Below are 72089 nucleotides of genomic sequence, written 5' to 3'. Positions count from 1 at the left end.
AAATTATGGAGTTTTAAATATTGAGGAAAAGAGATGAAGAAAATGAAGCACTGAATTGACTTTAACTAATGTATTAGAGGGAGGGAGATGAAAGAAAATGAAACACTGGCTATGATATTAACTGATATGTATTGCACTGTATATTGATGTATTAAATATACTCACAACACACAGAACACTAGCCCATATAAGTTCTAATCATATTCCAAGCAAATTTGGGAAACAAAATCATCATAAGATAAGGAAATATATGTGAGAAGATATATTCATATATTCTATCTGTTATTATGAATGGCTACAGTTATGACTTTGGTAGCAGTGGTTTCGGATTTGAGTTTCAACATATTTAGTGAAAAGAAAACGGTGACCAAACGAATAGATGATATATCTTACCTCAACTCAATTTCTCTCTAAACGTTAGCTACTAAATTTAAAAAAAAAAACTTTGCCAACAAGTAAATATGCTTTAGTCAAACCCCTTCTAATGAACAGATAAAGTTGGAACTTTTCTTCGTTCAGTGCAAATTGTATGCACACTTTTTCCCCAATTTTTGACAATGCCTGTATTTGTTTTTTAGATCATGTCTCTGGCATTTTGATTCGGGATGATCCTCAGGAAAGCAAAGAGAACTTTGAATCAGAACTAGACGTGTATACTCTGCCAGGTAGTCATCTTCCTCAAGATAATACCGTCATGGCTCATGGGAACTCATTGACATCCAAACTAGATCTATCTGGACCATTGGATTTGGAAAAGCCTCTTTGGTAAGTATTTTATATTGTGTGGATGCTTGTAACTGGGACTCTGGGAAGTCCGATGATTGATGTTTTCATTTGAACTGAACCCCTCCTTTTTTCTGAATTCAAAATCATATACAGGGATGATCACTTGCCACATGAGGATCTAACTACTCAGTTTGACAAGAGCGCAGATACTGAGGTCATCTTGTGTATAAGTATCCATAAATTCTATCTCAATCAACAGCTTCTTGTGATCTTAATTCATTTTACTTTTTGTTATGCAGACTCCAAAAGTGCAAAACGAAAGTGAGATAAATCATCTCAAGTACATGCTGGTAGTAATTATTTAAAAGTCTCTTTTTCGGTTTACATGTCGATAAAGCTAACTATTTTTTGTTTAGAATATTTATGAATATAACCTGTTCTCACACTTTTCCTCTTCCTTTTTCAAATGTTTCAGTATCAGAAGGAGTTGGAACTATCTCGACTGAAGGAACAGATTGAAAAGGAAAAGGTAAGAGAGTAATCTCTGAAAACTGGCACTACAAGATGTATGTGTATATTGCTAAGATCCTACATTAGCTAGGTGCTAGAGTACTTGCTATTTGGGCACTCCTCCTTTCTTGAAGACTTGAACTAGCTTTTACAGTTGAGTTTGAACCAATCTACCAACCTGTTCTCAATTCTTATGTATATTTTCTGGCATCACCCATGTTAGTTGTTAGCATCAATCTGACATTGCTCTGGGCTTTGGCCACTTTGACAGACCTAAGAGTAAATATTATAGAAAGACAGGAACATGTGTGCCTGAATGAGTGAAAAAGAGAGACAAAGATTGACAGGCCACATCAACTGTATCAGGGAGAAATAGATGATTGTAACTTATTTTGTACTGTTCATTTTCTCTTTTTTTTTTTTTTTTTTTTTAACAACTACCTCTTTGGATGTCTCCCTCTTTGGATGAAAAATAAATTCTGTGATGCCATGAAGTCCTGTTTGCTTAATGTGTACATATGATGCTCTCCTTCAGGAGATAACTTTGTAAACATTCTCTAAACCTTTGATGGGAACTTGGATATTATGGGGTACCTAGTCCCACATCAATTAGTATTTTAGATGATCGGTGGAGTAGTTAAGTGTTTGAGTACTTGGTTTCCCGTCCTTAATTGCTAGGTTTTAATGGTGGGTTCCCCAACTATTTGAGTACTTATCACCCGCATTCCTGTAATGAAAACATTTGAATGTCCTGAATTTAATCATAAATGCAAGTCATTTCTAGGGATGATGATCATCCAAGATCACAACATGTGTGAAAGGTTCTTGGTTTTAAAACTTGAATTAGTGTAGTTCAATCTGAATTTGTGTCCCTCATCTGACGAAATTCAACATATTTTTGTTAAAGTGGAAGTATTAATCATAGCAAACTAGAAGCAATTGAATGTTCAGCCTTTCCTCTCACCTTTTTCTTCAATATAAGAGAGTTATTCCATAGTCCATACGACTCAGTTACATGTTGTTGCTTTCAGCTTGCTTTGTCTATCTTGCAAACCAAGGCAGAAGCAGAAATCAGCAAAGCTCGAAAACTGATATCCGAAAAAGATGTAGAACTACAGTTTGCTGAAGAAAGTCTTTCAGGACTTAAGGAGGTATTGCCTTTGTCTTCTTGTTTATTTGTAATCCAGTAATGTATTTGGAGCCCCTGGCATTCTAGGGCCAGTGATTATCTTTTCTAAAATTTTAAGCAGTTTCAGTACGATTATTGCTTATGAAATTGAAGAGAAATTGATTTAAATTATTCATACATTGGATTAGAACATTCAACATTCCCCAAACATATGGTTGCAAAACAAGACTTGAGTATCGCACCATAAAACCACCCGATCCCTGACTTTATAGAGTCGTGATCTACTTTTGCGAAAAGAACAATTTGGAACCATTTAGAAGCTGAGTTTCATCTGAAAGAAACACTTCAAACGCTATATTTAATTCTTTGCTCATGGAGAGCTGCTGCAGTTTTAATACTCCCTTGGTATGAAAGATTTTCTTATCTGTTCCTGAACATAGTATAATCCATACGAAACTGTATAAACATTCCTTGCAATGTACGCAAGGGATGCACCAGAAGCAACAGCGTTTTGGGCAGTTGGACAAGAGGAAGTTTAGCTGAGTATATATGTCAGTTGCTCTTGGATGTTAAAATATCAATGGGATGATTTACTATTTGACCAGAAACTTCATATTTGATATTATGAGAAATCTATAGTTGAATTAAAATGTTAATCCAGCTATATGTGGTTGTTTGCTTCATTGAATGCATGATGACAGGAGTGTGTTCTCTTCACATGAAAGAGAAGGTTCTATTTGATCCCGTATATGGTGTATTTGGTAATCGATATGATTTAAAGACTTTATATCCAAAAAGATGAAAAATAGATTATTTAGTTTAAAACTTGTATGCATAGTGATAGTTCTGTTGCCCTTATATTCCAGGTTCAGATTGGGTTCTGTGGTGATGGTGACATTGTAGAGGTGGCTGGTAGCTTCAACGGTTGGCATCACCGAATAAAACTGGATCCTGAACCATCAACTAGTGCTGTAGACCTTGGTGAATCAAGGTTGTAGTAGTTACTTTTAATTGATTACGTATTTATATGTCATCATTCTGTCCTTGTTGATTACGTATTGTTTGTTGATCATACAAGAGGAAATGTGTATAAGATTCTTTGTTAGAGGCCAACTAGTGTTAAGGCTAAGATTGGAAGCATCATTTCAATGATTTGTTACTGGATCGACCAATGCTATCTAGGATACAGAATGAAAAACTCTTTTCATATCGTGATAAAAATTATATTAGAAGAGTTTGTCTTGATTATAAATATTGATATATGCTGTTCCATGTACTAATATCCAGGAGTTCCAGATTTTGGTCAATAATACTGTGGCTTTATCCTGGTGTATATGAGGTGCGTGCATCTTCAACGATACTAATGATTAGAATCAGTAATCATTAGAGTCAGCAGCTTTCTGGTTCTCTTTCCATTTTTTTTTCCCTTTAAATTATGTTATTATGTCTTTTTGTTTTGTTGGGTAGCAGTTGGAATAGGTTGTTAGGTGGTTTGATACCTATTTGTTTCTGTTAGTTACCTTTTCTACTCGTAAAGCATAAATACTTGTAGATGATTTAATTACTGTATTTGTTCCTTGTAGATAAAATTTGTTGTTGATGGCAAATGGATAACAGATCCTCAAAGGGAGTCGGTAACAAGGGGACACATATGTAACAACATTCTAAGAGTAGATAGATGATGCATTATGACTCAGGTCACAATTGTTAAATGTATATAAAATGGTAAGCCGATGGTTTTCATCTTGATTGTTCTGAATACTCAATTTAAAAATGTTGCCAGACACTGGAAATTACAAAATCGAATTATGGATTTCAAGTAAAAATTGAAAATCGTGGATGTGCAACATTCTAAGATTAGACTGTTGATATATTTAAATACATAATTATTGCCTTGTTTTTTTATTATTAATCAGTCAGGGCTTTGCTTGCTCTTTTTCAGCATGTTCTTATACCTTCTTAGTTTATATACAATACAGAATACAAAATTGTTTTTGTTTGATTTTTGTTAGTGTCCTAATATTATTGTTACTGCAGGGTACATAAAGATTGAAGAAAATGGTTTGCTATGAATTTCTAAAAGCACCATGCTTGACAGCTAATGGACCAGGAGGAGGGATGCAATAATGAGTAGAATCTTGATGAGTATCTTTTGCTACCGTCCTCCTGTTTTGTACATTTGTGTCTAAAATTAGAAATTAGGAATTTAGGGTGGGTTAGCGGATAGGATTTGGTTAATCCATAACTGAGAAGCCGTAGCTTCAGACCACGCAATCATTGTATGAATCAAGGGAGAATTGTAGCCTCCTTCGTTTTTGTATCCCTAATCTCTTGTTTGTTATTCTTTTGGTAGTTTTCGCTGTCAAAGCCAGTCACAAGAATCGTGATAAAAGTTCGTTTTGCCGAACTCTGTAAATTTTACATGTGATATATGGTGACTTACAACGTTTTAAAGTTAAAGTTTAAAGTTGGCACGAAGGAAGAGACATGAAATTATATCTGAAAAACGTTATGCAGGGAAGGGCGTATTTGTACGGGCTTATACGTTCTTGCCACTCGAGCACCAAGGGAACAGCAACTGAAATCAAAGAACTCATTTGCACATAATACAATTTACAACAGAAAGAATATATAGTGCGGTGATGAAAGATACATTTAATAGTTCAAATATAAATTTGGCTAGGCTTAAGAAAACCTAACTAGAATTTCTATAGAAATTAAAACCTACAACCCCTCCTTGCTTTTAGTTAGAACAAACACATGTGCATGTGCATTTAATGTTCAAATTATCTAATATGTAAAAATAACTCATTTCACCTCTTAGCAGCGGTAGACGCCCCCTTAACATTTCTATGATACATTATTCAATTTTGGTTAACCTATACTATATGTACACGTAGGGACAACATTAGATCATTATGAGATTTGAATTTTATCTTACTATAATCTTTGAGTTTCTCGGATGAATGTTTTTCGATCCTATTTGACATGTCTTCACCACTTAACAACTGACGGATTATTGAGAGTTACCTACAGAAAGGATTCCAACGATCAAGTTAACAAAAGCTCTTTAAGTCAAATATTAGATTATTCACTAATGAAATGTATAGCTTTAATTATTGGAGTCCACTCTTATTTATAGAAAACTAATCTTATTTTTCTTGGTTTAGACCATGGACACACTATCTGCCTATCATCAGATAATGGTATAACTTCTTCTCTTTCACTTCCTTCTTTCTCTCACCCATTGACTTTGAGACATTCAAGCTCAATTCACTATTGTTTGCTTTAAACTCTTGAAGTTAATGTAACTCTTTAGTCTAAACTGTGGTCTACACCTCTTCCAACACAATAATTTGTTTCTTCTTGAGCAACAAAACATCTTGTAAAAGCTTAAATGTCTTAAGTAAGGTGTTAAGAAGCAATGACGACTTATCTTCATCCTACTAGATGGCCTACCATTGTTCTTGACTCAGTCATTATGAATGAATACAATTATTGCTTTAGAGTCTATGTGCTAAAGATTTAGTCATATAAGTTTCATTCATATTGACATAACAGTCTTCTCCTTTGTGACTTCTGTTAGTTTTGAAATGGTGAGTTTAGCCAAGGGGGGGTTGAATTGGCTTTACAAAACTTTTTCAAAAGCTTAAACCTCTTTTCAATTGAATCTAATGGACTGGAAAGTTTGGATGTAAATGCAGCAGACCAGTACACTTTTAGTCGATTAAAAATATAAACAACAAACTAAATTGTTCTTGATGCTATGAAACATTTGATTAAAAAGACAAATCAGTCGGCTAAAATACTGGAGAATTATGCAGAATGTAGAATTCGCGAATTCAACTCAAACAACAATATTTTACATACAAGATATGTTCCAACCAGTATTTATAACAAGTATAAAGCCTCAGATTAAGCAAGAACGCATTAAATGACACTAAATATCAAATTGCTTGGTTTTCTTGAGTTTTTAAAAAGTTTCAAAGGGAGTGAGATGAGGGAAAGATAAATGCACAAATGTTTTTATACTGGTTCACTCAATCACAGACCTACATCCAGTTTACCAGGACAACCTGAGCCTAATTTCCACTATATTCAAAAGTTTTACAAATTAAACACCAAGATTACATTTTTGAACAACAAAACTAACAAGAGTTTTGACTCACACAAAAATCTAGACACACACCCTACAAGAATCACACTTGCAAACCTGAAATCACATCAGTCAAACTAACCAGAGGTACAATGTCCATAGCCAACCATACATGAAGAAAACAACTATATTCAACATGAAGGTTCTATACATAAAATTTATTTGTCAAATGCGGTGTATCCACCATACAGAGAGAGTCCTCTCTATATAATTAAGAAAACAAAATAACAAAAAATCATTAAAATAGTTAAGTATGAACACCATTTAATATATGTGGTAGACAATTTATCTAAACTTAACATTATTAGACGCTCAGTAGTAAACCGTATGCTCTTCCACCAAACACATGATTTTAGGATCAATCATCTCAATAAAAATCGATGATTTGATAAAACAAAATTCATGCAAACATTAAAAAAAATCCAATAAACATCAACTGAAAAATAAAACTAGTTGACATCAATTAAAAAAATAATTTTTTTGACTAACGTAGATTAACAATAACTTTGACCTATATTGACAAAAGTAATTTCTTCAATATCAACAAGAAAAAAAAAAAGTTCATAACTACATCCACTAAAAGTTCTTGAGTGAGAAATAGTTCTACCTTTGTTAATTAAAAAATGTAGCTAACATCTTTAGAAAGATAATCTTGCTAATATGGATGAAAAAAATTCTTAACGTCAATAAAGAAATAATGACAAAGTAAGTTGAAAAACAAAAAAACAAAAATCTAATTGATGTTAGTAAAAGAATAATATTAATTTATATGAGATGAAATTAAAGCTAGTTGATGTGATATTAGCCAAAAAATCTTATTAGTATTGATTAAGAAAATTTCAACTAATGATGGTTGAGAAATAATACAATGCATTATGATGAACTTCAAATAGAAAGAATGATTGTTAGTAGGTGAAGATGAAATATCTCCATTTTTTAAAGCATCTTAATTTGTTAGATAAATCAATAAGTTTTTAGTGACAGGAAAACAGAATAGAATAACTTGACATGTGAATTTTTTTTTCTAAATTATTCCCAAATGCAAGTATATGAGATAATTAGTTGTAATAATTATATGATTATGATATGAATGATATTGTGAATAATTTTAAATAGTGTTATTTATTTATCACCCATCAAGAAAAGAGAAAGAAGCGTGTGGAGGCCACGCCATGCGGAGAGGCGTAGAGTAGTAGTAGTAGCTTCCATCGCATCACATAGCATAAGAGCATTTCACATAGTTTGCGTGTCTGTTTCCACACCTTTCCACTCTCGATTCATCTCCACATCATATCTGCTACTATTACTTCACGTTCCTCTCATTCACACACACTGTAACACCACATTGCTTCTTTACTTCACAAAAATGGCCATGGCAGTTGCTTTTTCTCTCTCTTCTCCCTCCTCTGCTCTGTTCCAGTCCCGCCACTCCTTCGCCAAGTGTCTCGCATCCAAGCAAAACTCGCCCCTGCAAATGGAACAGATGAAATCCAGAGACAACGCCCCAATCACTCTACACTCTTTCTCTCCGTTCCCATTGCTCTGCGCCGCCGCTCTCTTACCCGGAGGTAAACACTTCCCAACATTTCTCTTCTTTTTATGTTATTCGTAACAATCTATCGCACCAATTTGTGCTTTCTATCAACAGGTGAAGCCGTGGGTTCCGTTTTCGGGCCTTTCGTTGACCTTGTCAAGTCGTGGAATCTTCCAGATTGGCTCGTTCATTGGGGCCACCCTGCCAACATGGTAACTAACAATAACTTAATTAGTTTTTCCATTAGAATTAAATTAGAACGAAAAATTTAAATTAATTTCTCTTTAGTTAGTAGAATTTATAGTGTCTTTCTGTTTTTATTTGTGAATTTTATAGAAACTAATTTAGCCTATTTTCTTTTTCTTTTCGAGAATGATCATGAAAAAAGTTAGTTTGTTAATGGATTTTGCTATTTTTACTTTCAGGCAGTTGTGCTCTTTGCCATGGGTGGCTATGGCACCTATCTGGGATTTCGAATTCGTTATTCTGATAGTGTGGTATGTTGATCAAATCTTTTCCCGTTTCATTATTACTACTGTAGAGATTTTGTGATTTGAGTATTTTGCAGGAGGAAAAGGCTCAGGCTAAGGATTTACACCCTAAGCTTTTAGCTGGTATGTTTTTCTTCTTTGCTCTTGGAGCTACTGGTGGAATAACCGCTCTACTCACTTCGGATAAACCCATTTTTGAGAGGTCATTTTTTAATCTCCGAATTTTATTTATTTTTTTGTATAGAAATTATTCTTTTTCTACTGCAATTAAAACGGAAAAGAATCATGTTGCTGTTTTTATGTTCTGTTGTTTGCACGCAGTCCTCATGCTGTTACAGGCGTCATTGGCCTAGCTTTGTTGACAATACAAACGGTATTGCCGTCACTCTTTGAGGTAATTAATGCTTCTTTCTTTCCTCTTCGGATAATCAGTTACTTGCTAGTGGTAAATACTGAAGTTTGTTTATGAATATCAAATGAGTTTATAAATTGAGCAGTCTTGTTTTGAGTACTGTCAAGAAGCAACTACACCAAATTAGTTCATGAACGGAATTAGAAGCTTTACATCATTCAATTTGTTTGTCCTTACTTTGGGTTACTTCAAAATGATATGCAGGGAAATCCCGGACTAAGGAATGTTCATGGTATCTTGGGTAGTGGTATCATGACACTTTTTCTAGTTCATTTTGCCCTTGGACTTCAATTAGGATTTAGTTACTAATTGCAGTTTCCATTGGATCTGTCTTGTTATGTTGAGGTTATTCATTTTAATTATGGTGTACATTCCTTCCTGCACAGGTTCTTAGTTCCAATTGTAAGCTCTAATTACCATGATTTTTTGTTCTAGACTTGTCATTCTTCTTTTGAAAATAGCTCAGAGATTATTTACATACCCACGCACTATCTAAGGATAAAATGACTACAGTTACAACCTATCTCAAAACTTCAGATGAGAGAGGGAGTTGGAACTTGAGATTTCAGTATAATAATTGTAGAATTACTAATTGTCTGAGTCTAATTACAAGTTTTGAACCAAGAGATCTTTCAAGGGGTAAAAAATACTGAGCTGTTATTAGTGGCGTGTAGCAGCTAACTCAGTAAAAAACTGTAGTGAGATAATGGGAAGCGACAACTATTTTAGATATTATAATAATATAACTTAAATAATTTATACTACATTAATAAACATCAACTTGGGAGGAATAAGAATATTGTAATGAAGTCCACAATAGAAAGATGATGATGAGGTATTCCACTCGCATCGCTGCTCACAGTATTCAAAACTTTGATCCCAATAATTTAATAAGCAATTTGCCAATGGGGTAGTGGTTCTTCAGAAAGATTTCTAAAACTAACGTTAGTAACGGTGCTGGTGAATAATAACTTGGTCTACAGCGATCCCGGCCGTAATTTAATATTATTGGGCTACACTCTCAGTATTAATAACTTGCCACATTCCACATTTTTAACGGCCATGCGCGGGTTGGAGAATGGAGAAAAGTAAGTCAAAACTAAAAACTCATAAGGGCAATTCTAACATTTCACACACTCGATGGGGTGGAGGAAGAAAAAAGGGATGTTGAGGAAGAAAGAACCTAGTCATAGATTGCAGATATTTAAGATAATCAAGCCTCATAATGGACAAGATGGGTTGCCTGTTCAAAACCAACTATTTCTTTCCCTTCAATAGAGTAGACAAGAGAATATACATTTCAATGCAAAGTCCAAATTTGTCCACTGCATAAAAAAGTTATTAGAAATTAAGTATAGATATGTTAATCAACCCAAAATCATGAAATTGCATTCTTAATTTAAAGCAAATTTCAAGAGCGTTTGCAGAAACAAAAATTAGAAAGAACAATAAAATTAAGGACTTTTGTTTGACTTAGACGATACTACAAAAGTTATAGTAAAACAATTAAGAAAGGCAAATTCATTCTCTAATTCATTGATGATTGAATTCTTCATAAGTTATTATATGATTATCATAAAACAATTAAAAAGAATTAAGTTTTAGACACTAATTCATTGGTAGTTAATATTAATGACTAATATAGATTCTAATTTACAAACTAATTAAAAAAATTTCCTCATAGAGGTTATTTTAGATACTAATAGTTTTTAGTTTATAAATTAGTATTTAAATTAATTATTATAATGACTAATTATTTTTTGTCTTTAAAGTTTCTTGTTATTTAATGATTTTCTTGTAATGAAATTAAATTATTTGACAGTTTAGAGAGAATAAAAAATATGAATCAAGAAACCAATTTTTTGAAGAGTTTTGAAAATACCTACCACTAAAGTGAAATTTATTAAAGACAATAGAGGATGACAAAAATACTAAAGACTAGGTGACTAAATTGTAATGAAGACAAAAATTATTTAAAATAACAATTTAATTCATTAGAATCCTATTATAAAACCAAAGGAAAGAGAGAATGGTCTCATAAAATCAATATTACATATAAAAAATTTCACAAAAACAACATAGGTTGTTAGGACATTTGTCATCTGTTGGAAACAGCTATGTCTATTCTTTAACATTTCTCAAAGATAGATGAGATCATCCAGACATCTTTGAAACTATTAAGCCAATAAAATCCACAATCTAACACCTTCTTCTAATTCTATTGTTTGGGCTCTGAGATGTCCTCCACATGTGAGAAATGATGCTCAATTGATGCTTTAATATTCTGTATAAGAAAGTAAATAATAAGTATAGGTCTTTATTTAAAAAATTTAAAATTATTAACTTATTAAATAAATAAATATATATATATATATGTATAAAATATTTTAGTAAGTTAATAAAATATATTAATAGCACAAGATGAAGTATGAACTAGAGTTCTTCTTGCTGTTAGAGACAACTAGAATGATGAATCATGATTGTTTTTGCACTTAGAAAAGAGAGAAGAATTTAAAATTCGAGTACTTTTGTTGTTGAAGAAGAGAGAAGAGGGGGTAGAGCTATGAGGTTTGGGTGGACTTACTATGTCCGTTGAAATTTGTTTCGATCAAAAGGGTAAAATCTGATCTACTAGAACATACAATGAAAGATCTCCCCTTTTTATAGTCCTAAACCCTTTATTCTCCCTTTTGTTTGCCTTTTTGTTTTGCCCGTTAATCTTACCTATCCTCCACTTTTAATTCTACTTTCCACCTTTGATGTTGTTCATCAATGTCCAACCATTCACTCTCCCTTTGAAACCTTCCATAAATGCTCATTAAATAAGCCATTTCCTAATTACTAATGTTGGGTTTAAAAGACTAATTGTTCTAATTGTATTTTAGGAGACTTTCAATTCCTTAGAAATCTTTGGAGATCTTCTTTGTTATTCTAGGAGATTTTCTTTATTCCTTAAGAGACTAATTATTCTCATCAAATTTTATGAGACTTTTTTTGCTCATTTTTACTCTTTAAAAGACTAATTGTTCTAATTATATTTTAGGAGACTTTCAATTCTTTAGAAATCTTTGGAGATCTTCTTTGTTATTCTAGGAGATTTTCTTTATTCCTTAAGAGACTAATTATTCTCATCAAATTTTATGAGACTTTTTATTCCTTAAAGGTCTTATTGCTCTCAATTGCCCTTTGCTCCTGTTTATTTCTTAACAGATTAATTGCTCTCATAGAATTTTAGGAAACTTTATATTCCTTAAGAGTTTGATTGTTCTCGTTGGACTTTTGCTCCTTTTTATTCCTTAAGAATTTGATTGCTCTCATAAGATTTTAGGAGACTTTCTTTTCCTTAAGAGTCTAATTGCTCTCATCGGATTTTTGCTCCTTTTTATTTCTTGAGAGACTAATTGTCTCATCGAATTTTAGAAGACTTTATATTCCTTAAGAGTTTGATTGCTCTCATCGAATTTTAGGAGACTTTTTATTCCTTAAAGTCTAATTGCTCTTGTCGAATTTTAGAAGACTTTATATTCCTTAAGAATTTGATTGCTCTCATTGGACTTTTGCTCCTTTTTATTCCTTAAGAGTTTGATTGCTCTCATTGGATTTTAGGAGATTTTTTTTCCTTAAAGGTTTGCTTGCTCTCATCAAATTTTGCTCTTTTTTTTCCTTAAAAGACTAATTGCTCTCATCAAATTAGTTGGGAGTCTAACTGCTCAACCAACAAGTAGATTGTCATTTGGGAGACTTATTACTCGACCAAACTAGTTAGGAGTCTGACTGCTGAACCAACAAGTGGATTTCCAGTTAGGAGACTCATTGCCCAACCAAATTAGTTGGGAGTCTAGCTACTCAAATAACAAGTAGATCAACGTTTGGAAGACTAGTGCTCCTTTTCATCTTCTGGGAGACTAATGCCCCTTTTCGCCTTCTTGGAGACTAATACTCATTTTCGTCTTCTTTTTAAGGAGACTAATGCTCCTTCTATCTTCTGGGAGACTAATTCCCCTTTTTGTCTTCTAGGAGATAATGCTCATTTTCGTCTTCTTTTTAAGAAGACTAATGGTCCTTTTTGTCTTCTTTTAAAAGAGACCAATGCTTCTTTTCATCTTTTTAAGGAGACTAATGCTCCTTCTTATCTTCTGGGAGACTAAAGCCCATTTTCTTCTTCTAGGAGACTAATGCTCATTTTTGTCTTCTCATCTTTAGAATAAGTAGTAAAAAACACCAAACCATGTAACAAGACAACTATAACTTCAAAAACCAACAACACATTCATTGGTCTTTTCCTTAAAGTTCACCACAATGCAAACTGCCAAGAGATAAAAAAAATCATAATCCACTCTAGTGGTCATGATCATGTGCTAAAATAAGACAATCTTTTCCTCCACTATAAATTTGGTTATGCGTTGTTCACGTGATCTCCTGCCACCGTTTTCACATCCTACCCCACAAATCTTTGTAAAGAATAACAACTCATGAAATTTATAACTAGTAATAGAAGACAATAAATGTAAGAATATAAAATCGAAATATAGAACAATAGATAAATTTATGAGTTAAAAATCTAGGAGAACTTGATGAATTCTGACACTACACATCCCTTGCTTGTCTTCCAAAGTTCGAAAGGAGTATGATTATGATGGTGCTTCGAGAGGCAGAGTGTGAAGCCACACTTTTCCTTTAGAAAAACCGATGTGGATTCAACGTGGTGGGTCTAAGGAACACAATGGTTGGGAAAGGCATCAAGATGACATCGTTGACAGAACGCATGAAAGCTCCATACCGCCACCAATTGTTTATGATTTTATGCATTGAAAAAATAAAAAACTTGGGCATCAGGAAGTGTCTCAACGAGCTCCATCAGAATTTTTATTTTGTTTGTTTTTTTACTTGCCCCACGTGGATACCCTAATGTTCCAATTAAAAGGGTAAAAGTCTGATCTACCAGAACATACAATGAGTAATCTCCCTTTTTCCTTGTCTTGGTTGTCCCTTTTATTCTCCTTTTTGTTGGCCTCTTCGTTTTCTTCTCGTTGATCTCACCTAACCTCCACTTTTAATTCTACTTTTCACCTTTATTGTTGTTCTTTAATGTCCTTCCTTTTACTCTCCTTTTGAAACCTTCCATAAATACTCATTGAATCAATCATTTCCTAATCAGATCATATTGATGTTGCACTTATCACTACAAAATTAAAACTGATATAATAAATAACTTATAACTTATTTTGATGGCTTAATTGTTTTATGTTTTTATAATAATGATATCTTTAAAATATGTTTACCATGGTTAAAATGATTTTAAACTTTTAATTTTAAAATAATTTTACAAGCTTATTGTTGATTAAACTAATGTAAAGATTTAGTTTAATAAAAAGTAAAATTGACTTAAGCTAGTATTTTATTTATTTAAAAGTGTTAAAAGTATATTTAAAATAGGCTAAAATACTTCCTTGGTTCACGTTTTCGTTCAAAAATCTCAATTAGGTCCATAGATTTTTTTTTAATCTTAATTGGGTCCAAAATTCTACAAAATTGATACAATTAAGCCCAAATCGTTAACAATGTTAAATGCACTAACAATTTTTTGTATAGGACTGCAAACGTTGGAGTGGATGGCTGATGTGAATTTATTTTTTAATGTGAACAATAAAATGTGGAAATTAATTTTTTAATTAAAAACGAAAATGTTTTTTTATCTGTTACCTTAAGGTCATCGTTTTGTTTACTGTTATGCTAATTAAAACGTCGTTTTCCTTTGATTTTAAAATTAAGGATTGCGAGAAATTGGGATTGTGAGTGAAACGCAACGTTGTGGAAGACGCTTCCATCTATGATCGAGAAGTTTGTTTGCAATCGTGTTTCAGGCTTTGGACGTGACTTCATTAGTGAGCGAAGGTGATCTGCAGTGAAGGTTAGTAGTTCGATTGGGAATTTGGTAGGTTAATTTCGTTGATTAGGAATTAAGGTTTTTTCGAAGTTGGTATTTTATTTGGTTTGTTTTCATCGATGGGTTTAAGTAGTAATATTTTCCATTTTGGGTGTGGCTTTGTGGTCCCCCGTTGATTTGAGTAGTGTAGTTTATATTATTTGTAGTCCCCCATATTAATTTGTCGGTTTGACAGTGGTATGGACGGTAATATATGTATCATTTTGTGGGCATTTTAATTTCAGGTTGGATGTCTGAGGATCGTTTTGAAGTGGTGGTCCACCATAGTGGGCATTTTGTTAGTGATGACAAGTTGCAGTATGACAATGGGGAAAATGTATTGTGGTTCTGTGATCTTGATACGTGGAACTATTTCGAGATTCTTCATGGACTAAGAGAGTTGGGACATGTTAATTCGAAAGAGTTGTGGTACTCTGTTGGAGGTGAATCAGTGTTGGAAGATAGGTTGGTGTTGTTGGTTGATGACAAGGGGGTTATGCATATAGCCACCATATCTATGATAAATGGTGTTGTTCATCTTTATATGGTGCACAGGATGACTGAACCTGAGGTTATTAACATGATTGAAGGGGTTGTGGTTGATAATGAAGGGCTTTAAGAAGTGGAGGGTGATGGTGAAATTGAAAAGGAGTTGGATGATGGTGAAGTAAATGGAGAAAAAGGGATAGATAACGAGTATTTGCAGGAGGCTGATGGTGAAATTGAAAAAGAGTTGGATAATGGTGAAGTAAATGGAGAAAAAGAGATAGATAACGAGGATGTGCAGAAAGTTGATGTTGAAGTTGAAGACAACTTACATGAGGTGGATGAGGTTGAGGTTTATGATGAAATTAAACATAAGTCAGATGAGGAGGGTGAGGATACAACGACTAATGCTGTTGCTGAGAAGTTTTCTGATGAAGGGCTAATGGATGTCAGTGTTGAAGGTGATACAACAAATGAGTCTTGGGATGGTTACATGGAATGTGAAGTTGGAGGTATTCCAGAAGACATTGCAGGAGCAGGTTGTTCTAGTCAACAACAATGTAGTAATTCACATGAGGATGAGGTTGGAGGAGTACAATCTGGTGACGAATTTTCTGATATTGAGTGGCACTCAGATGATACTTACTACTACAGACAGTGATGAGGAAGAGAATGATAAAGAAAGTTATGGAAGCTTTCCAACCTTCTCAATGCCAAAAAGTATGGACCAATACAAATGGGAAGTAGGTACTTATTTCACAGAGAAAAAAGAATTTATAGAAATCATTCGAACCTATGCATTGGCAAATGGAAAGAATTTAATATTTGACCGAAATGACAAGAATAAAGTTACTGTCAAATGTGCTGGTGCCAAGGGAAAGTGCAATTGGTATGCTTATTGTGCATATATGTCTGCAATGAAGTCTTGGCAACTTAGGAAAATAATTGATGAGCATAGTTGCAGTAGAGACTTTAATGTCAAATTAGTGAATGCAAAATGGTTAAGTAAGAAGATGGAAAAGACTGTTAGAGAAAACCCACATATGAAGGTGATGGATTTTCGTGACAAGGTCTCTAGGAAGTGGAATGTATGTATCTCTAGAAATATGGCTTTCAGAGCTAAAGTTATTGCAAGAGATGATGTTGATGGATCATTCACAGAGCAGTATAGAAGAATATACAATTATGCACATGAGCTATTGAGAGGAAATCCGAGTTCTATAGTAAAGGTTAAAGTAAAAAACATTGATGGTGAAGTAATATTTAGTAGGTTTTATGCATGCCTGAAGGCATGCAAAGATAGTTTTGTCGCATGTAGACCTATCATTGGAGTGGATGGATTCTTTTTGAAAGGCAAGTATGGTGGAGAGTTATTGACAACAGTTGGAAGAGATGACAATGATCAAAGTTTACCAATAGCATTTGTAGTTGCAAAAGTTGAGAACAAGGACTCATGGAGATGGTTCTTGGAGCTTCTAATAGATAATTTGGGTGGGGATGCAGTCGGTGCATCATGCACCTTTATATCAGATCAACAAAAGGTGGGATTCTTATAATATTCTACTATAATATTCTACTATGTCTGACAAAGTATGTTCATAACTAAAGTGTTTGTATTTGACAGGGTCTACTACAAGCTATCCAAGAACTTCTCCCTGGAGTGGATAAGAGGTATTGTGTCTGACATCTGTATGCAAATTTCCGCAAGCAATTCCCAGAAAAAAATCTCAAGCGTCTCATGTGGATGGTTGCATATTCCACATATCCACAAGGTTGGGAGGAAGAAATGCTGAAAATTAAGGAGGTCAATCAGGATGCATTCAAATACTTAATTGTGATTCCCCCAAGGTTAGTCAAATATTCACTGTTAATGGACATTGTTTTCATTATTTAATGATTTAATAATTTTTTATACTATTATTTTAGGTTCTAGGCAAGAACTAGGTTCATTATAAGACCTCAATGTGACACTATGGTAAACAACATGTGTGAGTCATTCAATAGTATGCTACTTCAAACTCGGACCAAGCCCATTATAAGCAAGTTAGATGATATTCAAGTGTACATCATGAAGAAATGGGCCAGCAACAGAAAGAAAATTGGAGCTTATAAGGGCTTAATCATGCCAAAAATTGCAGACAAACTTAAACACGAATCAAAATTAGTGAGGCACTGGTTACCAAGGTACATTGACACTTTGGTCCTTCTTTTCGTCCCTTTTACTTGGTCCTTTGTCATTATCAAATATTTGTATTTTTTATTGTAATTAGGTGGGCAGGAGATAAGTTGTTTAAAGTCCGCCACACATCAGCACTTGGAGAACAATTTGTGGTTAACATTGACAAAAAGGAGTGCACATGCAGAAAATGGAGTGTTAGTGGAATTCCATGCTGTCACGCACTAAGTGCAATGAAGTTTTTGAATATCAATGCAGAGGATTTTATTCCAGATTGCTTTAAGAAGTCTACCTATGAACAAACATATGCATCAATTGTTTACCCTATCAATGGTCACCAAGTGTGGAAAATAACTTCTTATCCAGATGTCATGCCTCCAAAGAAAAGAATCTTGCTTGGAAGACCTAAGAAAAAGAGAAGATTGTAGTCCTGGGAGTTAAAGAAAGATAATACTCAAATGGATAAGGGAGGGTTTCGTAAAAGGTGTACTGTATGCAGGCAACTTGGACACAACATGAATTATTGTCCTATTCGACCACAACCAACTGAATCACAATCTAGCCCAGTAGTTGGTCCATCACAATCTGGCCCAGCAGGTGGTCCAACACAATCTGGCCCAACTGGTGCTTCATCACAACTAAGGATGTCAACGGAGCAGGTAGGGTATGGGTAGTAGCTCCCCCATACCATACTTGCTGGATAAAAATTCGCTTTGTACCCGTACCATCTCCGTCGGGTATCCATTATGCGGGTATCCGTCTATTTTTTTCATATCCGCGTGTATCGACGGGTATCCGTGGGTATTTACAAAAGTATTTTAAAAAACAAATATTTAACCATAATTAGTGCTTTGATCAACAAACTCACTTTCTCCGATTGATTCCTGAAAAACAAACAAATAAAAAATCACTAACAATTTATATTGTAGTTTATTTTTTAATGAAATATTAAAGAAATTACTAACTTTATCAATGTCCACATCTTGCAACATTGTATAAAGTTTCATGTTGTCCAATTTTAATCTAGAAGAGCCTGAAAACATAAGAAGTTCATTAAAAATTTCTAACTATCACTTAATTAAAATATCTAAGTAAAAATGTTAATTTCATTCCTTCCTTGTTGATCCATAACCAGTCTTGGAGACACATCAATGCCTTCATAGTATCTAAAAGTAATTTACTCCGATGTGGGGTAAGAATCTGACCACCATTACTGAATGAAGACTCAGAATGTCTTTTATTAATATATATATATATATATATATATATATATATGAGAGTATTTTTATGAATTAAAGTTTAGCGGATACGGGTATCCACGGGTACAAATACTATGATACCCGTACCCGCCCCGTTAACATGCGAGTATCAAATATACTCGTCCTCGCGGGTAGCAGGTATTCATTTTTAATATCTATTTCCTACCAGTTACGGGTTTTGTTCGCGGGTACGGATTTTTTTGACATCCCTAATCACAACCTAGCCCAGCAGGTGCTTCATCACAACCTGGCCCAGCAAGTGCTCTACCACACACTACTCCACCACAATCTGCTCCACCAAAATCTGGCCCAGCATTTGCTCCACCACAATCTGCTTCATCACAATCTGGCCCAACAGTTGCTTCACCACAATCTGTTTCATCACAATCTGGCCCACTAGGCCAACCAACAGCAGGGCCACGAAAATCACGCCCACCTGGTGCAGGCCAACCAATGAGGAACAAGCTGAAGGCTAGAAGGGGACGTGTTTGGAAGCAATGAATTTGAAGGGGACGTGTTTTAGTTGAACATGCATGTTTTTGAAGTGTTGATCCCATTTTGATTTTATGCATTTGTTGTTATGATGAAACCAATGCAAAGATACTATGATGTTATTTTGTTGATAAAGTGTTGTTATTTTGTGTTTTGTGGTTATTTTGGCTCTGTTATGAGCAACAATATTGTGTAACTTTATAGTACATTCGTGATCAACACTTATATAACAGTTTGGATATTATGTTCTGAAATTGGGTCTGTTATAGCACCACGTTTTTTTTTTTCAGTTACTCAATTGTATGTGAGGCAATTGGCTCTGATATATCAGTAGTTTTATTATCAATTTTTCAATATCAATGTAAATTAGAACAACGAAATTGGAATTGGAGACCAAAATGTTGTGCTTAAATTAATCAAACTTTTTCATTCAATACACAATCAAACTTTTACAATGCATTATGGATTTTTCATCAACAATGAAAATAAGATTACGTTCAATACACAAACAAAACAAACCCCCCAAATTAACACCTTTATCCTCTTTTCCAAAATGATGACAAATTTTTCTAAACTCAGAAATTTCATTTTTTGCCTATACATTTCTTCCATATTCAGCACACTAACATCCCTTTCTTCATTCTTCGTTACTGGACCAATAATTTCTTCATTTTCATCTCCACTGAACCAACTAAAGTAATTGCAGCCAAGCAATTGTTCAAAACCCCTCTGTCTAAAAAGCAAACATACACCCGTCAAAGCTCTCCTCCTTAACTTAAACGAGAAAAAAGTTCCATGGATCTTACCTTATACTTAGGACATCCCCAAAATTGTTTCCCCTATTTTAGGGGTTCTAGTAGTTCTCAAGATAGCTTTCTCACCACAATAGCAAACTAGCATTGAACCCAACCTCTTTGACCCACCTCCATGAGAAGAATCACTTCAATTTTGCATCCCCAACCCATTACAGGAGCACAAAGACCATGAATGAGAAGGAGCCATAGACAAGTGGGGAAGACAACCTCTTCTCTTCTCTCCTTTGAGTTCTTGCCACCGAAAATGCTAGGGCAAAGTAATTGATGTTACTAAATAGGAGAACATCATGTCATTTGCTTTGCTTTTCAAATTTAAATGACACCAAGTCATATAGAAAAGTCCAGATCATCAAGTGTAAACGTTGTTTATGAAAAAAAATAATGAAATGGGTTTAATTGTAACAATTTTGCAGAATTTTGGATCCATTTGAGATTAAAAAAAATCTATGGACCTAATTCAGATTTTTGAACGAAAACGTGGACCAAAGGAGTATTTTAGCCTTAAAAATAAGGTTTAATTACTCGGATAGTACCCACTTTGGTACAGGTGTGTCAATCTGGTGCCCGCTTTTAAAAAAATGTCAATTGCATCCCAACTTTTGAAAAAGTGCTTCAATTAGGTCCCTTTTAGACGGAGTTGACTAACGTCGTTAATGACGTGCCAAGTGTCAGTCTATGGTTTTTTATTTTTTTATTTTTTTTAATTTTTCAAAAAAAAATTAAAAATGTCACGTGTCAAGTCCCTGTGTGTCACACGTGACATTGTCAGTGCCACGTGGCAGTGCAATGCCACGTGTTAGTATCACTATCAGATGTCATTGTGTTGATTTCGATTTAGTCCCCGTATATGTCTTTTTGTTTCAATTTATTACCTACTTATTTGTATCTGATTCAATTTTGACCTATTTGTTTTTAATAATTAAAATCCATTTTTTATAAAATTAAAGGTAATTAAGTATAAAATTTATACAAAAATTAAGTATTTGATATTTATATTAAAATTTAGTGGTATAAGTCATTTTATTAAGTAATTTTAATAAAAAAATATTAGTATAACATTCATACAAATAGAAATTTTGGTTTAAAATTAGTAAGAGACAATATTGTTCTATTTTGGAAAAAAAAATTAACAAAAAATAAGTACTTAATAAAAAATTAATTAATAATGTAATATGTTAAAAAGTCATTTTTAATAAAAACTATTAGTAAAACATTTATACAAATAATAAATTTGGTCTCAAATTGAGAAAAACAATATAAATATTAGTACTTAATTTTGTAAAAATATTTATACTTAATTAGTTTTAATCTTATAAAAAATGGATTACAAAAATATTTTAATTATTAAAAAAATTGGGACAAAATTGAATCAGCTACACATAAGTAAGTACTAAATTGAAACAAAAAGACATATATGGGTACTAAATCGAAATCAACACAATGACATCTGATAGTGACACTGACACGTGGCATTGCAATGCCACGTGGTACTGACAATGCCACGTGTCACACACAGGGACCTGACACGTGACATTTATATATTTTTTTTCAAAAAAAAAATAAAAATAAAAAAAAAACAAAAATTTAAAAAAAATCAGAAAAACCACAGACCGACACATGGCACGTTGGTAACGGCGTTAGTCAACTCCGTCTGAAAGGGACCTAATTGAAGCACTTTTTCAAAAGTTGTGATGCATTTGACATTTTTTTAAAAGCGGATACCAGATTGACATATTTGTACGAAAGTGAGTACCATTCGAGTAATTAAACCTTAAAATAATATGTATTGTATTGTTTGAAAGTAGAATTTGTAATTTAAATAATAAATACTTACAAAGTGAGTGTCAGTTATTGAGTTCTGGTCATATGGTGTAACCGAATAATTTATAATATAAAAGTAATAATTTGTTTGCGTATGTTAATTATTTATCTAAAACTTTATAAAATACTTATATAATTAAATATATTTTGAGTATTATATATATATATATATATATATATATATATATATATATATATATATATATATATATATATATATATATGACTTAATTAGTGATTTATTTCTCTAATTTGGTCCTTTATTATTTTTATTCAATTTAGTCCTTTTTTTTAAATTTAATTTTGTTCTCTCCTTTTTTAACTTATATGCACATATTAAAATAATTTATACATCAAATCACTCTACCTAAATACTCAAATTATTTAATCTTTGATAATTCACCTAAATTTTTTACAAAAAATAGACTAAATTGAATAAGAAATAATAAGGGGATTAAATTTAACCTTTTAAAAAAATTGAAGAACTAAATTGAACTAGAAAATAATAAAGGACTAAAGTAAACCAAAACAACAAATCTGAGGATCAAATCAATAATTAAGCTTATATTTTAATAACAGTGTTAAGGAAAATAAGCTTTGTAATAGAGTGTGTCAAAGGATTGAATTTATTTTTTCACTTTGAAGTTGAGATGTGCTTGACCAATAAAAAATGAAATTATTTGGATGAGTTAAATTAATCACTCCATAAAATATAAGATAATTTTAATGTTTCTCATTAAGCCCCTTTTAGGGGGTCCCCAAATGAGGGGCCAAACAAAAACCCTAGCCCCTAAAGTTCCCTCTCAAGTGGGTTAAAGCCAAGGCTAAGGTGGGTTAGGCCCTTCTAAAATTACTACTTTGATTCAGAGTATAAGATCAAGTCAAACCATCCGACCTATACCACTCGGACAAGCCAGACGAGCCCGACAACCCGGACTGGTTGAGTAAGTTTGATGACCTGTACGACCTAGCCTAGCCCGATGACATGAACAGGTCTAGCAGGCCAGACGGGCCAGGCCGTGCCGATTACCAAGAAGTGTCGACCCTAAGTCGAAGATGGAAAAGTTTAATAATATATTTTTCATGTTCAAGAAGAAAATCCATCGGCTGGTCCTGATCCACAGGACTTTTGTAGGATTTTTGGTCCTGTGAACTTTTTTAATGAATGACTCTTTTATTCTGTGAGCATTTTTGGTCCTAGTCCACGTGGACCTAGACCAAACCCAGTGGACTGGACCAAATTAACATCTCTACTGTTAACTCTTTACAAGTCGAACTCTTATAATCCATAAATTAAGTTAACACACCCGTTTTGTTCTATAATTAACAAAAAATTTAATTTTTTAACCTAGCTCAGTTCAAACCTTTGATGAATTGAGTTGGGCGAGAAGTTCGAGCTTTATATATTTAACAATAAAAGAAAAAGAAAAACTTATGATACCTACGGAAGTTAATAAAATATATTTATAGAATGTTTTTCTTCCTATCTTATCGTAAACAAATCAAAGTGAAATATATTCTATTATTTATGTGTTTTAAATATTTTTATGAATTCAAGTATAGGGAAAGTGAAGTGACTAAAATGACACTAGAAAGTTAATGCCATTTTAGGACGATGAAAATGTAAACAACAGTTGCAGAATTAAAAAGAAAAATAGTGTAAAACATGTGTTATAAATGGAAATTTAATTAAATTAGACACGAAATAAGAGAGAGGGAGAAGATGGAGCGAGTCTTTCGTCTACGTAATCTCTCTCTCTCTCTCACTGCTTTTCCTTCTAATATATGTACATATAACTATCTATCTCTGCTCTTCCGCTTCCTCTCCGTCTTCTTCTTCCTCTTCAATTTCACATTTCAATTTCCTTCTCAATTCAACACTAAAAAAGTTCACGGTATGTGTCTCTCTCTCTCTCTCCCTAATCTCAATTCAATGAATGCTCCTTATCGTTATTCTTTCTCTTTTTCCATTTTATAATTCGCATTTAGGTCTCACATTTGATTTCGTTTCTGTGGTAAACGAATATTCATCTGATTATTGTTAGTTACTTTGCTCGTTCCTTTCTCTGTTTTACAATGCAATGCGAAATGATTGCAAATTCGAAATTGTCAATAGGAACCTGCTCTGCGACGCCTTTGATCCTTGTTGGATCTGGCACTCGCGGATCTCGCTCGTGATTCTCTTTTCTGCTTGTGAATTGCAATTGTAGCTCACGTTAGAACATGAGACAATGCCGCTTCTGTTTGAGATGTTAAAACGAATATAACATTATTTCTTCTCTGTTCTTACGAACATGCCTTTTTTTTAAACACTGCATTTAAGATAAATAATATATGTTTTGACTTTTAAAATCATCCCATCACAAATAACTCATATTTAGCTATTTTTTTATCGGCAATATTCAATAATCAATGTAGCAGCATTAATCAATCAAGGTACTTTCTTTTATTTAAGTAAATCCACATGAATGTAATGCACGACACTTTTCTATTTGAACAACAGAAATGGATACCTTCCTCTTCACCTCAGAATCCGTAAACGAAGGCCACCCCGACAAGATCTGTGACCAGGTTTCTGACGCCGTCCTCGATGCTTGCCTGGAGCAAGACCCAGACAGCAAGGTTGCCTGCGAAACCTGTACAAAAACCAACATGGTCATGGTCTTTGGAGAGATCACAACCAAGGCCAAGGTGAACTACGAGAAAATAGTTCGCGACACTTGCCGAGGCATTGGGTTCGTGTCTGCTGATGTTGGTCTCGATGCTGATAAGTGCAACGTTCTTGTCAACATTGAGCAACAGAGCCCTGACATTGCCCAGGGAGTTCACGGTCACTTGTCCAAAAAGCCAGAGGAAATTGGAGCCGGTGACCAGGGGCACATGTTTGGCTATGCCACCGACGAAACACCTGAATTAATGCCACTCACTCATGTGCTTGCTACCAAACTTGGTGCCAAGCTCACGGAAGTGAGAAAGAACAAAACATGCCCCTGGCTGAGACCTGATGGTAAAACCCAAGTGACTGTTGAGTACAGGAATGATGGTGGGGCCATGATCCCTATCCGTGTGCACACAGTCCTCATCTCAACCCAACATGATGAAACAGTGAAAAATGAGCAAATTGCCAAGGATTTGAAAGAGCATGTGATAAAGCCTGTGATCCCAGCTGAATACCTGGATGACAAGACCATCTTCCATCTCAACCCTTCAGGTAGGTTTGTGATTGGAGGACCCCATGGAGACGCAGGCCTCACTGGGAGGAAGATAATCATTGATACCTATGGTGGGTGGGGTGCTCATGGTGGAGGTGCGTTCTCAGGCAAGGATCCAACCAAGGTCGATAGGAGCGGTGCATACATTGCTAGGCAAGCCGCAAAGAGTGTGGTAGCTTCAGGGCTTGCACGTCGTTGCCTTGTGCAGGTTTCCTACGCAATCGGAGTGCCTGAGCCATTATCTGTGTTTGTTGATAGCCATAAAACAGGGAAGATTCCTGACCGTGATATTCTGGCTTTGATTAAGGAAAATTTTGACTTTAGGCCTGGAATGATTTCAATCAATCTTGACCTCATGAGAGGAGGCAAGTTCAGGTACCAGAAGACTGCTGCTTATGGGCATTTTGGACGAGATGATCCTGATTTCACATGGGAGACCGTGAAGATGCTCAAGCCCAAAGCCTGATTCATTGGCCTTTTGGTGGTGTTTCTTAAAGTGCCATCGTAATCATCTTTCTGATTTTGTGTTAGGAAAACAATAAAGAAGCTTCGGTATGTATTTTTCAGCTTGGATGAGAAATTAGGAGCAGAAACGTGCTGTCCTAACTGGAGGCGTTCGCACAATTGGAGCATGCAGCTTTAGCTATCTATACCACTTTTCATCTTTGTTTAAATTTCTCATTGTTGCTTTGTTTTTCTCTCCCTGATATTGATTGTTCTGCAACCATTCTTGTGTGGGTGGGATAAACTTAGAATGCCATTTATTTGATTCTTTTGTCACTTTTGTTTTATCATATTGTTCATAATCGCAAAGACTTAGCTATTTTCTAATTTCTACTAAGACTTTGTTACTTTGAAAGAACAAGCTCCTGTCCTTATGTTATTGATTTTACTTAAAGAATTAATACATGTTTGTAACTATACAATAAGTTCGAAATAGGCTCTCGTCGAGAATCCCACGATGATCCAAAACCTTTTTCCATAGCAAAATGATAAATGGACACATCAGAAATGGCGTACACTCAATTGACCCGTCTACATGGATTCTCATTGTGTTTGTCCTTTAACATCTTAGCTAGGATTTGGTCATAAGATAAATAATAAGTACGTAAATAATAAAATTTACATAAAATTGTATTACCTAACATATTGTTGTTATATATTGACATTTCCTCAATCAACCATATAAAACTAAATTGAAGAAAAACTATATAATTATATATATTTGTAAAGTTTCAAAAAGATGGAAAGCCAAAATAATATATTCAAATTTTAGATACGTTTCCAAATTTAGATACCCTTCACCTGCACTGTAATTATTCGAATTTTAAAAAATGACCATGATCTCTCTCTAATTCAACAATTGAGATTTTTTAGTATCATCCTTCAAAATAGGTGAAGAAAGATATGTAAAAAATTAAATTTGTCTATTCTCGTCTTCACCGGTTATCTTCTCCTTTATCATTTTAAAAAAATGAATCTATTCTTTTATTCTTTATCCATATACCTTGTTTTTTAGTTTTTTTTTTCTTTCAAAATCTAATAAGAAAGAGAGACTTAATTAGTAATATTTAAACTAACCCACTCTTAGTCAAAGTACTATTTGAACACCTAGTCATTTATGACTAAACTAACCCAAGTATTATTTAAACTTTTAGTACCATGGACCAGACAACCTAGAGTTTTCTTTGGAACTTAGTCACTCCTAACTAAACCGAGTATTATTTGAAAAATAGTCACTCTTTTCTAAAGGTTTGGTTAATGAAAGAAGTTATCTGAAAGATAAAACTTTGCTCACCAGGTTGAGAAGACATGTCTTTGAACGAATACAATATTTAAATAATCAACTAGATTGGTATATAAACACAAACAATATTCTTGTGAATTTTTTGGCACCAAAAGCTTTGAGAAGCAAATTTGACATTGATTTTGCAACTCTTGGTCACTTTTCTTGTTATTCAATTTGAAAGATTTCCTTAAATAAGGAGTTAAGGAAAAACAATTATTGCAAATCTTTTCGGCCTATTGGAAGACTTCACTTCAAAAATTACATCTTCAGGACTTTGTGTATTCATGCATGAATGTAGACATGTATTAAATTCACTTCATATAGCATTAAATGCTTATATATAATTTAACTCAAAAAAGGAAAGAGACACAAAAAACAAGTTTTAACATGTGTCATCTCTAGAAATTTTTTAACAAAAGGAAATCAAAATTTAACTCAACAAAATAAAACACCGGCTTCTTAAAATGCAAATATGGAGCACTTCCTATTCAAACTCTCAAAGGAATTTAACTGTTTTAGAAATAGATTTGATTGATCTACTCTTTCTGTCACTCACTTATCTCAATCTACATCTCTTAGTCGATCTCCTCTCCAAGATACCCCAACACATACCAGAATGCATTTTTCTTCATTGACAACATCATTAAGATCTTTTGACTTTATTATTTAAAATTGGTAAGATCTTTCAATGTTCAAATCGATTTTCCACTCTTCTATTTTTGGGTTAAATCTTAATATTTATCTCCTTATTTTTCTAAAAAATTGAACTTTTTTTGAGTTAGATCTGAATGATATTTATGTTCACCGTTTTCTCATCTTCTTCTTTAATTTGGTCTTCTTCAATTCTCAATTTTTAGGTGTTAATGGCTTCTTTACGCACCATTAAAATGTTAGAGTGTTTTCTAAGGTAAGTACTTAGTTTGTTTTTCATCCTCTTTTGTTTTTGTAATCAGTACGGGGAGTTTACAACTTATTCCTCTCTTTGTGTCAATCCATTAATATCTGAAGTTTTTTTTATAATGATTTGTTTTAATTGTTTTCTTCTTTCAGAAAATTTTTGCCACCTTTTTCTTTAACCCCTTAAAGTTAGGGTTAACCCCTTATTAATGGTGGTTGAACATTAAATGAGGTGCATGTTTCCCACGTATAATGCTTGACATTTTCCCAGACATTGGCCCTTCTTTCATTTTATCAATTCAACATAGGTATTTCCAGAATTCCTCTTTTGACAGATTAGCTTGTAACATGGTGAGCTTGATAATCACTAGCTTCCAAAGCATTAATAATTGTGATTAGTTATTTATCATTTTCATCATCATTGATCCTCATGCAGAAGTACCTAACAATGTTTTGGTGTGTTGTTTCAACCCATTACAAAACATGCTTAGCCGAGCTACATCATCAAATCCATGATATGAGCATTTTCTCAACAAGGATTTGTATCCCCTCAAGCTTCATGCATTGGTTCATCTACTTCTTGAGAAAGAGTTGTGAATGCTGACTTGGCACTGATGTATCTAGAAGGAAGGGAAAACTTGGATAGAAATTTCCTTTCTACGTATTCCCATTTAGTCAAACTCTGATTTGGATGAGACTACAGTCATATTTTAGCCTTTCTAAGGAGTGAAAAGGGGAACAATTTTAGATAATCTCCCTCTTCATCCTCTCTAGGTACTCCTATAGTGCCATATAAGGGTGTTTATGGTTCATTCTTGCCAACCGATTAGATGTAAGTGACAGTAGAGTTGGCTTCGTTTCCATTCATTTTGTTGGCCTAGAAATGCTAGAAAAGTGTCTTGAACCTTACTAATGAGCATACTTCCCTAAGAGTCTTCTTTGTATATCTTCTCCTAGGTTCCCTACTACACTTGTACTTCTAGGGGTTGCCATTTACTTTGTTATTTGGTCTTGTTGAGCTGAGATGGAAGTGGATGACTCTTCCAATTGTTGCATTTCCTTATCTAGTTGCTTATGTTTTCTTATTTTGTTGTTAAGTATTCTTATTGTTCTCTCTATCTCAAAATCAAAAAGAAAATTTCCAACTTGTATTTTACCTCGCATATAAGAGGAAACTAGGAAACATGTAAGTACAAAAAGATCAAGTAATCACTAGAATCAAAACTATTAAATATCTAAAAAGATTTACATGCAAATCTAAAACTAATTAAAACCACTTAATATACCTTGACATAAGTCCTTGGCAACGACACCAAAATCTTGTTAGATGATTTCCTTCCTCTTAGAGAGTGTACTAAGCTAGTTGAAATACATTAACAAATGTCATATCCACAATAACTTGTGCAAAATTTCAAGTAATCCCAGTCTGTCACTGACTCGTAATAATACTTTCCAAAGCAGTGTTTAACAAGGTTTGTTGAAAAAGTTCAATAGGAAATAGAATGCGATTAAAAACAACCAATATATAAACTTATTGAGATTGAACTTCACATATTTTCTTCAACTATTCCTCTAGTTATTTAAAAGTCATTAAAAGTTCATGGCTCATTCTAAATTAATTCCTTAAGTTTAGAAATCTAAGGACTTGAATCATAGTGCACAAGTCCTCAAATCACAGTTTAAGAACCTTTGCTTTAAGTGCAGGACTTGATTCAACTAAAGCATTCAAAGTTATCACTACAAGAAAAATTGATTATAGTGATATAAATATTCATCACTAAAAGGTATAAATATGTCACTAATAGTACTTTGTGACAAAATTAAAATTGTCACTAATAATTATGTCACTATTATACTTGTGACAATAATTTTAAATGTCACTAAAACTAAATTTTATTGTGACAAAAATAGTTGTCACTATTAATTTTGTGTAATAGTGACAATAATGAAATATCACAAACATATAAGATAGTAGTGACAAATTTATTATCACTATTATATTTTTTTAATAATAATAATAAAAAATAAAAATTATGACAAATATATAAAAGAGTAAAATTAATTAGTTATTACTGTAAGGCCCCATTTTCATAATCTGCCTTAAAGTTGATGGGCTGCCCTTGTGAGTGGGCCTAAGGCCGGCCCAATGTATCACTAGTGCAGGAAAGAGATTATGCCGCGGTTATTTTGACTTTTTGGCTTCGGTTTTACACCCGAGGTATATGCAGGCGAGGTAAAAAAAACATGTTTATGCCTCGGTTATGAACCGAGGCATATGCGAGGGTTACTGCCTCGGTTCTAGAGGGAACCGAGGCCTAATGTGCATCGCAGATTTAAAAAAAAAAAAGTATTTTCTGACCCAATAACAGCATCACACGTAGCCATGATCCTTGTACACACACCTACACCAATCACAGTGTGCCACATCATCATCTTCAACCTTCTCCCAAATCAGAAACCCTAGCCACCATTCAAACCCTAAATGCCGCCAGTGTGTCGTGACCACCATCTTCGACCACCGCATCACGCCGGAACAACTTCACGACGCCTTCATTCATCTCTCCGGCGACGCAGAACACCCTCTCTTCACTATCATATCTGAACAGAAACATCCCACGACTAACCATCGTGAGCCAAATCGCGACTTCGACACACACATCGACGTTCAAAACCCATAGAAGAATTTTACAATTTGAAAAAGAAGAAGTACATACCTACAAGCGAGATTGAATGACGACAATGGAGGCGGTTTTGCAACCTCTGCGATGACAACAATGGAGGAGGCTCGTGTGACGGAGGAGGCTCGTTCAACGGTGGACCGACGGTGGAGAGACGAAACTGCTACTACGTGGAAGAAGGAACCTTTGCGATCTGGAACAATGGCGTTCGAAAATGGAAGAGAGAAAAATGGCTGCTGCTCCATGCGAAGAAGATGAACAGTGGCACGATTTATTTTAAACCCTAAGAAGGCTTATTGCCTCGGTTGATTTTAAACCGAGGCATAAACATCTATCTGCCTCGGTTAGATGTGACCCGAGGCGTATTCCACTTGAAAAGTAATCAAATATGCCTCGGTTAAAATAGACCCGAGGCATAAACATCTATCTGCCTCGGTTAGAATTGACCGGAGGCATAAAAGTCTGCCACCAATTTAAAAATATCAATGTAGCGGGAAAAATACAAATTTTAGGGGGTTTATGCCTCGGTTCTAAGTACAACCGAGGCATAAAAGTTTAAAAAAATTACAAAAGTGCCACCGCATCTTCATATGCCTCGTTTGGAAGTGAACCGAGGCATATAGGGCGCTGTAAAAACCCCATTATGCACTAGTGTATAAAATTCTTAGGTCTGCCCTAAACCTAGAGTTCCTTGCCATTTTCAGAAAAAGTTTTGCACTTGCCTTGAGCTGTAGCCGCCACCCCTTTCCGCTAGGGTTCCGCTCGACTGTCACGTAAGCTTAAGGGGTTTCTATTCCACGTAAGTAACTCTAAACCTATTGTACTTACCTCCTAAAGCTTTACATTCGTTTTCCACCGATTAAAGTCCAAAAATAATCGTGTCGACCGCTGTTCCGCCAGTTCTTAGGTCCGTCACTCGAGCTGCGGTGCTCCGGAGTCCAGTGCCGAGGTCTGTACGAACCCATTTCCAGGTACGGGAAGTTAGGGTTCAGTCTTTTGGTGTTGTCTTGGCTGTTCTTGAGTGAGTTACTGATTGCATGGATAAATCCTTCGTTTTGGTATGATTAAATGCGTTGTATGCTTGGTTGGTTTGATATTCATGGTTGTTGCAGTGAAGAACAGTGGTGAGACCTATTAATTTCGCCCAAGCGAGTCAATCTCGCCCAGGCGAGATGAAACAGGGAGCTTGCCTAGGGCTTTTGCACGAAAAGTCGCCCAGGCGACTCGCTCAACTTTTGAGCGAGCAGGCAACTCGCCCAGGCGAGAGGGATCTCGCTTAAGCGAGATCCCGCGTTGCTCATGCCCTGTTTTTGTGCTCTCGCCTAGGCGAGGGGGAGGCTCGCCTGAGCGAGCACGTCTCGCCTGAGCGAGGCCCTCCAGCCTAAGCAAGGTGCTGGGCGAGACAGTGTGATGTGGGATGTTTTTCTTGGTTTTGTATGGATAATATTGGCTTGGTTTTTAGTATCTGTGTTAAAGGCTTGGTATGTGTGAGTATGATAGAGAAATGCAAGTTGTGAATTATGTATAAAGGGTTGACATGAGTTTTGCATGAGATTGTATTGAAAGGGTTGGTAGGAAAGGGGCATGATAACGATATGAATTGGAAGTCCTTGGTACACGAATGGTTCATGATGAGATGATATGTGTTGAGCCTGGAACATGAAAGGCGTAGACTTGAAGGTCGGTATAATTAACATATACATGCGTAGTGGATATCATTTTGGTTGTGTGGTTGTGTCCTGTATGTGTCAGTGCATAAGTCCATGGGGTCTCTAGGTGAGACTTTCGGGGTTGCGCTTCAGTGGTCGGGACGTAATTCCATGGCCCCTGTTAGTGGGTGTCCATGGTGGTGCCCCATCTGTATAACTAAGTAAGGATTCAAGGTAAGGACTGTATCCTGACGCTCTAAGGGGTCAGTTAGTCTCACTTAGAGCGGACTGACTCTTGTGGTGAGAGTAGCAGGAGGCCTGAAATTCATCAAGGGCTAACCTTGTGGTGGGAGAGATTTTGATTCATCGTAACACTTGTATTACATAGCTCAGGGATCGAGCAGCTCAGGGTCGAGCAGAGGTATCCACCACAAGTGCAAGCATCCGCTGAATCCGACTAAGTTATACGTATCCGGATGAGTCGAGTCGTAGTGTATTGAATGAAGAGTCATAACATGTCTGGTTGCTATGTGGATATGAGATGATGGAAATATATTTGATTGCATGATGAATATGTTGTTGGCTCTAGCTTACCCGTTTCGTTGCATGGTTGTGTTGTATGTGGCTGTTTTTCCTTGCGATGATCATCAACTTGGTTGATGGGAGCAGATGGGCGAGGTTCTCATGGTCAACAAGCGAATGGTGATTCCGCTGCTTAGCCATCTGGGCTGGAGTTTTCCTTGTGTTTTATTTAGGACTATGGCCCATGTATCTCTTTCTGTATTTCTACGCTACTCTCTATGTTGTATTCGTATTCAGCTTTCCTTTGGCATCGTGGTGTGCCCGAGTTTTGTCGGGGTGGTGTTAAAGACCCCAGGACTACGCTACTGTACTTATATTGTGTGACGTTTTCCTTTAATTTCGCTTAATAATTAAATGGGACGTTACAATTACTATTATTAATTATTATTATTATTATTATATTGCCAAATTTTATGTGATAATTAATCATTATTATTATTATTATTATTATTATTATTATTATTATTATTATTATTATTATAAATGATATAGTAATTGCTGCAAATAGCTAACATGTTGTAATGAATAGATAAGTCACATTTACATTTTGAAAATAAATATCAATTAAAATAAATAAACATGAAATATAAATATATAACATCCATTACATTTAAAATTACAAAAACAAAAATATATAACTATATATCCAAAAATTACATATAAAATAATACCTAATTCTACTTTATACAATTACATTAAATAAGTATTTTAAAAATAACATATGACAACATCTTCAAAGATTTTGATCCTGCAAAATAAAAAAAAAAGTAAATCATTAGTATTTAATAAAAAATAATTGATAATATATTATAAATGTAAAAATATCCATTACATTTAAAATTACAAAAACTAAGATATGTAATTATATATCCAGAAATGTACATATAAAATGATACCTAATTTTATTTTATACAATTACATTAAATAAGTATTTAAAAAATGGCATATGACAACATCTTCAAGGATTTTGATCCTACAAAATAAATAAAAAAAGTAAATCATTAGTATTTAATAAAAAATAAGAGATAATATATTATAAATGTAAAAATATCCATTACATTTAAAATTACAAAAACTAAGATATGTAATTATATATCCAAAAATGTACATATGAAATGATACCTAATTTTATTTTATACAATTACATTAAATAAGTATTTAAAAAATGGCATATGACAACATCTTCAAGTATTTTGTACCTAAAAAAAAAGTAAGTTATTAGCATTTAATAAAAAATAATCGACAATATATTACAAATTAAAAAATATAATCATTGATATTAAACAAAATATTCCTATACGTTGCAATTGTGTTAGTCTTGTTCTTAAGGTATAAATCCAAAATGCTTAACTAACTGTACATGCTTTTGAATTTTTTTTCTCTCCATCCATATTTTTTAAATTGTCCTGTACAATATTAATATAAAATAGTTAACACCAAAAATATTCATGATAATATATGAATATGATTATACCAAACATAAAATAAATTTAATGGTAATATGACATTTAATATGTCAATATATGTAACAAATCAATATTAACAATGATGTATAACAAGATGGTTAATTGTTATGCGTGATTATGATTATTTTTTATGTTTATTTTTCCTATGAAGTGTTTTAAGTATTTTTCTAAGTGTTTCCATACCTATATGGAGGCCTAATGTTTTAGTGCTTTCTCTTTTTAGAGCTTAATCAACATTCACATAAGGCTTGTAGTGGAATTTAGTTTTTCAATCAAGACTCTTCTTCAAATAAGAGTATAACTTTGTGTCGATGCTAAATTATGTGGATTCAAGCATACTATCATTGGTTTGAGCTATTCTAGGGGAGAAAAATGAAACTAAGAAGAAAATATTTTATACTAAAAGTTGAATGGGTAGAGAAAACTACATGGAGTTATTCAAGCACTCATCAAATTTCACATGTAGAGGAAGTATTATGTTTTCTTATCGATATTAAATTAAATTTTGAAAGATGCAAAATAAATTTCACTACCAAAATCAATGTGTTATTATTTAAAAAATGAAACAATTAAATTTTTACAACATTTTTCCCTATAGTAAAGAGGTAGGTGGAAATTTTTAGGTTTAATTCCTAGTTAATACTCACATGATTATTATTACTATTGGAGTTTCATATAAAAAAAAGTTACATATCTTCATAGATCAATGGTAGAAAAGAACAATATTCTCATAAGTCAGGCATAACAAAAGAAAGAGGAGATGAACAATGCCTTATTGAAAGACAACAAATTAAGAAATTAATACCTTAGAGAGATTAGTTCCTTCTACTTATGGACAAGATTTGATTAACATATAGTCATTAAAAAACATGATGATGATAAACAATATGTATGACAATAAGAAACAACATGACAATAAGAAATTAATGAAGTTCCAAATTTTGAAAGATATATAAGACCAACCTGTTGAGGGGTGAAACAATGAGAGTGGAATGTCACTGGAGGTGGAAAGGAACACAAATAGAAGTGGGATGTTGGTAGGAGGTGGAGAGGAACACAAATAGAAGTGGGATGCGGTGGAGATGGAATGCTATAGAAGTGGAACCCTAAAATTGGAAACCGTTCTTATTACTCATGATCTATATTTTATAAAACTAAAATAAAATTTGGAAGTTAAAATCAATATTAGACTACACTTAAAAAAAACTATCCTAATTTTTTTTGTATAAAAATAACTGAATTTTAAACGTGATAACTAAAAACGAGTAAATGCTAATGTTAAAAATGTTCATTTTTATATATTAAAATAAAAATTAAGCAAACATTTATTATTAGAATTTTCTAGACGGTTGGATTTTATATATAATAACAAATTTAATATTTAAACAAACAAACTGTATAACTGTTTATTTTTCATTAATAACAACTTAATAAATACATTTGTGTAATTGTATATAATAATAATAACAATAAACAAATTTTTTCAATTTTTTAAAACAAATTCAGTGTATAACATGTATTAGAAATAATTATCAATCTTATTTTTTTAAAATATAAAATTAAAGATAAGGTTTGATAAAAATATCTAAAGAAATTTTTTATTAATATTGTTGTAAGATTTTATTATTACTTATTTAAGATTTATTTTTTAATTTATTAAAAATATTATTCGGCATATTTAATTTAAAATCATAATTTATTATATTTAAGATTTGATTTAGTATATTAAATATTTATATAAGGTACTATTTAATTTTGAGATGTTTTTACATATATCTATAACTGAAAATATATCACAAAAATTTTTATCTATTATTCAAATAACTTGCAAAGATACTTTGGGTATTTTCACTTAGGTCTATAAATACACTTCATATATTTACTCAATTTTCTCACTCACTATAATACTCAACTATATTTTTCTTTATATTTTATTTAGGTTAGAGATGACAACGAATAGGACATGGTAGAATCTACTTGTTATCCGTTGTGTTTGAAAAATCTGCTTTTTATTTGTTTTTAGAGCTGTCGAAATAGGTAACTCGGTCTGACTCGGCTCGACTCACCACGGGTTAATGATTTAGTGAGCCAACCCAACCCGGCTCACTTTTTAGCGAGCCAAAAAAATTTAAACCCGGCCCGGCCCGGTCCACCACGGGTTGGCTGGTTAAACGGGTTGACTTACGGATTCATTTAATTAAAAAAATATTATTTTTTATTTTTTTCAGTCAAAACTAAATTGTAATTCTAATTAAAATGTAAATAAACTTTAATACAATCCAAATACAAACCAAAATAAAAAATACAAATTATTTATGTATTGGATAAAAAAGAACTTAACATGACCCAAATGTAAAGTCCAACTTAATAAAAAATAAATAAAAACATTTGTGTGACCCTTTTATCTGCGGGTTGGTGAGCCAACCCGGCTCACCACGGGCTCAACTCGGATGAGCCGGGTCAAAAATCAACCCGTATTAAAATTTATAAAAAATTTCAACCCAACCCAGTCCGAACCCGTGGTGAGTCAGGTTGGCTCGGGGGTTCCAACCTATTTTGACAGCTCTATTTGTCTTGTTACTTATCGAGTATTTGTGAAAAATTTTCTTGTGAATATTTTTTTATACGTGCCAGAGGATACTTGTGGATATTTTAATAGAATAAAGGAGGAAAATTTTAGAAGGTAATATAAAATATGTTCTTGCGGTACTAAGGTCTATCTTGTAAAGTCTCTTAAAATGCTTTAAGTGTCAAAATTTCAAAGGGTCCACGTCCTCAAACTCTGAAAGTACTCCTCGAATGTCACAAAGGATGGGAACGTGTCCAAAAGATACTTTGATGCCAAAGTCAGTCAGATGTGTCCGAGAGTAAATGCTAATGAATATGTAATCAATATACTTCCTAAACCGTGCTTTTTATACGACTCTGTTCATGTTCATGGGTCTTGCTTGGTTGGGCTTTGGTCTAAGTCACTAATTACCTCATAATTGGATTAGTACAATTAACTTTGAGTTTAGCTATTCTGAATGACAGTGGGTTCATCTCAGTCTCTGGTGTGGATTGTGTACATATCGTCCTAGAAGGCTGACATGTATCCGACCAGGCCATGTACCCATATGGGTACTATGACCTCATACAGTACAAAATATATTATTTTGACGTCTTTTACAAATTATTAAATTAAATTAATCTAGTGAAAAAAATAAATAAATATTATTCAATCTATATCCAATAAAATATATCGAATTTATAATTCAAATCCATTTAACTAGATTAATTAGATTTACATTTTTTAAATTAAATTTAAATTGATTTAAAAAATAGATTGAATCTTTTTTTATCAATCAGATAAAATCCAATGAGATATGTAATGTATTAAAAAAATATCTTTAAAACTTTAAATTTTAAATGTTGTATTTAAATTTAAAGTAAATATCTTATTTATTAATATCATAATAAAACTATAAATACATAATACCTTATTAAATAGAAAAGCTTTAATCGTAAAGTAGCAGAATAGGTGTAACATGAGCAGAAGGACCTAAGTTCAAATCTAAGATAAAACAAATTTATTACTTTTTTTAACAATTACTAATAATATAATAATAATAATAATAAAAATGATATTATATGATCATAAATATTTTATAAAATTGCAACAAATTTTGTATTAATTATATTCTTTTCAAAAGATTTTTTTTTATTATCTCACATTATGTTAACCAGTAACTATTTGTTACAAGTATATTTTATCATTTTACAAGGAATTTTTTGTGACAAATTAAAAAATAACATATAAATAGTGAAAAATGTGTATATATTACTATTAATTACGTTATATCAAAAGTAAATAATTTAATTCCTTTTAACAATTATAATATCACAATTAAAAATTAATATTATATTATTATTAATTTATAAACAATTATTTTGTTAATTATACTCTTATAGAAAAGAAAAGTAATTCTATCGCATAATATTTTATATTAATGAACAATCATTTGTGACATTATATATATTTTGTCATTTTTAATGAATTTTTAAATAAATTAAAAAAATAGTTGTAAATGATATACAAATAGTGACAAAATTTATATTTATCACAACTAATTACATTTAAAAAAAAGATAAATATTGAATTATTTAATATATTTAAACTTAAATCTATAATAATATATTTAATATATTTTATCACAAATAAATATATAATACTAAAAAAAATATTATTAACACAAAGATTTTAGTTTTATGATAATCAATAATTTATTATTAGTAATATATAAACATTATTTTATAAATATTTAATATATGCTATGTTAATTAAATATTTTTATGAAAAATGAAACATTTTTTTAAGATACATTTGACATTTTTTTAGTTTTTGTAATATAATTATTGTGACATTTTCTTAATTTTGTCACTGTTATAAATAGTAATTGTGACAAATAAAAAGTTAGTCACAAATAAAATATATATAGTGATAAAATTTATATTTGTCACTATATTTTTGTCACAAAAACTCATATTTGTTGTAGTGTATTCCTAACACTAAAATGATTTGGTTCTACCTTAGATTCAAGATTAGTTTTTTTTAACTCAATTTAAATGAGTTAAATAAGATGAGTGATCAACTGATCCAAAAATTCAAGCACACATTAATCTCAATACAAGAAAGTTCAGCCACTCATGATAATGACTCTGCTTATAACCATATGGAGCTGGGAGCAAAAGATTGAAGCTCGAATCTTCTTTCCAGTTGACCCAGGATTCATTCTTCACCTCCATTGCCTCCTCTCTCTTTGTTCTCTCAAAATATTACCAAAAAGAAAGAGTAAAATTGTCTAGATGAAAAAGGTCTCCTAAAACAACAACAATCTATTTTTATAATAATGAAATTGGTGCTCAACCTCAACCTTTAGTGCTTAGCAGAATAAGTTTCCTTTTGTGCATGGTTTTCTTGTAGCTCAAGCTTATGCTTTGGTGTTCAACACTTGAGGTTTGCTCTCTTAGAAGGTTTCATCTAGGGTTAAATCCTCATCTTGGCACTCAAGCTCTTCAACTTAAATTTGCTTTATGGCTTCAATGCCTAACTCATTGCTCAGTTGTGAAGAAAATTTTTTTATTTATTTTTAACTGTCTTCCATTGCTCAACATCATTCCTAGTGCTCAACATCATACTTTGAAATAAGGTAAAGAAGAGATTTGATCATACCTCCATAGATTATCTAATCTAATTTCTTACTATTCTTGTCTTTATCAAGAGGAATAGACATATGCATTGGAGTCTTACTATTCTCGTCCTTCTCTCTCTACTTGATTTGCAAGTCGAAGGACATCTTAAACTCACCCTATATCAACTTAGAAAACTCCGTACACAATGATTCACTAGTATCACCAAAGATAATATCATTAGCATAAATTTTAATAGTTATAAAATCCTTGTCGCATTCTTGTCAAAATAAAGTTGTGTAAACATTTCTCTTACAAATTATTTTCTAGAAGAAAATTGCTTAGTATATCATACCAAGCTCTTCCAACTTTCTTTAGACCACACATAGCATTTTAAGTTTGAAAACATGGTCTAATTTTGAAATATCCTAAAAAACTAAAGGTTGTTTGACATAAACCCCTTCTTCAATAAAAGCATTTAAGAAAGCCTTTTTATATCCATTTGAAAAAATATTTATATTTTGAAAGTGGTGAAAGTTGATAAAATTCTTATTGCTTTAAGACATGCGACAGGTGCAAAGGTTTATGTGAAACTGATGCATTCCTACTTGTTACTGTCATGAATTCCAAATATTTATAACCCCTTAGGAAGTTTAAACTTAGGGGACTCTCATATCCTCAGAGTTATTTAGAGACAGAAACCTGAATACTATTTGGGTGATATGTTTTCTACAAGAACACCTTATAATTTCTTTTCTAAACTACTCATGAAATATGGACTATACTTAAAACTTTATCACAATGGGAATTGTGTTTTAAAATCAAGGTAAAGATAATTTTCAACAATTTCCATAAAACAATTGCTAAGATATAATATTATGCTTTAATATTTTTATATGTTAGATTAATGGTGATTCTAGAAATATAATATAAGAAAGTTTTAAAAGACAACATATCTCTTTAAAATATAATTCCAAGGGATAAAGTTTCATAACCTACAACCTTATATTTTCCTTGTTTGAAAAGCATGCGAGGCTAAGTTAAAACCAAGAAGGAATGGATGGGTATTGAAAACTCTTTTGTAAAAGATTAACCCTCTCTTAAACCTCTTTAAAAATTTATTCTCATTAGAATATTAAATGCAATTGATTGTGGTAGCAAAATTTTTAACGATTAGCAAATGACAAGACAAAAGATATGAAGAAAGTGAGAGAGATCATACAAAAATTTATGTTTTTTCAATTCATAAGTGTTCTTACATCCAATCTCAATTATTCAACCTTGGAATAACTAGAATCCATTATTTTTATATTTTTAATACAAGCACTCAACACATATAAACATATACAAAACTCCTTAATACAATCTAGAGGATATATGTAACATGTCACTATTTCTATTTGTTTTTTATTGAACACAATAGAAATAATGTATTTTTTTAAACAAAAAATAAGTGTTTCAAAATAAACGTGGAAGTTGTTGGGCCTTGATCAACACACGAGCCCACTACCCCATTGTTTGCTAACTCTCTCTCTCACACACACAAAAAGATAAAAATATCTTTTCTCTACAGATTGTCTCGAAGCTTCCCGCACTCACCAAACTTCCTCTGCCACACAATTGCTTCTTCACAAACACGTCAGCTATGTTTTTCTTGCTTTCTCTTTTACTGTAAGCCACATGTTGCTCAAAAGTTACTCACTCACAACTTTGCTCCTTGCAGGACACACACCTACTATATGCCACAGAGAATGGAAGAGGAAGAAAGCTATTCAAGAGATATTAGAGAGAAGAAAGGTATTTTATGGAACTTTCATGAATGTAGTTTCTCTAACAACTTTTACCGAAAGAAACTATAGTATTTATAGATGTTTTGTGCTACTCCTATTTCTGCTCCTAAGACAGAAATGAATAATTATTTGCATTTATTACTTACAATTGATTCAATTTTTGATTAACCAAGTCAACACCTCCCCTTAATCCAAAAATCCTAGACTAGTCATCCCAAGATCCTTCCTCAGCTTGTCAAACCCTGCTTGCTTCAATAGCTTGGTGAAAATGTCTGTTGTTTGCTCTTCTGTGTGATAATAAGTCAGTGTCAACATCTTTTTTCTCACTTGATCATGAAGAAAATGAAACTTCATGTCAATGTGTTTGATCCTTCCATGTAGTATAAGGTTCTTCGATAGGTTGATTGCAAATTTGTTATCTATATTGAGCTGAACTAGTTTCATGTATTCCAACTTTAGCTCCTTCAAAACTTCTTCCAGCCATACACTCTAACAACCTGCTTCTGATGTAGCTATGTACTCTACTTCGCATGATGATAGGGCCACAAAATTTTGCTTCTTTGAGCACCAAGAGATTGGTGCACTCAAATATCTGAATAAGTACCCATCGATACTTCTTCTCTCAACTCTATCCCCACATCAGTTTGAGTCCGAAAATGCCTTAAGCACTATTCCATTCTGGTCATCAACCTTTGGGAAGAAAATTCCCCAATCTTTAGTGCCTTTAGGTACCTTAGGATGTGTTTAACAACTGCCAGGTGGGGTGTTCTGAGGTCCTGCATGAATCTGCTGATCATACCTACTCCATAGCTCAAATCTGGCCTACTATTACACAAAAACCTAAGTGAACCTACTATCTGCTTGTATAAAGTTCCATCTACCACTTTAGCCTCATTTTCTTCAATCAATTTTACTCCTGACAACACTGTAATTATAGCCTCATTGCACTCTTCCACCTTGAATCTCTTCAGAATCTCCTATGTGTATTTCTTTTGGTGTAAAAACATTCCATTGTGAGTGTGCACAAATTCCAGCCCAAGAAAATAATTCTGTGTTCCTAAATCTATCATCTCAAACTCAGCCTTCATCTTTTCCTTAAATTCTCCAACCTTTCTGCATCTTCATTTCCTATAATGATTAAGTCGTCAACATGCAAGCACACAATGAGTGTATTTGTATGACTTGTGTTTTTCACATAACACCAAATTCAACTGTGCATTTCACAAATCCCAGCTTGGCTAGAACTGCATCAATCAATTTGTTCTTGGCTCTAGGGGCTTGCTTGAGCCCATACAAAGCCTTTCTTAATCTGTACACAAGGTGCTTTCTCCATTCCTTCTCAAAACTAGGTGGTTGTACAATGTATACCTCCTCTTCTAGTAGCCATTAAGGAATGTTGACTTCACATCCATTTGAACCATCTTCCAACCTTTAGAACTTGCTACTGCTGTAACTAGCCTCACGGTCTCCATCCTAGCTACATGGGCAAATACCTCTGTGTAGTCAATTCCTTCCTGCTGTAGGAAGCCCTTTTGCTACCAATCTTACCTTATACTTGGCCACACTCCCACTTCACATCAATAGGTAGTTTATCTTGTGGCATTTTAACTGATTCCCATGTTCTATTTTTCTCAATTTCCTCCAACTCCTCTTTCATAGCATCCCTTCATTCTCTCACCTTTAAAGTTTCCTTCCAGGTTATAGGTTATGTGTCAGCCATCAAAGCTTGGTGAACTAGATCACTAGTTCTTGTAATTACACCATCTCCATAAACTTTATGTCCAACAAGCCTAGTGGAAGGAAACCTCATCCTCTAAGTCCTTATGTTGTCTAAAATAGCAGCTGAAAGCTTAGTTTTATCCTCAAGAACACATGGAGTGTGTGTTATCGTATTCTCCTTCTCTTCCCAACTGCAGTTGACTGTCTCATCTACTACCACATCCCTACTAATCATCATTGTTTTCTTTTCTAGGTCATACAACTTGTATGCACCTGTTGGATGGTACCCAATCAAGATCAGGGGATCACTCTTTTCATCTAGTTTTCTCCTCTTCTCATCTGGAATATGTCAATGACATATTGACCCAAAAATATTCAAGTGTTGCACGTGTGGCTTGACACCAGACCAGGCCTCTTCTAGTGTCACAAACTTTAGTCTTTTGGTTGGGCACCTGTTAAGAATGTCGGCAGCAATAGTTACTACCTCTCCCCAATAGCCATGTGGCAGGCCTTTTCCTTTCAAGATACACCTTGTCATATCAACCAACATCATGTTTCTCCTCTCAGTCAACTCGTTGTGTTGTGATGTATAAAGGGCAGTCACCTCATGTACTATTCCCTTCTCTTCACAAAACTTGCTAAACTTTCTAGACTTGTATTCACCAGCTCCATTAGTCCTAAAAAAATTTAACCTATTGTCAGCCTGTCTTTCAACAGGGCACAAAATTTTTCAAAGATAGAAAACACCTTTCCTTTCTCCTTTATCAAGTACACCCATATTTTTCTTGAAAAATCATCTACAAATGTTAGGAAGTATTTATTTCCTTCTAGTGATGGTGTGGGGACCACACATATCATAATGCACCACTTCCAGTACTTGTTTGGCTCTTTTTGGCTGGTAGCTGGATTTGTGGTAGCCCTTCCACCATCTGCTTGCTACTAAGTTGGTTCAAACTTTTAAAATTCAGGTGACCATATATGTAGTGCCATAACCAACTCTCATCCTCCACATTAGCAGCTACTAGGCACTGTATTTTAGTAGTGTCTAGATTCACCTTAATTGTCCTATTCTTGGATAGTGGTGCCCTAATCACGAGCCTCTGATGTGAGTCATAAATCTCAATCAATTTTTGTTGCATGTTCATGGTGTAATCCTTCTTTAAAAGTTGTCCAAGGCTGAGTAAATTATTCTTCATGCTTGGGACGTATAGAACATCATTCCTGTAGGCCACCTTGCCATCCTTCCATATGATCATCACCTTTCCAACTCCTTCTGCCACAATGCAGCTATAATATGCAAATTTAACATTGTTTCTCAAACACGGGTTAAGATCAATCAACCAATTCTTGTTTCCAGTCATGTGATTGGAGCACCTTGTATCCAAGTACCAAGACATGTTATCCTCCTCACTGCCTGTTGTCGCCATTAGTATTACTTGGTCTGATCAGACTCATTTCCTTCTTCTTATGCCATATTTGCTTCTTCTCCTTTTTGCCCCTTCTTTGATGTGTCCTTATGCCAACACTCATAAGAATAGTGCCCATATTTTTCACAATTATAGCACTGAACTCTTCTTTTATCATATGGTCTCCTGCCACCTTTTCCTCTTCCTTTGTTCTGGTATCCGCCTCTACCATCAAACCCATTATTCTCGGATTTTTCCTAGGCCATTGTTTCACTATTTCTGCCACCATTTCTGCCTTTGGATCTGCCTTTGGACCTTCCTCTACCTCTACTTCTTTAACCACTTCTACCTCTGCCTCCATAACTTACCTTTGCCTATAGAGCCTGTTCAGTCACCTTTTCACCATTCTTCCTTTCATTCACTCTCTATTCATGTGCTTCAAGAGAGTTCTACAGTTCTTCTATTGTCATAACATCAAGATCCCTGGACTCTTCTATGGCCACCACAACGTGGTCAAACTGTGGGGTTAAAGTCCTCAAAACTTTCTCTACAATTCTACAGTCTTCTATGTTCTCATCACACACTCTCATGGTATTGGTGATCACCTGTAATCTGTCAAAATACTCTGCCACAGTCTCCTTTTCTGTTATAGAGAGAAGTTCATATTGCCTTCTCAAGGATTGCAGTTTCACCTTCTTCATTTTCCCAGAATTTCCATACCCATTTTGCAATATCTCCCAAACCTCTTTTGTTGTAACAACTTTTGAAATTTTCTGAAAGATAGGGGCTCCAATACATTGATGCGCCAATACACGAGCCTTGCAGTCCAACTTCTTCATCTCCTTATATGTTGTCTTTGCTCCTTCATCAGCATTCTTGGGTGGTTCTTTGAAACCCACTTTCACGATCTCATCAATTTCTTGAAATCCAAGAATAGCCTCCATCTTTACACACCAATCATCATAGCCCTTTCCATCAAATATGGGTAAGCTTCCTGGGATCAAACCTCCACTAGCCATGAGCAAAACACACAACAATATTCCCAAGATTCCTTTTCTTGAACCTTGCTCTAGATACCACTCTGTTGGGTCGTGATCAACACACGAGCCCACTACCCTATTGTTTGCTAGCTCTCTCTCTCTCTCTCTCTCACACACACACACGCACACACAAAAATATAAAAATATCTTTTCTCTACAGATTGTCTCGAAGCTTCCCGCACTCACCAAACTTCCTCTGCCACACAATTGCTTCTTCACAAACGCGTCAGCTACGTTTTTCTTGCTTTCTCTTTTACTGTAAGCCGTGTTTTGCTCACAGGTTACTCATTCACAACTTTGCTCCTTGTAGGACACGCACCTGCTCTACGCCACAGAGAATGGAAGAGGAAGAAAGCTATTCAAGAGAGATTAGAGAAAAGAAAGGTATTTTATTGAACTTTCATGAATGTAGTTTCTCTAACAACTTTTATAGAAAGAAACTATAGTATTTATAGATGTTTTTTTTTCATTTTAGTATTATTTCTCTCATTATTTATGGGAAAAATTAACATTTTGAAAACCACATTGACTTTGCATGTTTAATTAAAGCTACTACCCTTGGACGAGTGATGTAGGGTGCTAAGACCTTTCCTTTGCGTAACTGACTTCCGAACCTAAAAATCTAGTTTTTTGTAAACTTACTTTATATTTATTTCCATAGTTTTTCAGAAATAACTATGGTGACGACTTTAAAATCTCTTTTGAAACTCATTTTTTTTTTGTTCGCCGTCCTGTCACAATTTCGGTTGCAACAATACATTTCATTTTTTTCTTGTTTGTACTTTGATTTAAATAAAATACAAAATTGAATAGTAAAACAATTCATAAATAATAATCATTATTATATTTACATATTACATAATGTTATAATTTTTCTTTTTTGAATATGTACTATCAAGTTGTGAGTTTGTTTTAAAAAATAATATAATAAAACAAAAAAGGTTAGATAGAGAACGTAGAAGATTACACCTATCTTCCACTCACACTTTTTTTAAGTTATTCTTCATCATCCATTTGCTCTCAAATTCTTCTTCTCTTTTAGGTTTTGATCGTACCATGCAATAGTTCTCAAAAGTTGAGGATCATTTCACATTGATTGAAATTTAAATAGATTAAGTTTCTACACATATAATCTCTTATGTAAAAAAGTCTTTAAAATCCCAATTAAAAACACCCGTAAAATTAATGATGGATGAAAATTCAACCAAATCATTATAAAAAAAACTCTAAAATAATAATCAATTTCAGTGATAAAAAATTATTAATCACTACAATTATCAATTAATTTATATATTAATTTACAAAATAAAAATGATTGATTATTAAAATAGTCATTATGAATAAAAAAATTATAATTGATCATTAAATTCATTCTTACTAAATAAGAAACTAATTTAGAAATTAATTTTTTTGGTAACCAAAACCTTGGAAGTTAATGTTTAGTGACTATAAAATAATTCTTTTGGTAGTCAAAATTTTGATAATTAAATTTAGTAACAAATAACTTTTTATTTTGTAAATTAATATCTAAATTAGTCACTATAACAATTAACAATTTTTTATCACTAAAATTAATTATTAACGGAGAATTTTCTTGTAATCACCAAAAGGGAGTCAGTAAAAGAATCAAGTTATGAAAAAAAATATTTTTTAATGTAATAGAAAGTGTTCCAATTTATAAACTTTTATTTAATATATAATTTAAACTCTTTTTACTTTAAATAAGATCTTCAAGTTAAGTTTTGTCAACAGAAAAAGTGATTAAAAAAATGAAACCATGAGTGATACCAAAAATAAAAGAGAATATCCAAATATTTGTTAACTAGTGTGGTTTAAAATTTAACAGATCAAATACAATCTAGAGCTGTTTGAATTGTAATTGGAATTGGTTTAGGTTTTTTCTCTTTCGGATAAAAAATAAATAATATATATATATATATATATATATATATATATAATTTAAAATAGAGTATCATGATTATGTAAATATAGACTAATAATATTAATTATTTAACTATGTGATATTTTATAAATAGATGAAAGTAAACAAAAACAAAAGATAAAAAGGTATGATAAATATCGTGAGCGGCAGGATTCGAACCTGCGCGGGCAGAGCCCACATGATTTCTAGTCATGCCCGATAACCACTCCGGCACGCCCACGCTTTGAGAAAATAGTTTGCTATAATTTATATAATGTTTGATTTCATAAACAATGTGTTAATCAATGTTTGGTCATCAAACATAAATCTCACAAGAGCATTCTGTTTATTATAATATAAGAGATGTGAAGGAGAGAAAGGGAAAATAAATTGAAGAAGTGTATTAACTTTATTTATTGTAATTTTAAATGGTTTAAGCAAGTATGCAATATTTAACTTTTACAAAGAACTAAGAGACAATATCTTGCTTCTTTGCTTTCAATGAGGCTAAGAATGTCCAAAAGGAAACAATAATGTATAATGGAGGTGTGTGAATTCACATAAATGGCTCAATCCGCATCACTAAAACCACACAATTGTATAAGGTATTCTTTATTGAAAAGTAATTTACACTAGAACATAATAACACGGGTGACACGGTTGAAACATGAATAAGTTAAGTTGTTGCAATAACATTGGTATATTTAATTGGTATAACATGAATGAGAAATTTTAATTGCTATTCAAAAGAAATAGTTGATAAAGTTAAGATTGTCACAATTCAGAAAGTGGTACAACATAATTGAATTAATTTCTGCCGACAATCCAAATGTTTTAATAAAAATATATTACATAGAATTACAACCGTAAGCTAATTGTTATGTTTCATAATTATGATTTTTTCATCATAAAAAAATTGTTATAATTAGATGCTAATATAGTCAAAGTAGGTTTTGATTATAACAAAATCTATAATAAAAATGATAATATAAATTAAAATGATTCAAGTATTTAAGATCTAGGTCAACCAAAAAATAAGTAGAATAAACTCATATAAAGATTGGATGTTTAGACTAAACTAAGTCAATACTAGATTATACACCGGTTAGGTGCTATCTAGGATACACCGATCATAAAATGTATACATTTGCTATTTTATGGGTGTTCATGAGTTGGAACAAGTTTTATCAGAAATAAAATTGTGAAAAAACATATGAAATAAGTCTAAAAGAGAATATTATATGAGCTAAGCTAAAAAGGTCAACCAGACAAGACAAAGTCAAAAGTTTCACCAAACAAGTCCAAACTATGTGGAAGTCAAACTTGTTCACCAAACGATTCATATTGACCAAATGAGTAAAATTCATGTAAGACCAAACGAGTTGAAAGTCAAATCAAATAAGTCAAATAAATATACTAAGTAGACGAGTCAGAAACAAGTTGACCAGATGACACATAAAAGTCAAAACAAAACAAAAGTTTGACACATTGGGTAAAACAAAGAACTAAGCTTAATACATTATGTAGCAAAAGAATTTTGAGTGGTTAATACAAATTTTAAATCAATAAGCAAAAAATCAAATTTATCATGATGCAAATCAAGAATTAGAATAAATCTGATAGATTGAAGAAGAAGAATATTTGTGCTGATTAAGGATTGTGAATACTAAATACCTCATATGATTTAAATCAATGACGAGCAAGACAAAACTTTGAAGATTAGAAATTGCATGAAGAATATCTTGAAAATCATATTCAAGTAACAACGGTAATATAGTTAATATAAATTAAAAATGAAGAAATATAGATTGAAGAAAAAATCCAAAGAAAGAAAAAAAGGATAATCCAAGATTGAAAGAAAGAAAATACTCTCAAGATCATATTCAGAGTTTCCTCAAGAGTGAATGCGTACAAACAAGAAATATAATTCACAAAAAAGTTCAAAAAGAAAGCACTAAAACGATAGACTCAAATTTTATGAGGTGAGAGTGAAATTTTACCCTCTAAGTTTTGATTTCAATATTCTTCACATACTGAAATTTTACCTGTAAGCTTTGAAATTACTCTCTTACATTGATTAATAATAATCAGATTGTTATTCTGATTTTATGAAGTAGAAATTCTATGAGGGGAATTAATCTAATATGATTTTGATACATTAAAATTGTATATGATTCGGTTTATTAAGATTTGATTTTATAGAATTTAATTTTTTTATTAGGTTAGAAATAATTTGATATATTGAATGAGATCATTATATGGCTTGGGTTATAGAAAAAAAGAAGAGAGTAATAAATGGAAAGAATTAGTGGTATAGTTTTACAAGAAAATTATCTTGAGGAAATATTTGTAAAATATGAAATAAATTTGATTATTATGTATTTTAGTAATTATTATTATATTAGCGAAATTTTTCTTTACGAAAATAATTTTGTTGATTTTAAATTAATTTTATTATATGTTTTAAATAATTCGTTGATTGTTAATGTGAAATTGCTGACGTTGTTAATGTGAATTTATTGGTGTTGTTAATGTAAATTATTTGTGCTAGTGTGAATTATTGGTGTTGTTAATACAAATTATTGTTGCTATGATTAAAATATATTAAATTGTTGTGCTTAAAATATATTAAATTGTTGCTTATTTCCCTCTAAGATTCCATTTGTGCCACCACAACCCTCTCCGTTCATTGCTCGAAGGCACTCCTCGCCACCCTGATTCAAGGTTTCAACTAGGATTATGTTGTGGCTCTTTCCAAATTAGAATTTTTTTTTTCATCAGAATTTGACCTGTAGAAGATGCTATTTAAATTGGAAGCTTATAGTTTTGGTTGTAATTCATAGCCGATACTACATTCCAGATTGTCCAATCGGTACTCAGTTTTTAATTATCAGATTAGACAAATCTGGAATATAATACTGAATCCAGAATCTGAAATTCTTTGATGCATACCTGATCGAGCAATTCAGAATAGTTCTCAGATTCGGTACTACATAACGGATTGGTCAATCTGGAAAATACAGGTGCCTATTGGATTAAGCAATTCGAAATACATTCTCAAGTCCAAAATATGTTTTCAGATTGGATTCCTTCTTCCGAAATGAGTTTTTACCCCACCTCTTCATCTTTTTCATTTATTCCTCACACTTCCAGATATTTATCATTAGGTCGTCTCCCATGAATTGAGTTTCCACCCCCATCTCTTCATCTTCTTCATTCGTTCCTCACTTCCATATATTTATCATTAGGTCGTCTCCCACACCTTGCAAGGTCCATGAATACAATTTCGTTCATTGATCTGTTTCGGGAGTTGTTTGCAACAACCAACACCATCAGCCCTCCAATTCATCATTATCTCCTCTTTTATCTTGTATAACTAAACTACCTTACACCATTTATCTCCATATTGTTTGGCTTCAAAGTTCTATTGTAATTCTTTAACAAGAGGGATGACCAAACCACACTTAGAGAAGAGGCAACCATTGCAGCTCCAACAATGGATGGTGGAAAGCGAAATCTAGTGGAGTAAAGAATTCATGCTACAATTGGAATGCTAGGATATTATTGTTAGTATTATTGCTTGATTTAGTCCCACATCGCTTAGAATTGTGAGATGTGGTTCTCTATTTTGCTATATAAGAGACTCTTTGTAAAGCTTGAGATACATGAGAAATAAAAATACTTCCTAGTGTAGTCGTAGACGTATATATTGTACACTTAACCACGTTAAATTCTCCATGTCTATTTTTCCTCCTTTATTCTTTCCTTTATTGTCTTGTTCCTAACAATTGGTATCAAGAACCATTTTTCTTAGTATGCTCTGTGGTTGCAGCATTGTCTGATCTTCCACATCAGAAAAGATTTGGTTTCTTTTTCTTCTTGGGAATCTCAGTTTAGAGAAGTTGCGGGGGCTTTCATCAAAAGCAGCAGGAGCTTTCGTCAAAATAGCAGGATCAATGGCATTGGAAGAAGGAAATGTGAGGATTGAGAAGTTTGATGGGAGTGACTTCGGGTTCTGGAAGATGTAGATAGAGGACTACCTGTATCTAATGTTAACAAGGCAGAAGCCAACCGACATGGCGCAACCAGAATGAGACTTGTTAGATCGAAAGACACTCGGTGTGATCCGGTTGACATTAGTCAATAATGTTGCATTCAACATCATGAACGTGAAAACAACCATAGATTTTATGCAGGCATTGTCAAATATGTATGAGAAGCCATCTGCAGCCAATAAAGTGTATTTGATTTGCAGGCTAGTCAACCTAAAAATGGGTGAAGGTAACTTGATTACTAATCATATAAGTAAATTTAATACAAGTATTGCGCATTTGACATCAGTGCAGATAACATTTGATGATGGAGTGCAACTGTTACTGTAGTTAGTAATTCTGCAAGTAATAGCAAGTTGAAGCTTGATAACATCTATGACTTGATCTTAAGAGAAGATGTTTGCAGGAAAAGTTCAAGAGAATCTTTCAGTTCTAGTTCTGCTTCAACATTGAGTACTGAAACTAGAGGAAGAAGTAGCTAGAAAGGTCGTAATCAAGGCTGAGGCAGATTAAAGTCTAGAGGGAGATCACAACCAAAATTTCAGAATGATATCACTTGTTGGAATTGTCAGAAAAGGGGTCACTTTACAAATCAATGTAGGACTCCATGGAAGCACAACAACAAGAAGCAAGATGATGATCAATCAATAAATGCAGCAACTGATGAAATTGAAGATGCACTATTATGTAGTTTAGATAGTTCTATTGACTCGTGAATTATGGACTCAGGTGCGTCATTTCATACTACACCTTCCTTAGAACTATTATCTAACTATGTTCTAGAAAAAATTGAGAAGGTCTACCTTGCAGATGGAAAATCTCTTGATATAGGAAAAGGTGATATTAATATCAAAACCTCTAATGGAAGTGTGTGGACTTTGAATAATGTTAAACACGTTCCTACCTTAAAGAGACACTTAATATCTATAGGGCAGTTGGATGGTGAGGGACATTACACCACTTTTGGAGATGGACATTGGAAGGTAATGAAAGGTAATCTTGTTGTTGCTCGTGGAAAGAAGCAATGATCTCTTTACATGATTGCAGATGAGGATATGATATTATTTGTAAAAGTTGGCAACATTTCTTCTTTGTGGCATCAGAGGCTTGGGCATATGAGTGAGAAAGGAATGAAGCTCAGGGTCTCAAAAGGTAAAATACCTAACTTGAAGCATGTTGACGTCTGACCTTGCGAACATTGTATCTTTGGAAAGCAAAAAAAGGTTAGCTTCTCCAAAACAAGTAAGTCGTCTAAAGTTGAAAGACTAGAACTGGTGCATATAGATGTTTAGGGGCCAGCTCCAGTGAAATCCCTTAGAGGTTCACAGTATTATGTAACCTTAGTTCCATATGCATCTACAGTAGGGAGCTTGATGTATCACATGCAGTGGGAGTTGTGAGCAAATTTCTTTCAAATCTCAAAAAAGAGCATTGGAAATGTGTGAAGTGGATATTGAGATATTTGAAGGGCACTTCAAAGATGCATTTGTCTTTTAGAAGAAGTAATCTCACTTTACAGGAGTTTTCTGATGCAGATTTGGGAGGTGATTTGGATGGTAGAAAGAGCACAACAAGTTACATTTTTACATTAGGTGGTACAACTATCAATTGGAAGTCCAAATTTCAAGAAAGAGTCTCCCTTTCAACCACTGAAGTTGAGTATATAATCATCTCAAAAGTAGCGAAGGAGATAATATGGTTGAAGAACCTTCTAAAAGAATTAAGAAAACAACAAGATGACTCTCCGTTGTTTAGTAACAGTCAAAGTACCATTTGTCTTGCTAAAAATCCAATTCTTCATTTCAGATGCAAACACATTGAATTGAAGTATCATTTTATCAAAAACTTGATAAATGATGGAAACTTGTTTTTGTTGAAGATTTTAAGTGTAGAGAATCTAGCTGATATGTTGACCAAGACTGTCACAACAACTAAGTTGCGCCTTTTCATTATCTCAACTAGCCTTCAAGAAAATTGATGATAAAGACACTACACTAGATGGTAATGTAAATCAAACCCCAAGTGGGAGAATTGTTAGTATTATAGTGCTTGATTTAGTCTCACATCGCTAAGAATTGTAAGATATGGTTATCTATTTTTCTATATAAGAGACCATTTGTAAAGCTTGAGATACACGATAAATAATAAATACTTTCTAGTGTAATCGTAGACGTAAGCATACACATTGTACGCCGACCCACGTTAAATTTTTCGTGTCTATTTTTCTCTCCTTTATTCTTTCCTTTATTGTCTTGTTCTTAACAATTATAACCCAAAGTCCAAAAGTAGTTTAGAGCAAAAAAGTTTTAATTACAAGGTCAATGGCAATGGCTAGGGATTGGAGGTGTTGAAATACACATGAGAGAAGGAGCTAAATACACATGAGAGAAGGAGCTGTGGCGCAAATAAGAATGGAAAAGTTGGATTAGATTTTTGACTTTGACTTAGAGGTAAAGTTAGGATTTTGTTAATATAGGGGTGCAGGAAGAAAGCCTAAAATGTGTACTTTTTTTTAATTCAAACTGACTCGACTTATACTCGTAGTGGACCGAGTTAACTAATGAAGTTTAACCACACTTATTCATAGAAAAAGACCAATAATACAAACTAAAAATATAAACTGACTCGACTTATACTCGTAATGGACCGAGTTAACTAGTGAAGTTTAACCCCACTTATTCATAGAAAAAGACCAATAATACAAACTAGAAATATATAACTCAAGTTGTGTATATAAATCAAATTATTTGTAAAATTTCTGGTGGAATTTTTTCTCTTGTTGAGATTTAAAGATTATTTTCTTAGAGTTGGTAATTTTGTTTTACATTTATTTGCTTTTCTCTTTTAAAATGTTGATTCTTATGACTTTTACTATTCTCCTTTTCAGCCCATATTTTTCCACGACATGAAAGGCTTTAAGCAAATGATTTTCTACACCTCAATTTTTCACCCTAAAGCACAGTTTTTGAAAATCTTTCCCATTATAGATTATCATGCACAAGGAACATTTCCTCATTACTCTAACTTTTATCATCCAACAAAAACAATAAAGCCGTAATTGGAAATCTTCTTTCATGGGTTCCTAGCGATAAAGTAGTTGAGTAGATAGAATATGTGAAAGGAAGAGTAAATCATACATTTGAATTTCATAATGACTTTGTTTTAGGGAGGAGCCAGATCAAAATTTGTTAACAAAGAAGCTGAACTAAATAAAAATTATATAATCTCACATCTGAGAAGACATTTTTGTCCACCACAGAGTAAAACATGGCCGCTAGGCCAACCTTGGTCACAAAATATGGAAGATATGTAATAACTACAACAAAAATGTGGTCAAAGGAGGTAGCCAACCTGTAAACCTTTTTTCCACTTTCATAATCCAATTCATGAAGCAATTCAATAATATGCCTGCATGTGTCCTTGTGGAAAACTGAAAACCATGCTCCCTTGCAGCTATGACAAAAGCTGTTTCATCTAGTGACTCAGATGCATATGACGGCAGATGAACCCTCAGCACCAATTCCAGGCAAACATATCTCAATCATAGATCTAAAGGATAACCTATCATCTTATAGATATAATGTATGAAGAGATTATGAATTTGAACAAAAGAACAAGCTTATATGGAATCACAAAAATCTGTGGAAGTTACAGGACACCACATCAGAAGACAAATACCAATAAACTACTTAACTAATTATGAAAATCAATAAAATAGGGATTAGACCTAGTTACTCAAGGCTTGTCCTTCTAACAAACCAAACTTCATGAAGAACTTCTTCTTGTTGCAATCCAACATTTCACTCAAGCTACAATTTATATTCCTCTCCTTTAGAAGTTTGTACCGTGGCTCTATTCTTCTCTTGAGGCCATGATGAAAGAAACTAGGATAATCAACAACTTCATCAACTTGTCTTCCCATGACATCCACTAAAAATTTGAACCTTGGTTCTAATGAATTCTGAATGCTCTTGATCAAGATTGGAGGAAAACCAACCACCAAAGCAACTATCTGTCTGTCTTGAAATCCTCGTCTCATTAGATACGTATGATTGGGTACCAAAAGCTTGTTCACATCTCTACTCAAGATTGCTGGGAAGTTCATAGCCACTGCTTGAAGATCCTGCTCACTCAGACCTATTGACTTGAGGAACTGTGAAGTAGGGCGGAGTCTTTTCTCAACACTATAACCCATAATATAGGGGTCCTTGACTATAACTTTTCCAATCATTCCATCTTTATTGAGACCAAGGCTAGTAAGAAAGTTCACAATTTCAGTCAACTTTGTTTCAATGCTGTAGCTTATAAGCCTAGGATTGAGCAGTATCATTTTCCCAATATGCTTTTCAGGGATACCCAAAGACTGAAAGAAGGCCAAAAGGGGACAAAGCTTCTCTTCCACACTGTTTGAAAGTATGTGAGGGAACTTGGCTATGGCAGTAGCAACCTCACGTGGTTTTGTTCCCAGAGTCCTTAGACACTCAACCGTGGGCATAATCTTGTCATAAAGATCCAGTGCAAGAATCTTGGGGCATTTTGAAACAATTGAGGGCAACTTCCTTTCTTCAATGCCAATGCTTCTCAAATACTCCCAATTCTCACTCGCTCTTTCCTGATGCACATCCTCAAGGCGCCTACACCGTCGGAAAATTCCTTGCACACTGTTGTCATCAAACCCTTTATTTTTGAAAAACCACATCATGCTGCTGCAGCTGTTATTGCTGCTCGTGATCTCCATTTTACACTAAAAATAAATTATTTTGGGAATAAAGAAATAAACATTAGCTTACATAGGCAAACACCAATAGAACTAGAAGAGTAACATGAAGCTCTCAACTTAGCACAATTCAAATTCAAAGGTTACATAACACTATGTTCAACACAAACAGGCATGTAAACCCGATGATTCACACTCACAATTTTGCAAGGGACACAAGAAAGGGTTTGGAAAATTTCTGCACTGAAAGATTAAAAATTGTTTGGAAAACGAAAAAGAGAATTGAAATGTTATAAGTTAGAAATAGATATGGTGATAGGAAGAGTCAGTTACCGAAGGGTTGTGCCGAATGCATGCGTGGGAGGAGAAGAGAGTTCAACAGTGACAGTGAGGACGAGAGTAGCAGAAAAATTAAAATGGTCGAATGAAAGATAAGGTGTGTAGTGTTCCCCGGTTTGATATTTGGACCGTTCGATTGATGAAATGGTACAGATTTTGACACGTGTTCCACTAAAATATTCCGGTGCTGTCTAATTGAATTTTCTGTGTTGTGATATTTCCACACTTTGCTTAAGCATTTCTCGTTTTTACAGTCACTAACCCAATCCTGAATTTTACTCCAATTAAGCTTTAAGCATGTTATGAAAACATTGATTTTAATAATTTTTTATTATTTTTTATTGAAACATATGTTTGATACGATAAATAAAACTTTGTTAACATTTTTGTAAAATCTAGTTAGATTAAAAGTTTCTTTTCCACATTCTATATAGAAAGTTTTATAATAATTTAAAAAAAAAATCAAAATTTGAGGGAAATTAGATTAACTATCTTAAAAATAACTTTTTAGTTTATTTATCTAAATAAAAAAAACATATAATCGATTATTAGTAAACTGATTTAATTTCCACATTTACCTCAAACTCATCCTATCTTATATTAAAAATGAAGCTTTCAACCCAAATCTTTCAAAGCGTGCCCAAATAGCTCCAACCAGGTGGTGAATTTTTACTTATTTATTAGTTTATTTAACTCGTGTTTATAAGATTCTCATGAAAATTATTCAAAACTATTATTAACTTATTTCACAAAATTTCACATTAAGCCGAAGATATGCTCTCATTTGATAATTTTATTAAATAAAGAATCAATTAAACTTTTTTACCTAAGTACGTGTTCTTAATCTACATCAAACACCTTTTAAGCACTGATAACATGCCCAATAGTTTTAAGTCCCATATCAATGTTCCTGAGCATCAGCTCAGTTGCTTTGGCCTTTGGGTGAGACTTGTCGCCAGCCAGAAACTTGTGAAGGGCTCCATTAATTTCCACATAGCTCCAACCAGGTGGCTTCTGGATGCCAACATCATCAATTGCCTTTCTCACAGTTGCGGCTTCATCATGCTTTTCCACAAGAGTTAGCATATTAGATAGCATCACATAACGGGCTCCATGATCATGCTCCATCGCAAGAAGCTCATGGCTGGCAAGTCTAGCCAATGCCACATCCCCATGAACTTTGCAAGCACTCAACAGTGATCTCCATATCACAGCATTGGCCTTGAACGGCATATTCTGAATCAAACAATATGCTTCATCCAATCGTCCAGCCCTACCAAGAAGGTCAACCATACAACCATAATGCTCCATTTGAGGACTGACACCATACACACTCAACATGGATTCAAACAGCCTCTTGCCATCATCAACCAAACCATTATGCCCACAAGCACATAAAAGTGACACAAATGTGACCTCATCCGGTTCTAAACCTTGCAACCTCATCTCCTCAAACACGGCCATAGCATGTTCACCAAGACCATGATGAGCAAGGCCAGACAAAATGGAGTTATATAGAAAAGTAGTTCTCATATCATCACTTGTTCTCCTGAACACATCCAAAGCAGTGTCTATGCTTCCACACTTGGCATACATATCCACAACAGCACAAGTGAACCCTCTGTGGGTACCACACTGCCAGCTCCCACCATCATACTTGTGGTGAATCCTTCTTCCCAACTCAAGGGCCCCTAGCCGCGCACACGCCGCAAGAGCGGCAACCACAGCAACCTCGTCCGGTTCCATCCCCAAACCCTCCAACTCCACAAACAGCTCCAATGCTTCCTGAAAACACCCACAGTGACAGTATCCACTAATCATGGCCGTCCAAGAAACCACGTCTCTCTCACCCATTTGATCAAACAACCTTCTAGCAACCTCAACTTCTCCGCGCATAGCATATGCACTCACCAAAGAAGTCCAAGCCGCAACCCCACTCTTTGCATTCCCACAACTCACTACTCTCTCAGCCACCTCCAAGCACCCACATTTCGCGTACATATCAACAAGAGCATTCATCAACAACTCATTTTCATTTACACAACTAAATATCCTATAAACCAAGCCATGCACCACTCTCCCAGTTCCACTATCCTCCAAGGACGAACAAGCGGACAACAAGGCAACGAGGGTATACTCATCAACCTCAACAAGATTCCCTCTCATTTCCCCAAAAACCTTCAGAGAAGAATCAGCACGACCCGCACGCACAAGCCCGTTAATCATCGTGTTATATGAAACGCAGTCCCTCACAGGACTTTCATCGAACACCTTGCACGCATTGGGGGCATCCCTGAGAACAAAATACAACTGCAAAAGAGCGTTTACAACAAAGACACTTGACTCAAACCCACTTCTTATAACGTGAGAGTAAAGCTGAAGAGCGAGTTTTGGAAGCGATAGCTTGGCACAGGACTTGAGAAGAAATGGGAAGGTGAAAGAGTCCGGGGAGATGGGTGGGGAGGAAGAGAGCATTGACCTGAAGAGAGAGAGGGCGTGGTGAGGGGTTTGGGAGAGAGAGAAGGCTCTGATGAGGAAGTTGAAGAGGAAGAGGTCAGGGTTGGGGATTTGGGAGAAGAGAAGGTGAGAATGGTGGAGGTGGTTGGTGGCGAAGAAGGAGATGAGTGGGGTCATGAGGAAAGGATCGTGGTGGCGCCCTGTGACCACCGCTTGGGCCTGGATTTGGAGAGCTTGGTGAAAGGTTTTGCATGATGCTAGCACTGCTTTCAAACTCTTCATTTTTTGCTCTTCCTTCACTGCTAATGACCATCTTCCTCTTACACAGTCACATCACAAATCACCTTGTTTTGTTCCCAAACGCTACAGTCGGAACAATTTTAAGCATCATTGTCCGATCATAATTATCAAATTATTTAGGTTAAAATAGTTTTTGTTCCAGTTTTCATTAAATTTGGTTAAATAAGTCTTAATTTTGGTTTTATATTTAAATAGGTTCTATTTTTCATTATTTTTGTTTAATTGAGTCTTTTTTTGCGTTTGAATCATTAACAACCATGAATCGTGACTATCATATGTCATTTCGTAATTTTTTTTAATTTTTTTTTTAATTTTTTTTATATGTCCACGTATCAACCCAGTAGCTTGTCACATATCAAAATCAATATTCAATATTCAATTTAGTCCCTATATTTGTTATTTTTGTTCAATTTAGTCCCAATTTTGTTTAGAATTGACCAACTTTGTCCCTATAAAAGATGTGACCAAATTTAATTTTTATATCAAAGTTATAATGATGTGAATTTTAATATATTATATAAAAGTATTTAATAAAAAATGTGAATTTTAATATAAAAATTAAATTTGGTTTCAATTTGTAGAGGGACCAAATTGGTTCATGTTAACAAAAATTGAGACTAAATTGAACAAATATAACAAATATAGGGACCAAATTGAAGATAGAATATAGAACAATGACTTTGACACATGGCACACTGTTGGATTGACACGTGAACATTTAAAAAAAATTCAAAAAAATCACGAAGTGACACATGGCAGTCACCGTTCATAGCCATTAATGATTTAAATGATGTTAACAAAAAAGGACCCAATTGAACAAAATAAACAAAAATTTGGACCTATTTGAACACAAAACCAAAATCACGACTTATTTGACAAAACTTGACGAAAATTGGGACCAAAAAGGTATTTTAACCAATTATTTAAAAATATATTAGCCTGACACCTCTCTTTTTTTTTTATAAAATTTCAATATTCTAAATCCTCAAACTATTATTTTATATAGAATTGTCATACTTGGTCACGTGGTTGGTTATGCCTGATCCACTATAGATTGACTACTTAGTGTATCAACTCAATCTTATTCACTTATTAGTAAATTCAATAAATTTTAGCTTAGTCAAATCTATTATGGGTTGGTAGATTAAACGGGTCAATTAAATTAAAAAAAAAATTACAACCTTTTTAATTCAATCTTACATACATATTTTTATATGTAACCAAAATCTAAAAAGTCCAAACATATTTTAAAAATTTAATTTTTCTCATTTTAAACAATAAATAATCATTCATAAAAAAAATCATAATTCTAAATAAAATCTAAATAAGAGACAAATGTAGAGAGTGAATGAAGTGTCATAGACATGGGCCTCTCTCTCCCCCAAAATTAAAAAAGGAAAAAAGGTTTGCTTGTGTTTTGGGTTGCACGGTTAAGTTAAAGGTGATGTGGGTTTTATTTTTATGTTTGGGTTAGTGAGCTAACCTAGCAATGGGTGGCAAAGTTGATTGGACCCGACAGACACCCCACCAACCCGACTACAATCAAACGAGTCGAGTTATATTTTTGAACCCACCATCATGACGTGGCCCAAGCCACCTAACCCACCAACTCGTTACGCTACAGGACGAGGTGAGACGGGTTAACCCGCAACCTCGTGAGTAATTGACAAAAAATTCTGCAACGCATCAGTTGTTGTTCACAAAACGCAACAATAGTCCGCGCACACCACAGAGCAAGGCGCAAACACATTGGAATGCCCAAGCGAGAGCAACCATAAACCACCCACACCCCTCAGACCGACGATTCTCTTCTTCACAGATCATAGGTTAAGGTAGAAATTCATTAGTGTGGAAGAAATTTGGCACCACTCTAACTCTATCACTAGCGTTCATCTTCTCCAACAAGTGTGGGTGCGGTTGGAAGTCCAAATCACCGCTAAATTTGTGATCTATTAGCACAAGCATTGTCACCCTTTGAAAGGAAATAGGGTCCAATAGCCTCTCCTCCCTCATCTTGTTGTGTCTGTTTATGACTTTTGATTTATTTTCTAATTTGGTTTATGCCCTTAATTTGTTGCCCTGATTTTGTCCTTCTCCAATTAGAGACTTTGATTAGAATTATTGCACTGTGAAAAAATATCTCCTCTAATAAGTGTTATTCACTATCTAGAGAAGTATTATCTGTGTTCGAAATGTAGAAAAAAATGGTGGGTTGCTCGCCAACCCACCCTGTGTCGGGACGGGTTCCGTTATCTAACCCGTTTTCAAGTAGCGGGTCAACCCGACCTGACTTGTTTAAGACGAGCTAACAACGAGATGGGATAAAACAAGTAGGGTTGCCCTGTTTTGCCACCCCTAAACCTGGCTCACCGTAGGTTCAACCTGGGTGAGCTGGATTCTTAATGGGGCAGATGTGTTTTTAGCCTGTACTAAAATTTGTAAAAAAAACTTAACCCAACCCAATTTGAACCCATGGTGACCCGAATTGACTCACAGATTTTAACTCATATTAAGAACTCTAGTTATATATATAATAAATTACTCATCAAAAGTATCCATAATATAATTAGTATTTTAGTCTTTATTTTCTTATACTAAAGGTGTGTATTTCATTGTTTCTCAATTTTGTTTAAAATTATACACTATTGGCTCTTTCGTTAAATTAGCATTAACATTTTTTATATGTGCCACATGTTTTTATATTAATTTTTTTTTCTTTTTTATCTCTTCATCTCCTTCCTCTTTCACCCCACATCACCCGTTTCATACCTTTCCTCCTCATCCCCCATATCACTCCTCCATCTTCTTCCTCTTCCTCCCTCACACCACCAACCCTCAATCTTGCTATCCTTTCACATTCATTCACCACACTATACATGGATCATTTCTCATACCAAAAGTTTAAACCAAAATTATTTAGAACAAAAGGACACACCTCTAACTCTAAAGAGTCAAGGTATCATCACCACGACATATATCCCTACTATCCATTTGTTAGATTTGTTGTATAGTGTGACCCACACATCATAATTGGTTATACCACCTCTAAGTTATGGGAAATCAACACTAGCAATAGTGGGTACGACATTGGGTCTGGAAGCAAGTGATAGCGATTTTATTTCCTTATTTCGTCTTAATTAGTAGTTTTGTCCCTAAAATTAGGCCTTTGATTTGTTTTGATCCTTATATTTGTTTCTTGACTCAATTGAGCCCCAATATTTATTAAATAGAATCAATGTTTCCCCTTCCATTAAATTGACATTAATGTCGTTTGGAAGGTGACCGTTAGTCTAAAAGGGACTTAATTAGTAATTGATCCTTATATTTATTTATGGACTCAACTAAGTCCTTATATTGCTTAAATAAAGACAATGTTATTTGTAACATCCCGTCGGGATATTACGGATTTAAATAATAAAATAGAAAAAAAAAATACGCTGCATTTAATAAAACCTCATTTTCCAAAAACACGGGAAATTTAAATCAATTATTACTTCCAATAATAGAAACTAAAATCCATAATTTATAAATAAAGGAAATAGTCTCAAAACATCTCATGAGAGTTTACAATTTATTTATAAATCATAAAATAAAAACACTCCCAAGCTATCCCCGCTCCGGCGTTAAGCCTCACTAGACCCACCTGCAACAACATCATCTGCTCACGTGTACCGCGTACACGATCATCGCCAAACACAAGCAGATAGGGTGACCTTAACAAAATAAACATATAAAGGTACATACATGTATAAAACACACTTATATACATATATATTATACAATCACACCATAGGAATTCCCTCATTTGATTCCAGATCACATGGCCACAACCATGTTATTCGTGTTCTACATCTTCTAGTGATTACTTCGAGATGACTTGCTGCCATACCTATCGGCCACAACCGATAGAACACGTGTGGGAAACCATGTTATGGATCATACACCATAACGTCAGGTGGAGTTCCCAAATATGAACATAGTTCGCAACGTCCCAAGACAACCAAACTCGTCAGCTAACTACTGAGGAGGGCAATCTATCTGGATCCATCTGTACTGGCCACAACCAACACACTCACACCGACAACACTCGCCAACCTAAGCTCAACTTAAGGGTTCCTCGTGTTCATCCGCCATCTCGAGCTCAACTCGAGGGATGCCATTATGAGCTCAACTCGAGGAATGTCATGTGCTTAACCCCTATCCCGAGCTCAACTTAAGGGATACGTTCCGAGCTCAACTCAAGGAACACCAACAAGCCAACCTGTAAAGCATCCTAAAAGCCTTGTAGATCACGCATGCAGAACTAGCAACCAAAGGTTGCTACCGCAAAATTTCCTGGCGAGGGACACGTGACGCCAAGCGTTGTCACCTCTAGACCGCCTGGCGGGTGATGCGTACCATCAGGCGCATAGCGCCTCTAATTCAGCAGGTACCGCCTAACGAAAAGACCTTCACCGCCAGGCGCACACGATCCAGCAGCTCCCTGTTGGGAAGCTATTGCCTGGCAGAACCACTCACGCCGCCAGGCACACGCGATTCAGGTGCTCTCTGTTTTCACATCTATCGCCTGGCGGATTCACTCCGTCGCCAGACGTTGTATCAGTACAACAAAGCCTTCTGATTTAGGTTCTCCAACTCTTATTATTCAGTGCTAATAGACCCTAGCACCCACTGCAAAACTCACTAAGTGTACTACATCATTTATTAGGAGTTTAGCTGGTTACTAATGTATCTGCAACCATTTGGGTTCCCAATTACAAAATTCCCATTCTTAGACTTCATTAAGTTCAACGCTTGGAATTCCAAATCTGCCAGAATTAATCCTAATACCAGTTAGGATGTTCCATCAATTACTCCATGTAGTACCTATGTTTCTCACTAGACTTGCTCCCACTTTTCCCTCTTCATATCTTACATACATACCAAAACCAATTCACCATCTTATACTCCTATCTCAACTAAACTTGTAAGACCCGTGAAAATTAATTAATTAAATATTTAATTAATTAATAAATATGGGTAGAAAGCGCCTTTATGGCATTAATTATTGTTTAGGGTGATGTGGAAAAGTACTAGCTCAAGTGGTTGAGAGTACTTTGATTGTGTGAGAGGACTTGGGTTCGAGTCCTATGTATGCCAATTATGTGTTGTTGTATTATTATTGATTTTAAAGATATGTATGAGTATGTGATTGGTATTGTAAACTTATGTTGATTTGTGTATATCACCAAATGTGAATTGGCATAGTGGTTGAGCTGTAGCATTGTGAGTGGAAGGTCATGGGTTCAAACCTTGTTGGGGCATAAAGAAGGCTTTACTTTTTCTAATTCTAGCTTAGAGTGGAGTTGAACTTGTTAGTGAACAATGAATAAGAAATTAAAAACATAATTAAACCCATTTTTTCGTTTTAACCTTTAAACCCTTAATTAAGACACCTATAAAAGGCCATTTTAAGGGAAAAGAAGAGTTTTGGCAGTGCTGGGAATTGGCTTTTGAGAGGAGCACGGGTTTGAGAGGGTGAATTGAGTTTTAGGGGTGCAAGGGTTTAAGTAAGAAGGGATTTTGAATCAAGGGGGTCCTATCTTCACAATTTTTGAGCACTCATTCCAGGTTAGGGGAGTTGTATTTTGAGTATATGAATTTCATGATGTGAATTGTGGTTTTGTGTCATTGTCTTCTCGATTGGAATATGATTGTGGTGAATTCGTGCATGTATAATCAAAATAATGAATGGGCTAGATGGTTATAGGTTGAAGAATCTTTTATGCATTGCGTGTTTTGGGTGTCAAGAAAATGAGGGTTTTGGGTAATGTAAATGTGAATTGTGCTTTAAACTGGGATTATTGGGATTATTTCGGGTCTGTATTATGTGCACATGTTTGGTGTATGATTCTCCATTGTTTGGCATGAATTGGAATGTGGTTTGGGTATGATTTTGGATGGTTTGTGTGCGTAAATAGAGGGAAACTCTGCAAGTCTCGTCCAAGCGAGGTTATCTCGTCTAAGCGAGAGTTGCAGAACCTCGTTTTTAGCTCTGCATCGCGCTTCTCGTCTAGGCGAATGGTTCCTGGTTTGAGCGATGGATACTCTCGCTTAGGCGAGAGTGGCTCGCCTAAGCGAGGTCGCAAGGAAGTGTACGCGTGTTGAGCGCGACTTCTCGTTCAGGCGAGGAGTTTAGCGTGTTGAGCGAGCCTGGTCTCGCTCAGGCGAGACGACTTCGCCTAAGCGAGATATCGTGGTCATGTGTGATGTTTTTGCGTGATTTGTAGCTCAGGCGAGATTGATTTGAGTGTTTGGGCAAGAGATGGTTTCGCCTAGGCGAGAGGATCTCGCTTAAGCGAGATAACGTACTGTGGTCACTGTTTTAAGCTCACTCAGGTGAGGTGAGCTAGCCTAAGCGAGGTTGAAGGATTAGCTTGGGCGAGTGTCCCTGGCTTAAGCGAGTTTATGCGAGTTGCTATGTGTTTTTATGTGCTTGTGAGTGTGTTTTGGATGTTTTATCCTAAGGATAGGATGTATATGCATGTGGTGTGGTGTTTGGGCTTGAAGAACTAAGTCCAATAGGGGTCTGGGATGTGCTCGGTGGTTGGACACAGGATGGGCAAGGAACTGTGATGTTCCCGTCGGCTACTATTGGGCGAGGAGTCCATAGTATGGTGATTGCGTGTGTGCCAGCGTCCAAGTTATGAGACTTGGATGTTTATACTACAGACGAGGAGTCTGTAGGGCAGGACTATGAGCGGGATATGCTCATAGAGTTGGACCACGAATGAGTTAGTTTCGTGGGAGCACAGGGAAGTCCCAAGACCTAGTTCATGCATGTGACTCATGAAGGATTATGAGGTCATGGTTGGGTGATTTGAAAAGTATGAGAATTTTAATTATGTTATTTGGGTTGGGTAAACATATTTATATTTCTATATCAGTGTTATATATTATGCATAGCTCACCCTTTCTGTGTGTGAGTGGCGATGATCGGATAACTCGTTATTCGGGAGCAGATGATTTGACAGGTGAGCCAGGAGACGCATAGACTCGGAGCGGGGGCTAGCTTGGGATTTTTGTATATATATCTAATATTTTAGTTTTGAGATAATTATGTAATCATTTTAGGAGCCATTGAATTTTATTTCAGTTTTATGATTATGGACTCCTGGTTTATGATAGTTATATTAAAGTTTTAAATTTCCAGTGTTTTTGGGAAATGGTTTTATTAAATGCGTTCTTTGTTTTATCTTGGATTTTATTTATTAAATTTTCATAATAATCCTTAGGGATGTTACAAAACTCGTGCATTCACTTTGGTATTCAAACAAGGTCCATCAGGATCCTACATTTTAATTAAACCAGATTATGCATCACACCAGTGTCTCACAACTATTATGTTCTATTAATCCATTATACTTAACTCAACATAACCTATCTACAATTCAAGTGGGATTCAATTCATAAGCTCATGATCAAGTGACCCCATGTTCCATCATAATGAACCAATTCTCACTAGAAAATCCCCAAACCCTCAATACCCTCTTAACTACGCAGTATTACAGCCTTTGCGCAGGCGCTTGGCGGCAAGCCCCGTGCTGCCAGGATGTGCATACCATCTGGGCATTTCCAGATTTTTCCAGCACCCTTGACCCCAACCTTTCACCATTCTCCCTTCCTTGCAATTTTTATCAATCTCCACCCGAATTCATTCACATTCAGAATAATCCATAACCTAATCACATTGATCAATAATTTCCAATGTTATTCACAATATTCATTCTCGAATCATAAAAAAAACACCCCAACATTCAACCCTAAAATGCGTTCATAGCAATTTATCAAATTGAACCTCCAACCATATATAATTTTACAATATAACACATCACATCATCAATAATCAAGTAGGACTTCATTTTCCCCCGATCAGAATCACCCCAGAACACACAGAACATCAAAACCAAGTAAATTCGACTCGTGTCGCCTAACGGGTGTTCATCACCGCCAGACAGTTCATCAACAAAACCTAGAAACTGGTTGCAGGTTTGTGTCGCCTGGCGGTACAGGGATTCATCGCCAGGCGATTCCTCAAAGGAACCCAGAAACTCCCAAAAACAAGATGCACCGCCTGGCGGTTTCTGGAAATTTCCCAGAAACATGAAATTTAACAGAAAAACAAGGGTTCATGCATAATCATCATATAATTATTATACAATTTATGTTAAGACGTAAAAACTAGCATGTAAAACTCCTCTTACCTGGTTTCCTTGCTAAAAGTTTGAGAATTCCAAGGTTCTTCTTTTGAACACCAATGTCCTCCCTAGTTCTCCTCCAATCAGCCTCAAAGCTTCCCTCAAACCTCACCACTCTCAAAATTCGTGCTCTAGTTTCTGAGTACAATCACAGCTTGCCAAAACCCTTACTCTTATCACAATTTGGCCTTTTAGTGGTGCCTTAAAGTTAGGTAAATTACCAAAAACGAATTTAAGATTTAATGGTAATGTTAATTACCATTCATTGATTCTTTATGATATGTTTTTCAGCCTCCCCTGGCTGCTAGGGTTTCATCTACCCCTTCATATCCATGCCAAAACTAAGTTTAGCAAAAATAAAGTTTAACTTAAGTTCTCCAAGGCTTGAACCCACAACCATGTCAATGCCAAGTCATTCAACCAACTCATATTTCATGATAACTAATATAATTCAATGATTATATTATTCTCAATCATGATCAACGTAATTTAAAAATAATAACAAATAAATAACACACAATTGGCATACATAGAACTTGAACCCAAGTCCTCTCACACAATCAAGTACTCTCGACCACTTGAGCTAGTACTTTTCCATCAAATACAATTTAGAATTTAATGTCATAAAGGTTTCCACTACCCGCATTTATTAATTATTTATTTATTTAATTAATTAAATTCCACAGGTCTTACATTATCTCTTCCATGAAATAAGCGTTAACACCATTAGAAGGTAACCACGTGAAAGTCCAAACTCTCTTCATTTACTTCTCCTCTAGTGACACAATTTCTTCGAGATCGTCTCCTTTAGATCCAATATCACAAATCCAAGATCTCTTTTTCTATTTATTGCGTTGTCAGAGATGGACATATAAACCCAACTGGTGGGAAAGAAACCACATTCTCTCCACCTAAAAAATATAGGGACTCAATTGAGTCAGAAGAAAAATATAGGAATCAAATTACTAATTAAGTCTTTTATTGAACTGACACATGGTTACCATCTAAACAACGTTAGTGCCAATTTAACGGAAGGGACCACAATGACTATATTTAACAAATATTAGGACTTAATCAAGTAAAAAACAACAAATCAAAGGCCTAAATATAGGGACTAAATTATTAATTGAGTCTTTCGTCCTTTTATTTGAACTTACCACAAGTAACTCTGAAAACTTTAAACCCAGGTTGATTTTTGCATAAGCCTTTGTGAGGGGTGGGTAGGGAAGGAAGAGGAAAGAGATGAAAGGATGCAAAAAACAAAACTTAGAAAAAAAACCAAAAAAATAAAAATTCAAGATATCGACACATGACACCCACTAAACTACATTAACACTAATTTAAGAAAAAGGACAACGTTGCACGATTTTAAACAAAATTGGAACTCAATTGAGTAAAATAAAATATTAGGAAACAATTGAATATATGCCTTCAATATAGGGACCAAAGTATTAACCAAACCAAAAATCTATGTTGTAATTAATTTCATTCAAATTATAAATGATATGTTAAATATAAAAAAAATATTGTATTCTTTGATTTAAGCAATGTTAAAGCAATTGTAGTTTTGATTAGACAGACAAATACAACAAAGTTTAAAGTGTAAAATATGAAAAGAATAATGGAAATGGAATAGATCATGATCACACGTGCTTTGTCTGATGGATAATAAAATCTCATGCAAAGTTCTACCATGTCTGAAAAGTGAGAGATGATGATAAAATAATAAGTATAATCAAATATGTTAAGCTAACGTGAAATTAGATAATATCCCTAAAGCTGAAATATGTGGCACGAGGAATGTCTTCACCATTTGTCATTAAGATATTAAGTTCAGCTTCATTCAAATGTTTCTTTTGGGATTTGATATAAAGTTAAAATGTTTGCTAACTTTATCTAACACAAACATAACAATTTTATCAATCTTTAATGTATTACTAATTATCATAACAATTTAATAAAGAAAGGAAAAACAATTAACGCAACATGAAGTGCATTCAATGCTTATCATCATCCAAGTTAGACAAACAATAATAGAAAGAAGAATAATACATTCATTTGAGTTTAAAGCTACTCAACATACAAAGAAGAATTACAATAGTCACTTCTGTATAAAGACATTTTTTTATTAATAAAACAAGAGTCGTCATTTGCACAGTTTCAAAATTCTACTAAACTTTGCCCTTGCCCCGTAAAAACAAAATTTATGTTCATCCTAGCAAATTAGTAAAGAAAGCTTAACCTTGTGATTTATCAGAGAAATTCATATTTTTTAAGACATTCAAATACATTGATTGCATTTGAATTGATCATATTTCAATTTGTTTCATTTTTCAAATGTTTTGTTTGGATAAGTGAATTCAAATTTACCAAATTTTAATTTTCTTGTTTGGATAAAGTATTTCAATTTAGCAAGGTCGAGCTCATGTAAAGTTGGGTCAAGCCAACTAGGATCAAATTCAAACCAATTCAACCAAACTCTAGGTCAAGATTATTCGGTCTAGGCTTAGATTGTGCAAGTAAGCCTAAGCCTTAATTAAGTCGCGCTTGCTTGGGCCTAGATTGAGCCGAGTTGGCCCGAGTGCAGGTCAAACTAAGTTAGCCCAAACTAAGATCAAGTCAAGTCAATTTAGACCCAAGTAAAGATTATCCGACCTAGGTTGAATTGAGTTAGTCCAAAGCCAAGTTGAACCTAGTTAGTCTGGGTCCAGGTCGAGCCGAGTTGGTTTGGGACTAGGCTGAGTCGAGTTAGGGGCAAACCCACATTCAGTGGAGTTAGGATGAGTCCATGTTCATATGATTTGGGGTCATCCTATGTTCATCTGAGTTGTGCTTGGTCGAGGTCAGTTCTAGTATGATCAACTCAGATCAATCCGAGTCTACCCAACCAAAGTCGAGTTGAGTTGGCTTGAACTTGATCGAGTTGAGTCATCTGGAACTCAGTCCAGTACAATCCTTTACTCCACAACCCACCAACTACAATCCTTTATTGATTTCTACCATTTTTTTACAAAACTTTTTATTATAACAATTTACTAGTACTAATATTGTAAGTTGAATATTTGGTCTTTTTGAATACCAAAAATTGTTAAGTAATGTTTTGAATAATTTGAATGCTAAATTATTTTTTTGACAAATTACGTAAATTGACGCTTTTATTTTCAAATACTATCTATATAATAATGTTGGGTACAACAAGTGAACAATTTGTTTGTACTATTATAAAATAGTGAGTCAAGTCAATCTACTTTTATCGGAACAGCTATATAAAATAAATTGAAAGAACAAAAATTTTTTAAGTGCATCAATCCACTAACCCACCAACTACAATCCTTTACTATTTTATAACCATTTTCTCACAGGTTTTTTATTATAGTTATTTAGTGGGTTGGATTGACAAAAAATTATTTTTTTCAATATGGATCAAATTTGACTAGACTCACTTAATCGGAGTATTTCTTTTTGCACATCCTTTTTCTTCTTGCACCCTTTTAATGTTTGATATCCCAAGTTTATCCTCAGCCCACTAAAAACCCTAAAATTCTTAATTATATACTTTTCCACCTTTCCTCTATTGTAGATGCCACACCCCATCACAACACCCCATCCAACGTCCTACATCCTCATCTTGTGAAGCTTTCTTTGCACTGTCAACTTGCATTCGTTTTCCGTGTTGTGGCCTTCGTTGCATCTATCTTCTTGCTAGTGTGGAATGTTGAAGAAGACACCGCAAGAGGGAGGAACATTGTTCATAGGATGAGAACGATGCACCACTTCTCCATCCATTCCTTCTGTTGTTTTGTTCGGTGAAAAAGAACAGGTACGCCAAACAATTGTTGCAAGTTGAGGTTTTCTGGTTTTCAGGTGCAAGTGATTGTCAGTAATGAGTAAGAAGAAGAAACATTGTAATGTCAATCGAACTAGTTAATCTGATATTCACTAATGGATCCAAGAACTTATACCAGATTGGTCAATCTGTCTCAATCCCATAGACCCGAAGGGCTAGCTTGAACCGATGGCCAAGATAGGTCGGTCCGGGACGATAACCGAGACAGGTCGGTTCAGGACGACGACAAGCAAGAAGGACAAGGTCCAGGTCGAAGATCGACACATGCTGGTTCGAGCCAACATACGAGATAGGTGTAGTCGGGTTCACGATTGAGACAAACTAGTCTATACCCACGGTTGAGACTAACAAACCCATGCCCATAATCGTGAATATTTAGCCAAATCCACGACTAAGACAAACTTATCTCAACCTTCAGTTGAGATGGGCAAGTCCGAGCCTACGACCAAGATGATCCAGTCTAGGCCGATGACCAAGATGAGCAAGCCTAGGCATACGATCGAGATGGGCTGGCCTAAGGCCACGACCAATATGTGTCAGCTCGAGACCACGTTAGAGACGTGCCAACTAGGGTCCATGGTCGAGACAGGTCGACCCGACGATCGATATTTATTGGGCTGGGTCGATGATGAGATAGATGGTCCAAGGTCGTTTGTCGAGATAGGACGACCTGGACCGATTTAATAATATATTTAAAAAATAATAATATAATTTTCATGTTTATAAAGGAAGTTCATGGGTCGTTCCATGGTCCAACGCTGACTTATAGGACTTTTATGGACTTTTTTAATTGGGGACTTTTTTGCCTTGTGGGCTTTTTTGGTCGCAACCCACATTGAGTTTCCTTGTGGGTTAGGCGAATTGATAGCTCTACACGTCGCTTTCAAAC

At 34.2% G+C, this 72089-nt stretch overlaps 7 protein-coding genes and 1 non-coding gene across 10 annotated transcripts in view; 4 read left to right on the top strand and 4 right to left on the bottom strand.

Annotated features, from left to right (window-relative positions):
• LOC114192273 (protein PTST homolog 3, chloroplastic) overlaps positions 1 to 4825 on the top strand; it is a 7158-nt gene extending 2333 nt beyond the window's left edge. For 2 of the 3 annotated variants that reach the window (XM_028081941.1, XM_028081940.1), the window contains exons 5-13: positions 579 to 765; positions 880 to 940; positions 1026 to 1076; positions 1202 to 1255; positions 2268 to 2387; positions 3232 to 3356; positions 3653 to 3704; positions 3949 to 4090; positions 4403 to 4825. In XM_028081941.1, coding sequence (XP_027937742.1) covers positions 579 to 765; positions 880 to 940; positions 1026 to 1076; positions 1202 to 1255; positions 2268 to 2387; positions 3232 to 3356; positions 3653 to 3704; positions 3949 to 4047 — 749 coding nt within the window. In that variant the 3' untranslated portion in view covers positions 4048 to 4090; positions 4403 to 4825. Of the gene's footprint in view, positions 1 to 578; positions 766 to 879; positions 941 to 1025; positions 1077 to 1201; positions 1256 to 2267; positions 2388 to 3231; positions 3357 to 3652; positions 3769 to 3948; positions 4091 to 4402 lie in introns of those variants that run through there. The other variant, XM_028081942.1, reaches the window with a different exon arrangement.
• A 2892-nt stretch (positions 4826 to 7717) lies between these two features.
• Positions 7718 to 9418, top strand: LOC114190638. The gene is made up of 6 exons (XM_028079599.1): positions 7718 to 8089; positions 8170 to 8267; positions 8481 to 8552; positions 8624 to 8748; positions 8868 to 8940; positions 9163 to 9418. Exons 1-6 carry the CDS (start codon positions 7888 to 7890, stop codon positions 9265 to 9267), a joined length of 675 nt encoding a protein of 224 aa, XP_027935400.1. The 5' UTR covers positions 7718 to 7887; the 3' UTR covers positions 9268 to 9418.
• A 5311-nt stretch (positions 9419 to 14729) lies between these two features.
• LOC114190264 lies at positions 14730 to 18372 on the top strand. The gene is made up of 5 exons (XM_028079077.1): positions 14730 to 14869; positions 15130 to 16911; positions 16995 to 17218; positions 17297 to 17554; positions 17641 to 18372. Exons 2-3 carry the CDS (start codon positions 15817 to 15819, stop codon positions 17052 to 17054), a joined length of 1155 nt encoding a protein of 384 aa, XP_027934878.1. The 5' UTR covers positions 14730 to 14869; positions 15130 to 15816; the 3' UTR covers positions 17055 to 17218; positions 17297 to 17554; positions 17641 to 18372.
• Positions 18373 to 23657: 5285 nt separating this feature from the next.
• LOC114190263 (S-adenosylmethionine synthase 1) lies at positions 23658 to 25986 on the top strand. The gene is made up of 2 exons (XM_028079076.1): positions 23658 to 23828; positions 24437 to 25986. Exon 2 carries the CDS (start codon positions 24439 to 24441, stop codon positions 25609 to 25611), a length of 1173 nt encoding a protein of 390 aa, XP_027934877.1. The 5' UTR covers positions 23658 to 23828; positions 24437 to 24438; the 3' UTR covers positions 25612 to 25986.
• An 18753-nt stretch (positions 25987 to 44739) lies between these two features.
• Positions 44740 to 45309, bottom strand: LOC114191132. Its single transcript, XM_028080317.1, has one exon. It carries the CDS (start codon positions 45307 to 45309, stop codon positions 44740 to 44742), a length of 570 nt encoding a protein of 189 aa, XP_027936118.1.
• Positions 45310 to 47410: 2101 nt separating this feature from the next.
• On the bottom strand, positions 47411 to 47492 carry TRNAS-AGA. The gene has a single exon. It is a non-coding gene; the product is annotated as a tRNA-Ser (tRNA).
• A 6999-nt stretch (positions 47493 to 54491) lies between these two features.
• On the bottom strand, positions 54492 to 56459 carry LOC114192827 (transcription termination factor MTERF6, chloroplastic/mitochondrial). The gene is made up of 2 exons (XM_028082651.1): positions 56354 to 56459; positions 54492 to 56047 (listed from the first exon to the last, which is right to left on the bottom strand). The coding sequence occupies exon 2, from the start codon at positions 56039 to 56041 to the stop codon at positions 55031 to 55033; it is 1011 nt and encodes a 336-aa protein (XP_027938452.1). The 5' UTR covers positions 56042 to 56047; positions 56354 to 56459; the 3' UTR covers positions 54492 to 55030.
• A 683-nt stretch (positions 56460 to 57142) lies between these two features.
• LOC114190260 (pentatricopeptide repeat-containing protein At2g22410, mitochondrial-like) lies at positions 57143 to 59191 on the bottom strand. The gene has a single exon (XM_028079073.1). It carries the CDS (start codon positions 59096 to 59098, stop codon positions 57221 to 57223), a length of 1878 nt encoding a protein of 625 aa, XP_027934874.1. The 5' UTR covers positions 59099 to 59191; the 3' UTR covers positions 57143 to 57220.
• Between the last annotated feature and the right edge of the window lie 12898 nt (positions 59192 to 72089).

The sequence above is a fragment of the Vigna unguiculata genome, chromosome 7, assembly GCF_004118075.2.
Source record: "Vigna unguiculata cultivar IT97K-499-35 chromosome 7, ASM411807v1, whole genome shotgun sequence".
Taxonomy (NCBI): domain Eukaryota; kingdom Viridiplantae; phylum Streptophyta; class Magnoliopsida; order Fabales; family Fabaceae; genus Vigna; species Vigna unguiculata.
The sequence above is the reverse complement of the archived record's forward strand: the minus strand, read 5'-3'. Positions and strand labels throughout refer to the sequence as shown.

What these genes read in the sequence shown, in the direction of transcription:
- LOC114190638 (XM_028079599.1), top strand. Translation starts at nt 7,888, where the DNA reads ATGGCCATGGCAGTTGCTTTTTCTCTCTCTTCTCCCTCCTCTGCTCTG. An exon ending in GGGGCCACCCTGCCAACATG is followed by an intron (nt 8,268 to 8,480) that starts GTAACTAACAAT and finishes TTTTACTTTCAG; the next exon opens with GCAGTTGTGCTCTTTGCCAT. An exon ending in TATTGCCGTCACTCTTTGAG is followed by an intron (nt 8,941 to 9,162) that starts GTAATTAATGCT and finishes AATGATATGCAG; the next exon opens with GGAAATCCCGGACTAAGGAA.
- LOC114190264 (XM_028079077.1), top strand. Translation starts at nt 15,817, where the DNA reads ATGTCAGTGTTGAAGGTGATACAACAAATGAGTCTTGGGATGGTTACA. An exon ending in TTATATCAGATCAACAAAAG is followed by an intron (nt 16,912 to 16,994) that starts GTGGGATTCTTA and finishes TGTATTTGACAG; the next exon opens with GGTCTACTACAAGCTATCCA.
- LOC114190263 (XM_028079076.1), top strand. Translation starts at nt 24,439, where the DNA reads ATGGATACCTTCCTCTTCACCTCAGAATCCGTAAACGAAGGCCACCCC.
- LOC114191132 (XM_028080317.1), bottom strand. Translation starts at nt 45,309, where the DNA reads ATGGCTAGTGGAGGTTTGATCCCAGGAAGCTTACCCATATTTGATGGA.
- LOC114192827 (XM_028082651.1), bottom strand. Translation starts at nt 56,041, where the DNA reads ATGGAGATCACGAGCAGCAATAACAGCTGCAGCAGCATGATGTGGTTT.
- LOC114190260 (XM_028079073.1), bottom strand. Translation starts at nt 59,098, where the DNA reads ATGAAGAGTTTGAAAGCAGTGCTAGCATCATGCAAAACCTTTCACCAA.